At 37.5% G+C, this 64,101-nt stretch overlaps 1 protein-coding gene and 1 long non-coding RNA gene across 2 annotated transcripts; both read right to left on the bottom strand.

The window, feature by feature from the left end:
* Window positions 1-5,943: 5,943 nt before the first annotated feature.
* Window positions 5,944-43,042, bottom strand: LOC139964164 (uncharacterized). The gene is made up of 19 exons (XM_071965541.1): window positions 42,900-43,042; window positions 42,093-42,269; window positions 40,034-40,136; window positions 39,002-39,432; window positions 38,508-38,741; window positions 36,893-37,043; window positions 36,378-36,467; window positions 35,431-35,578; window positions 31,654-31,734; window positions 29,549-30,499; window positions 27,197-27,318; window positions 26,279-26,371; window positions 18,054-18,157; window positions 17,621-17,815; window positions 15,183-15,314; window positions 14,496-14,557; window positions 13,709-13,922; window positions 9,021-9,099; window positions 5,944-7,804 (listed from the first exon to the last, which is right to left on the bottom strand). The coding sequence occupies exons 2-4, from the start codon at window positions 42,239-42,241 to the stop codon at window positions 39,196-39,198; spliced, it is 489 nt and encodes a 162-aa protein (XP_071821642.1). The 5' UTR covers window positions 42,242-42,269; window positions 42,900-43,042; the 3' UTR covers window positions 5,944-7,804; window positions 9,021-9,099; window positions 13,709-13,922; window positions 14,496-14,557; window positions 15,183-15,314; window positions 17,621-17,815; window positions 18,054-18,157; window positions 26,279-26,371; window positions 27,197-27,318; window positions 29,549-30,499; window positions 31,654-31,734; window positions 35,431-35,578; window positions 36,378-36,467; window positions 36,893-37,043; window positions 38,508-38,741; window positions 39,002-39,195.
* Window positions 43,043-44,177: 1,135 nt separating this feature from the next.
* Window positions 44,178-50,731, bottom strand: LOC139964165 (uncharacterized). The gene is made up of 6 exons (XR_011791863.1): window positions 50,469-50,731; window positions 48,030-48,187; window positions 47,388-47,685; window positions 46,653-46,850; window positions 46,330-46,533; window positions 44,178-44,279 (listed from the first exon to the last, which is right to left on the bottom strand). It is a non-coding gene; the product is annotated as an uncharacterized lncRNA (long non-coding RNA).
* Between the last annotated feature and the right edge of the window lie 13,370 nt (window positions 50,732-64,101).

The raw sequence follows: 64,101 nt of genomic DNA, 5'->3' as shown, positions 1-64,101 counted from the left end.
CACCTTTATTGAACTTCATATTTCAAATGGTCTTAAAATTGGCATTATTTTCAGTGATTAATACTACATGACTCTAGGTTTGGCAGTAACTTGTGAAAATGTTTCATAGTGAAAATAAAACAATGTCATGTAACTCATTAATTATTAAAGGGGTGGCAGAGCTGCTTTTCTTGCTCAAATTGATCAAAGAATATGTCCATGTGCTCATTTTATTTTATTTATTTATTTGTTTTTCCACAGAAGTACAAAGCGGAGGGAAGTCTTCCATAAAGCTTAAAAGCTTAACAAAGTGGAAGACTCCCTAAAGAAAAAAAATTAATTAATAAATACAAATTGAATGTTTGTTACATAATGTACAGAAACTGCTGAAGTAAATAACTCATTTACATAATTTAATATGATGATATCAATTCTTTTTTTAAACATTTCATACATAGAGCATCTGTATGTCTTTATTTCACATAGGAAGACTGTTCTGTCTGGGTATTGAAACATTTTGGAATATAAATTCTACATTTTTTGAGTCCTTAAAAGATCTTAATTCTTTTGATTGCCTTGTTGCTAAAGTAATGGTCAAGGCAACGTTTCCTGAATCTGCATAGCTCATGTCGCGGAGCGGTTGAAAACTATTAATATACAACAACCAGTTAAAACAACAGTATCAGGCAGTATTTTATCACCCTCCGTTCCATTTTTGAAGAAAAAATTACGATTAAAACATTGAACACTTCTATCGCTTAGCATACAATTTCCGAGGAAACAACACCGTGAAACTGGAGAACATTTATGAATAAGAAAGGTTTGATTTGACTGCTTTGAAATAACGTATGACTGGCAAGATGTGTCGAGCGCTCTCTATCGGCCTCTTTTTTTTGGTCAGTTTGCAACTTCAGAGGAACAATAGAAACCCGAAAAAAAAACTTTTAAAACGAACAAAGGATTCACAAACCTTTGTTCTGCCTAAAAGATAAGCAGAATGAAAATAAAATAAAACTGTTAGCAAACTGCTTATCCACTAGAGAGCCTGTGTAATAGAATGTGTAAAAGTTTCGATCCTAGCAGGATCTTCTTCAGAGGCTAAAAAATAAGATAAGCAGAAAGTTTGGTTTATTGTAGATTTGTGTGCGCGGAATTAGCCCGATTGATACGGGGAAAGGTGATTAATTTGCTCTAGGTGGGTTATGGTGCGGTTATCTATAATTCTTTCGAAAATCTTACCTAAGGCTGGGAGGAGACTAACTGGTCGATAGTTTTGAATTTTGGTGCGGTCTTTACTTAGTTTCGGTATTAAAATCTTTTTGGCGGATTTCCATGGGGTTGGGAAATAACCCAGTGTAAGGAGTTCGTTAAATAGTGGGAAAATATGAGAGTTAATGAATATCGGAGGGGAGTTTATAGGCATTTGGTCATTTATGTTGTCAGGACCAGTGGAGATGCATGTTTTAGTGGCACGTTACCAATTGTTTTTATCTATTTTATTCAGCAGAAGGATGTTTTTGTTGAGACATCCTAATGGGTTGGTGTTAAAGCTGGTTGCATTACTGATAATTGTACGGTCTATTTCGTGTTTACAGCTGATATCGTATGGGGGGCCATCGTAGATATTGAATATACTTTTAAAGTACGATTCAATTAGCTTTATTTGGTCTTGAGTTTTTGTGATGAGGTTACCTACGTTATCTCTAAGGCCTTGGTCTGTTTTACCTGTGTTTGGTGTTGTAATGGGGTTAATGATTTTTTTTTTTAAATTTTCCAAAAGTGTTTCGGGTTTTTATCGTTAATGATTAAATCGCAGTTGTTTTGGACGCGGTTTTGTTCATTCGCCAATATTTGTCTGTTTATTGCTATTTAAGTTGGTTAATTTGGGTTTTAAGAGTTGGGTCTCGGGAGATGATATAAGTTCTACGTAGGCGACGTCTGAGTTTCATAAGTGTAAGAATATTCTTATTTAGTTTTCGTTTTCTGTTTTGTTTTTAAGGGACAGTGTCTTTTGAAAGTATAGAAGATATGATGGGCAACGCTGTCACAGTAATTGTCGATGTAATTTAGCTCGTTGTTTTGGTTGTTGTATTTTGGGAGTCTGTTTTGTTTTAATTATACGTCAATTCGTTATTTGGTATGCAGTTGAGGTTTATGTCTAGCTCAAAAACGAGTGGAAAATGGTCACTGATTTAGTCATCTTCTAGGATTTGATTCGAATGTGTTTTAGTTGCGAGGTGATTTGAGGTTATATGGGTAGTCAAGTAGTTCTGTAATATTGTTTATTGGGTTCATCCTAGGTTTGGTATTTTGGTTAATTATCGTTAAGTTGTATTTATCACATATTTCTAAGAGAGACTTGCGTTTTTCAGAAAAAAATAATGTGGTGGGCATTTACTAGGAGTTTTTTTTTATAAGAACATTTTTTTTAAATTATATCGTTGGATATGGGCTAATTTGGGGGACTATAATCATACCACGAAAGTGTCCATTAGCTATAGGTTGCATTGAGGGTGTGTTATTCTTGCTTCAAATGGCGTACCATGGAAGGGGAGGGGGGTTGGTGGTCTATCTGGCAGTGGCGGAGCGTCCATACAGTCAGGGGGGCGGACGCCCCCTGACGGACTCAAATGGACTGCTGGCGCCCTTTTCAGCTTTTTACCACTTTTTATTTATATGCCATTATTGACGTTTTTAATGCGCTCTCATCTACCTATTGACATTTGTCACATTTTTTTGGCGATGGCACCTATTTATTCTTCATTTATCTGCATATTAGCAAGACCCGGAAAGGGTCATTTCCGGCGATCTAGGGAGCATCTTTATTCAAAAATTTCTCTACCCTCTGCGCCAACCCGTGGTGGCGCTCCGCCTAGATAGTGTCGAAAACGCCCCTATAGACCATCCTCGCCCCCCTCGACCAATACCCCTAGCTCCGACACTGCAAAAGACCCGATAGAAATACGTATTCTTTATAAGTGCACAATTTTGAAAAACCCCTCTTTTCAGCGCCCCCTCTCTTGTCCTCTCTGAAACACCCATCAACATTGAAATAAGACGTGGAGTAGAAGACACCCTTGTCTTTGTTATACACAAATTTCGTGTAATTATCTGACCGGTAAAGTCTTGTCGTTTATATGATTTCTACAGATTTTCATTAATCATATATCAGGTTTTTTTGCCCCCCCCCCCGCACGCCCCCACACAACACCCAATTCCAAAATAAACTTCAGATTCGTAATCAGCGTGCCGCGAACTACCAGAAAAGATACACATTTATCGCCTTTGCGACAAAAAGTTTTTTTCACCTAAAAAAACCGTATGGGGTACGTACCTCTTGCAGTTTTTTGCAAAAATTGACCCATTTATTCATAAATGTCAAGATAAAACTCAAGATGGCAAACAAAGGTTTGATTTGACTGCCTTGAAATCACGTATCACTGGCAAGATGCGTCGAGCACCCTCTTATGACACTTATTCGCTCAGTTTGCAACTTCAGAGGAACAATAGAAAACCGAAAAACTTTTAGGGAAAACAAAAGGTTTTATAACCTTAATTTGTTCGTCGTAAAAGTTTTTCGGTCTTACTTTTCTTTGAGGTGAAAAAAAAATTGTCGCAAAAGCGATAAATGTGTATCTTTTCTGGTAGTTCGCGACACGCTGATTACGAATCTGAAGTTTATTTTGGAATTAGGTGCTGTGCTGGGGCGTGGGGGCAAAAAAACCTGATTTGCAGTTTTGCCAAAACTGACCAAAAATCGATCCAAAATCGATTTCGCCCAAATGACGTAACAGGGGGTAACCGATGCTCAGGAGCCCAAATTTGCAACTCCCAGGTCCACATCTGCTTCCGTGCGGATACGTGGTCCCAAAGGAATCTGCATAGCCCTCCAAAAGATTTTATTGATAAGATCCAAAGTACTATTTTTGATTTATTTCGAACGGGAAAACTGATAAAGTAAGGAAAATTACTATGTATAACCCCATTGAAAAGGGGGGTTTAAAAAAAATATATGTTCACAGCTTTGTTGGTGCTCTCAAAACCTCTTGGGTCAAGCGTTATTGTAATCATGCCAACACGGGGTATTGGAAGCTCTTTTATTTCATTCCTCTCTTTCGCCGTCCGGTAAAGAGTTGCTTTTTGATTATAATTTTCATGATCAGGATATTCCTGTATTAAAAAATACCTTCATTGGACAAATTTGTATGGTTTTGAGTAAGCTTAGCTACCTTTAAGAAACCATCGGAAATTGGGTGTGCAAATCCCTAATAATTTTATTAGAATTGATAATACCATTGTTTATGACAAAAAGCTTTTACGACGCCGGTTTACTTTTTGTTAGGGATGTGTTTTTGCTAGATGGGAAGCAATTGCCCAAATACTGCTTTTCTGACCAGTCTTCTACATTGTTAAGCTATTGTATGCTTTATAGAAGACTTCCTTTCACATTGTATATTTGCACGTGAAAAAACAAAATATATCAAATCAAATAACTAATAATTATTTCTAAACAGTTACTGTGGTTAGTGTTATGTACTTAGAAAGTAAGACAAACTCTCTGTCTAGAATTCAACTCCCAGAGGATGTATTGTTTTGGTATTTCTTTTCCTCATTTTGCAGTTAAAATATTAGAAAAGCCTATCATTTCTCAATTAACAGTTACTGTGGCGAAGTTGTTATGTTGTATAATTTTACATATTTATTATTGTTTTGTACAATGAAATTGTCAATAAACTGAAAAAAAAATGAGACATACTCCTTGTCTTGAATTCAAACACCAGAGGATGCATTTGATTTTCTATTTATTTGCCTCCTAATGTTGTGAAGATTAAATATTAGAAACGAGCATTAATTCTCAACAGATCTAGTGGCGCAGTTGGTAGTGCTATGGACTGGAGAGACAGACAAACTCCATGTCTCCGGTTCGAACCCCAGACAGAGCATTGTATATTCTTTCTCTTTTACTTATTCCATTCTGGACTTTGAAGTTTAAATATTAGAAACGAGCATTAATTCTCAACAGTTCTAGTGGCGCAGTTGGTAGTGCTATGGACTGGAGAGACAGACAAACTCCATGTCTCCGGTTCGAACCCCAGACAGAGCATTTTATATTTTTGCTCTTTTACTGATTCCATTCTGGACTCTGAACTTTAAATATTAGAAACGAGCATTAATTCTCAACAGTTCTAGTGGTGCAGTTGGTAGTGCTCTGGACTGGAGAGACAGACAAACTCCATGTCTCCGGTTCGAACCCCAGACAGAGCATTTTATATTTTTGCTCTTTTACTGATTCCATTCTGGACTCTGAACTTTAAATATTAGAAACGAACATTAATTCTCAACAGTTCTAGTGGCGCAGTTGGTAGTGCTCTGGACTGGAGAGACAGACAAACTCCATGTCTCCGGTTCGATTCCCAGACAGAGCATCATGTCTGTGGTTCATGTCCAGACAGAGCCTTTTACTTTTCTACCCTCTGGAGGGAGTGGAAGTATAAATATAAGAAACAAAGTTTCTCCAGAGGGAACCGAAATGGTGTAATTGGTTATTCCATCGTTCAGTAAGCGATTGGTTTGGATTGCATCGGTTCAAGTCCCAGGTGAGTATTTGCAAAAGGAGTTCTGACAAGTGGATAAGGTGAATCCTGAAGGTGGGCGGCCCCCTCCTCCTGACAGGTGGGTAAGGTGAGAGGTGAGAGGGGGTGAAGGTGTGGACAAGGTGAGGTCACCGCCCCTCCCCCTGACAAGGTAAAGGCGCGGACAAGTGGAGCTCGCCGCCACCCCTCCCCCTGACAAGGTTCACGCGCAGAGAAGTGGAGTTCGCCGCCACCCCTCCCCCCCTGACTAGCTAGTCGGGGGGAGGAGTACTGGAGAAAATGTTTTATAAAAACGACTAAGTCCAAACTGCAGGATCTTTAAATATTTGTAAAGCTTTAGAAACCAGAGGCCCACCTAATGGTCTAGTGGTAAAGACTTTTGCTTTTGTATCTCAAGGTCCCTGGCTCAAACTCAACCTCTGCTTTTCCTTTTACAATACTCATGTAAAAGGAAGAAAAAAAAGGAAGAAACAAGAGTGATATTTTGAAATAACTTTTTTTTTAATGACAAATCAGTTCATGGACAGGATATACCTTCATCCCTCCCACCACAGTTAATACCCTTCAACTACCTGTCCAGAAACAGGTTATCCCTCATCAGATTATTATGCAAATACTAATCAATACATGCAATACATATTTCATAAACATTCTTAGTGATACCTGCATCTACTATTGAGATGGTTGGGTGACAACAGACAGTTATTTTCTATAATGTTTCTATTATTTATAATATCAGCCTGGAGGGCAGTTATTAAATGATACTAAGCAGTCACATGTACATATGGGATAAGCCTATGGCATTTTTACTTCACACCAGGTGGCTATCCAATTCACACCAGTACATTCTTTTTGGACATTTTTTTTTTAAACATTTGGAAGACCATTTCAACATGAGGGGAAAAAGAATTGATTTCTCCTAGATAAAAATAATAACCCCATCTTACTTTAGCCAGACAGGGCTTGAATCCATAGGTTTGCTTGACGACAAGTTCCCAACAAAAAGGAGTTGGCCTTCCATGGCTGATTGATTATTTAGTTTACAATACCATGGCACCCCTGCTACCATCAATAAAATTTTCTTTAACTTTCATTTATTAACTAAACCTGATTTTGAATTAATTTTACATTTTTTGCCCTCCAGTTTGAAAAAGGAAACGATACTACCATAGCACAAACAACACATATGTGGAAAGGTTGCTCCCTTTCATTGCTGTCTCAATCACACACCCCCCCCCCCGGCTCCGACTACCACACCCCAAATTATATACACGAAGAGTGCATTATTGAAAGTTTCTTTAAATATAGCCTTTTCATGCAGTAAACCTGTGCTGCTGCAAACTGAAAATTCAATTCAAAGATTCTCCCTCTTCACTTTCAATTCTCCTTCTCTATCCTTCGCCTCACCACCCCCCCCCACCCCTGGTCCTTCCAACTATCATCCATAACTCCTGCCAATATCAAATTCAGTCACCTTAACATCCCCCCATAAAGTGTCAGTCAGTCAAGCACCACAATGCTTGTAGACCAAGAAATCAACACCCCAAACCCATTTTTAAAACTTTAAAGCCCCATCAAATAAAGATGCTGTTTTTTTCTTCTTTTTCTCTAAAAAAGATAAACACACAAACTCCAAATCCAAAATATATAAAATTCCAATTCCCATTTTGAATATTCTTCAAATTTTGTTTGCCAAGCCACGTTAAAAAAGTGAGTGCTATTCTTTTTGGCCTTCCCCCATCTTTGTGTTTGCATTGCAACAAGGTGTAGTTTTCTATACTAAAAAAAACAAATGAAATCAAATAAAACTTAAATAAAAGATGACTACAGCACATGCAGGAGAAGAGTGAGAGCCCTCCCAAATACTACTGGCTTATGTATACAAAAGACCTTTTTTCCGAAATCCTTTTTCCGACATCGTGGCAAATCGAGAGTTACTTTTCACCCCCGCTCCACCATCCACGCAGGAACCCACCCAGACCCCCCTGCGGGGACGATTTATTGTTCCAGTTTCTCGTCCAAGGAGGGTAACTCTATATGGTTCAAAGCTATGTCAAAGAAGAGCGGTTTGCACGGTGACGGCTTAAAGTCCAGTGGAAATGTGGTGAAGTTGGGCTTGGCGGCCAGGTCCGGCTGGTTGGCGTTGTACCAGTCAAGCAATTCCGCCAGCGGTCGATTGTCCTTCAGACCGAGTTGCGCCATTCCTTTGCTGATGGAAGGTTCATTGGAATCTGAAAAATGAACGCAGAGAGGTTCTTGGTAAGCCATGGTTTTTTTTTTTAAGTATTCTTGGGTGGAGGGTATTTTCTATGGGTGAGGATAATCCAGAGGGTGGGGGAAGTCAATTCAATTAACTGTGAGAAACGTCATTGAATTAGGAACCACCTAAGGCCTATTCTCATCTTTGTAGTAAGTTTGTCACCTTGAGCTACGTGACAGTTCATAAGTAGGGGGGGTATATTCGAGTAGAATTTGGGATTCGAATCCCTGAATAGAGAAAGTTTACAAAAACTTGTTAATTTGCAGTTATTTTTTGTTATTGCTGTCACAAACAGAAATGGATACCCACTTTCTATTATTTGTAGATGACAGAGACTGGTTCTATTGCAGTCTACAAGGCCAGATAAACTCTTTATATTTTGGCTTTCAATTTCTTTATTCTGACAAATTTTGATAGTACAAAAAACGGCAGTTTTGATCGGGCTTTTGATACTTCTTTGTGCTCCCTGGACATCATACATTCAGCCCCAAGCAAAAATAACTGTTGTCTGTCCTGTCCACCACAATAATCCTATTGTAATATTTTCAGACCCTAAGGGCTAATAGGTCTCTTCCCCCTGCCCCCCCCCCCAAAAAAAAAGGTGTGAAAAGGGACGGTGCTGCTTCCAACCGAATTAATCTTTTCACTCATTGTTTAACCAAAGAGAAAAATGTGGGAAAGAAAACAGCAGATTATTAATATAAAGGCCATATTTCTCTGAATCATTGTCTATGCTCTGATGGAATACATTTGTTCCAGTAGCAGGGTTCAGTTCCCAGGTTCCAAATGGACACGGCAGTTTAATCTGCATTTTCCTGACGATCAGACTCAAAAGAGAACATCGATATGTCTCTCCACTGTTATCCCAAAGAAGAACCCTTTCAGAAACTCAAGCGTACTAAAGGGATTTCTTCCTTTTAAATTAATCAGGGTCCTACACAAAATTAACAGGGTAGTAACATGATGGTCTCTGCCTGATTCCCCCTCCCCGACCCAATTTCTTTTCTTAATTTTTTGGTATTCATCCTTTCATATATAGTCCATCTTGCATTTTGCCTTTTGAAAAACAAGAATCCTTAATCTTCATCCAAAGCAGCAAAAAGTTTCTTTCCAAACACAGTAAATTGAATATTTTGAATATTATTATTGTTATTATGATTATTATTATTTTATTATTAAGTACATACCTAGAATGGAGGCCGCCTGAGCAGAGTACTTCAAGCCGTTGATATCTTGTGCAAGAGTGTCCAATTCCTCTACCTCCACCTATTGATTAGATGAAACCAAAATCTAATCATGATGTCTTCCACATTAAGTTTTTAGGGAGTGTCACTACCAGACAAGCCCTATAGGGTTTTTAGTACACTTCCTTTCACAAGTTTTGTTTCTTATCTCCTTCTATGTCATATGTCATACTTATGTTGAAATAGAACAAAAATCAATAAATGAAATGAAATAAATGAAATTAGTTACCTTTTTTTTAATTTGAGTAAAAGTTTTGTTTTTGTTGCTGTTGATATCAAAACAAAAGGAGTTTAACCCCTGGTCGACCTGGCGAGAGGTCCTACGGGGGATAATAAGTTTGTTTTTATAGAATAGACATTTTTTTTTTTCTTGGAGAGGTTGTCTATGTTCAGTCAGGGAATTGCTGGTAAATGAAGTCTTATATATTTACATAGGACAGGATAGCCATAATCATACCCGAAGTCAGAGTCGAAGAGTCAATTAGGGAGGGATTTCTAAAGGAGAGGAATTTTTTAAGTACTGAGAATTGTGGAGACGGAGTGGTTTCTATTGTTTGGGTAGGGAGTGGTTGTGGTTTCTATTGTTTGGTAACAATATAATCTATATATATAAGTATACTTGGGCCTAGACCCATTTAGGAAAGGTTTTTTTTAATGGAATGAGACTTTAAGTAGTAACAATTGTGAATACAAAAAGGGTTTGGTTTTTGGGTAGTGAGTTGTTGCGACTTTGTATTTCAGGAGGAGGTCTTCAATCAAAGGGTCGTTCTCGAGGTTGTTTTTGTATAACTTGGTGTTGAATTCTTTAAGTCGGGTGAAAGTAGATTTTGTGTTTCCTGCACGGAGAACGTACAAAGTAGCAATATAGGTAGGGATTTTGAGTGCGAGTCGATAAGCTGTGGTGTGGATTCTGTTTAAAATTTGTTTATTGGGATTAGAGATGGTAAGCAGGGAGATTCTCCCGTAACTGAGAATCGGTTTTACGTTAGATTTATAGATTTGGATAATTGTTTTCGGAGGGAAGTTATATTTGTGTGAGAGGATTTGAATGGATTTAAGTTGGAACCAGCAGCGTCCTGCAGTTCTGTTACAAAGTAGATTAAACGATAATTTGCTATCGAAAGTGGTACCAAGGAAGGTTGCATTAGGAGTAGCAGTGATTGAGGTGTTGAAAAGATTAATTTTGGAAATATGGATATGGTATTTTGAAATTATTATGGAGAAATTGGCTAGGTTAGATTTTGAGGGATATATTTTTGTTCTCCACATCAAGCACCAATTTTCGAGATGTGTTATTGCTCTTTTAATATTTAGTTCCGTCATATAGATATTTTTACCGGTGCTCCAAATGGCTATGTCGTCAGTGTACTGACTATAGTTGCATTCAGATAGAGGGGGGATGTTCAAATCATTAACAAATAGGGTGCAGGGGAGGGGGCTGAGAACAGCGCCCTGTGGAGTACCTGCACCAAGTGGAATAGGTTTTGATTGTTGGTTTTGTAGCATATTTTGGTATTGCGCTCACTAAAGAAAGAGGAAAGAAGTCTGGTGTAATTGGAGGGGAGATTAAAGTTAAGTAGTTAAATTCTTATGCCGTTGTGCCAAGTTTTGTCGAACGCCTTTTCGGCATCAAGGAAGAGGGCAGTGGTATCATGTTTTTTTATGAAGCCGATGCGAATTTCTTTGGAAAGGTGGAAAGTTTGGTTTATTGTAGATTTGTGTGCGCGGAGTTAACCTGATTGATACGGGCAAAGTGATTAATTTGCTCAAGGTGGTTTCTGGTGCGGTTATCTATAATTCTTTCGAAAATCTTACCTAAGGCTGGTAGGAGACTAATTGGTTGATAGTTTTGAATTTTTGTGTGTCTTTACTTAGTTTCGGTATTAAAATCATTTTGGCTGATTTCCACAGGGTTGGGAAATGACCCAGGAGTTTGTTAAATAATGGGAAAATATGAGAGTTAATGAATATCGGAGGCCGACGGAGGGGAATCTTTTAGCATTAGGTCATTTATGTTGTCAAGACCAGGGGAGGAGGCATCTTTGCATATTCAGTGGCACTATACCAATCATTTATATCTATTTCTTTGAGAAGGGATGTTTTTGTTGAGACATCCTTAGAAGTTGGGGATAAAGCTGGTTGCATTACAGATAATTGTACGGTCTATTTTGTGTTGGAATCTGTTATCGTATGGAGGGCCATCTAAGATATTGAATATAGTTTTCCAGTATGATTCACTAAGCTTTATTTGGTCTTAAGTTTTTGTGATGAGGTTACCTACTTTATCTCTAAGGCATTCGTCTGTATTACCTGTTTTTGGGTTGTAATGGTTTTATGATATTTTTTTAATTTTTCCAAAAGTGTTTTGGGTTTTTGTCATTAATGATTGAATTGCATTTGTTTTGGATTCGGTTTTGGTCGACCGCCGATATTTGTCTATTTATTTGTTTTTTAGGTTAGTTAATTTAGGTTTTTAGAGTTGGATCTGGGAAGATCATATAGGTTCTATGTAGGTGACGTCTGAGTTATTTAGTGTAAGAATATTCCTATTTAGTTTTGGATTTCTGTTTTGTTTTTAACGGGCAGTGTTGTTTGAAGGTATGAATGATATGTTGGGCAATGCTGTCACAATATATGCCGATGTAATTTAGCTTGTTGTTGTGGTAATTGGCAATAGTGTTGTTTGTTATGATCCCTTTTTAAATGATGTCCAGTCTGTTTTATTGTTAAATCGTTATTTTGGATGCGACTGAGGTTTATGTCTAGGTCAAAAAGGAGTGGAAAATGGTCACTGATTAGGTCATCTTCTAGGATTTGAATCGAATGAGTTTTAGTTGCAAGGTGGTTTGAGGTTATGGCGTAGTCAAGTAGTTCAGTATTATTGTTTATTGGGTTTATCCTAGTTTTGGTATTTTGGTTAATTATTGTTAAGTTGTGTTTATCACATATTTCTAAGAGGGATATGCCTTTTTCAGATATTTTGGTGCTACCAAAAATGATGTGGTGGGCATTTAAATCTCCTAGTAGTATTGCATTTTTATTAAAACTTTTTTTGATTGTGGATATGGGCTCATTTGGGGACTATAATAGCTAATAATGTGGAGAGGTTTATTGTCTCTTTCGAGTACAATTTCAATTGTTTGGGTTTGTTTGGGAGGAGGGTGGCTTTGAGGTTGTTTTTTTCAGCAATAAGTACTCCTCCCATAGAGCGAGAGATATCGTGTCTGAAAGTTTGGTAACCAGGGATGCTAAGGTGGGAATTTTTATTTAGTTTAGTTTCATTTAATGAAATGATATCCGGGGAGTGGTTGGCGAATATAGTAAGTAGGAGGCTTAATTTTGGAAGGATACTGTTGATGTTTAGGTGGAGGAACTTGACCGAAGGAGGGAGTGTGCTTGTCATGTAGGTGATTGAGGAGGGCTAAATATTGAAGGATGGTGGAGACGTTCCATAATTACAGTTTCTGGGATATTTAAGTTTAGGTGTTTTAGTGCTAACACGGTGGCGTAACTGGCAAGGTCGTCAGATTTAATATTAATGTTGACTTTTTGGAAGGTGTATTGTACTAATTCAATTACAAAGGTTGCGATATTAAGTTTTTTTTCAGTGACGATTTTATTTGTTATTTCAATTTTCGGGGTAAAATTGGTTACATTCGCATAGGTTCTTTGTTCTTGTTGTTTGTTATTATTTTCAGTTTTAGCTTCTTTAAATTTTGGGCATCCTTTGTAAAGGGCAACATGAGTCCCTGAGCAATTGGCACATTTTGGGTTTTCTTTTGGCTTGGGACAGTCTTTAACTCTGTGGTTTTCGCCACATCTGAGACATCTGGTTTGATTTTTGCAAGTACGGTGGGTGTGTCCAAAAAGTTGACATTTGAAACATTGAGTGATTTGGGGGGGTTCGTGGTATTCTTCTGTTTTGTGTTTAGAGTATCCTAAGTAGAAACCTTGTTTGATTAGCGATTGTTGAAGCTCTTGTTCTTCAAACGTCATTTTTACTTTCCAAGTTGTATTGTTTGTGGCATGACTAATGAGTCTTTTAGTTTGTATTGGGGTGTATTCTTGGTCTTTGAGTTCTTGTTCAATATCTTTGATTTGAATTTCAGGTTTATGCCACAGGCTACTATGGAGAAGTTTCTTTGTCATACTTTTTGGGGGATTCTTGGTTTGGGGTTGCCTAGTTTAGTCTTTTGAGTCATTGGTTTCAGGAGGATATTTGCAGATTTAGGGTCATGGGGGTGATTAGGATGTCGTTACTACGAAGATGGTTTATATTTGAGATCATGGCATTTGGTTTTTCTTCATTGATTAGTTTAGCAAGTTTTTATTGGGTTTTTTGATAGTTCTGGTAAGATTCCTGATACAATGATTGTTTGAGCGGACTTTTTGGTGGTTGGTTTGGAGTTAGGAGATGGGTTTATTTCAACGTAGATTGGACGTTGTCTTTTTCTGCTATTTTTGTACAGGGATCAAGTCATTAATGTCTATGTCAAAATCAGAGAGTTTTAGGTTTTCGACTAGGGGGGCGGTTATAGGTGGGTAAGGGGTCGTCATATTGGCAAAACAGCCCCTCCCTACGGGTTTTAAATGGCTTCTATACAATGAAATTGATCATAAACTTCACTTACCAGAAAGAATTAGTCTCCAGCCTAAGACGGCGGACGGAAAGAATAGGAACTCCTTTTGAAGAGACACACTATGAATCGAAAGTGTACTCGGCAGCGTTGTGTTGGTATCCAAGGACGCGTACGTTTTGTAAATGGCGAGTAAGTCATAGAGTGAAGGATGATGGGGTGGCGTTATGTCAAAAAGCTAACTGTTGACCAACATAATCCACAGAACCTTAAGGAAAGGAGAGGAATGCAAAAGAAGTTAGCAAAAGAAGTTAGCCAGCTTTCTTCATTTAGCACAAAACATTAAACACTAATTAGCAACCAATTTCAACAAATTTTAGGCTGTGATTGAAACTTTACTGGTGGAAACATAATTAAATATATATTACATTTTTATGAACCTTTCTTTCTTATGACTAACCTTGACTGTATATTGCAGCTTTCCAGCTTAGCTGGTGTTTTTCCATCAAATCAGCTCATCTTTGAGTTTTCTGATCTTGACAACAATCAACTGTCTTTTTAATTTACCACAACCCAGACCACACTACAGGGATGAGACTGAGCCGGGGGAAAAAAATCTGAAATTTATTGATCGCCGTCCTGGGGGAGGGGTTTAAGGGGGGGCTTAGATGCAAAATGGTGGACTCTAGATGGAATCTATCACATCACGTAACTCGCCAAAAAAGTGTGGAATTTCTGCTTGTATAATTTGCGTTTTGGAATTTGCGTATAATTTGCGTATAATTTGTATAATTTGCGTTCCATTAGCGTTTTGGAAGCAAAAAAAGGCTTTTTTGCTTGCTTTGTGCTACTTGATTCCACCACTGGTCAAATTCGGTTTTCCTTCACTTTTCAGTCCAGCACCTTCGGCAAAAAAAAAAAAAAAAAAAAAATTAAAAATTAAATCTAAAAAATAATAAAAACGCGAATTACGAGAAAAAACGTGAAAATGAAACAACAAAAAAATCGGAAATCCGCGTTTCCGCGGAAGAGTCTCATGCCTGACACTAATTGGCAACTCTTTCCAACAATCTAAGGCAACAATCATCAATTTAAGACAACCAAATTACTAATTGCAAAATGATTCCAACACACTAAGGCACCGGGTCTCATTAATTTAGCACAAAACAGACCACACTAGTTAGCAAATCATATCAATAAACTAAGGCAAAACTTATAAATTTAATACAGACACACCACACTAACTACCAACAAATTATCACAGTACTCCTCTTCAATTTAGCACAAACAGACCACACTAATTAGCTACTCATTCAACCAAACTAAGGCAAAATGTCTCTTTAATTTATCACGAAACAGACCACACCAAAGTACCGACTGGTTCCAACAGGCTAAGGCACCGTGTCTCCTACATTTAGCACTGATCTTGACAAGCAACTGTTGAGAGGACAAGACTGATGTTCATGATACTGGCTCACACTGATGTTTCCCTTGAAACTTAATTTTTCTCCAATTTCTGTTAAATCACCTCCACATAACACTTCCAGATATCTCTGTAGAGGACAAGCTTGAAGGATCTTCTCGTATTTGGTGGAGTTGAGATCTTTACCAAACAGAACGTTTGGATCCAAGCTTGTTGAGCAACATAGGCCACAGATCTCTGATGAAAGGAGAGGAATACAAGAAAAATTAGTCACTTTTCTTCAAAGTAACAGCAAAAGTAAAAAAGTCAAACCCTGTTAACAACCAAACTGTCAGCCGTGAGACAAAACATGTATACTCTTCTAGAGGGGCAATTTGTGAAAGAAATGGAATTTTATGGTCAGATCAAAGATATTGGACACTGGTTTGAACAACTCTCAAGAAAGACCTCACTAAATACCAACTCGTTCCATCAAACTAGGTACAATGTGTTATTAATTTTAGACAACCAAAATACTTATTACAAATTCATTCCAACAAACTAAGGCAACAGGTTTCATTAATTTAGCACAAAACAGACCACACTAATTAGCAACTCATATCAATAAACTAAGGCAGAACTTATCAAGTTAATACAAACACACCACACCAATTACCGACTGGTTCCAGTAGGCTAAGGCTGAGGTCTTATACATTTAGCACAAAAATGTCTCCTACATTTCTAATTAAAAACTAATACCAATAAACTAAGGCACCATGTCTCAATAATTTAGCACAAAAACAGACTACATTAATTAGCATCTCATGCCAATAAACTAAGAAACCAATTAGCTTCATTTTGATGTTGTCATGGTTGCTTGGAATGAGTGGAATGTGTCACTCTGTACAAACTATATAATATAATAATAATAATAATAAATGAGACTTATATAGCGCCAAATCAGTAAACAAAAGTTACTGCTCAAAGCGCTTTACAAAGAAAGTAAATTAATTTACAAAAGAACAGGTGAAAAAATGGGTCTTAAGTAGACTTTTGAAAGTAGAAAGTTTATAGCATGTTCGAATGTGATCTGGTAACTTGTTCCAGAGATAAGACCCAGAGTATTGGAAGCTTCTGTAACCATAGTTCTTCAATCGTGGTTTTGGAACAGTTAAAAACAGTTTGTTGGAGGAACGAAGTGTGCGAGTTGGAGTATATGGCAAGAGAAGTTGTGACAGGTACACAGGCCGTTCAAGATGATGAGCACAGAAGGTGAGAAGAAGTATTTTATTCTGTAGCTGATAGGTAGCCAATGAAGTTCCTTCAGAAGTGGGGTGGTGCGGCACTTTCTTCCTTTCCTTTTCACAATACGGGCAGCGGTGTTTTGGATCTTTTGGAGTTTCTTGATGGTCGAATCAGGAAGGCCAAATAAAAGTGAATTAAGAAAATCAAGCTTTGATGTCACAAACGCATGGACCAGTATCTCGCAAGTCTTATTATCGAGGTAATTCCTCATCAAACTGATTTTCCTAAGTTGCCAATTTGCAGAACGACAGAGATGAGTAACGTGATTTTCAAGTGACATGGTCTGGTCAAAATATGCACCAAGGTTTCTAACAGTTGAGGAGATGTTAATAGAGTCTTTACCAACAGTAAGTGGTGGAAAATTAGGTGTAACTTCAGAGAAACGTGATCGAAAAACAATAAACTCATTTTTATCACAGTTTTATCACAGTTTAGTTTCAACTGATTAGTTGTAAACCAAGTGTTTACAGCACTTATACAGGTTTCCATTTTATGAAAAGCATTTGGCACATCATCCTTATCGAAAGCAAGAAGTAATTGAGTATCATCCGCATAATGATGGAAATGAACACCATGGTGCCGAATAATATCACTCAACTCCGCAAGATATAAAGAAAAAAGAACAGGTCCAAGTACAGAGCCCTGTGGAACACCAGTAACTAATGGACGAGGAGACGAGAGAACATCTTCAATTTTCACCTGTTGATAACGCTCAGTATTATCATGGAACTTGTTCAGCCTTTCTGTAAGAATAGTAGTTTAGCACAAAAAAACAACATCAAATACCAACTGGTTCCAACAGGCTAAGGCACCATGTCTCATACATTTAGCACAAAAACAAGAACACACCATATACCCACTGGTTCCAACAGGCTAAGGCACTGTGTCTCGTACACTTAGCACAAAAACAGACAACACCAAATACGGACTGGTTCCAACAGGCTAAGGCACTGTGTCTCGTACATTTAGCACAAAAACTGACCACACCAAATACCAACTTGTTCCAACAGGCTAAGGCACCGTGTCTCATACAATTAGCACAAAAACACACCACACCAATTACCTTTTTCAATAGGCTAAGGCACTGTGTCTTGTACCGTTAGCACAAAAACAGACCACACCAAATACCGACTGGTTCCAACAGGCTAAGGCACCGTGTCTCCTACATTTAGAAATCATCTTGACAACAATCAACTGTTGAGAGGACAAGACTGATGTTCATGATACTGGCTCACACTGATGTTTCCCTTGAATCTTACTTTTTCTCCAATTTCTGTTAAATCACTTCCAGATAACACTTCCAGAGCTCTCTGTAGAGGACAGGCTTGAAGGATCTTCTCGTATTTGGTGGAGTTAATGATCTTTCTACCACTTGTTCTAAACCTGATCCAGCTTCATTAGAGACATCCAAGACTCACAATTTTCCTTCAATTTTCTTCATCTTCTTCTTTCACCTGAGACAGTATTGTAAAAGATAAGAAGATTTCATATATTGGAAAGCAGATAGACATTGCAACTAGACTCATTTTTACACACTCCCTCCCTTCCTCCCCTCCCTCCCCCTGACTACCTAAACAACCCTGACTGCTGCCTCATTGAAACAAATGTATATGATTGTGGTTTAATGGCAGAAATAAACAAAACAAATACCAGAGCTTAAATATTTCTGTGTTACTATAGTAAACTGCATACCTAAACGGAAGCATTACAGAATCTTCAATGTCTCAGACCTCCAGCAGGATGTTACAGTCACAGTTCATGGAGTCTCCTTGTGAATCAGTGTGGCCAATGCAATGCTGTAAAGACAAATATTAAAGCAATATGTACAGTATATATATATATACCTTTGGTGTGAAATAAATTTTAGTATTTTTTTTAAAGTAGTTTTACATCAGATCATCTTCCAGTTTGCATATGCAGATACCTTTTTGATGAATGTTTACAAACATGAATAAACTGTACATCTTTTTGTTACTAAGTGCCTGTTTATTTTTAATACTTGCAATATGACTCTTTAATGAACCTTACTAGACATTGCTATCAAACCTATGGAGTACTTTGTAAAATGCCAAAACTTCCTTTGATGTATATTGTTCACTATCATGGTCAAGCTGATTGAAAGGAATTAATTCAACACAATTTGAGAACATTTCATCAGCCAAACAATTTGGAGAGCATGTACTAGTTTAAACAAACTTAGCAAGCACATTCATGAGGAGCTGCAAAATTGAAAAAATGTCTGAAATAAACATCATTCTTGAAACAAGAAACTTGACAAGTGAAATAAGGACCGACACTTAAGCTACAACATGTACACTTAGCAAAGATGAAAACTGGCTTTTCAGCCAATACACAGGTACCAACAACATATTAGTATATTCATGGTAAACCCTCATGTGCTTCCATGACTTCTAGCACCTGTGTAATAATATTCTATATCAACAAGGACAGAGATACTATATCTTGTACTTATCTCTCAATACTCTTAATATGTGTTTACCATGAGTTGTGTTCCTCACAACTTTCAATCAATGTTTTCAAATTAAAAACCAAATTAAAGACAATTACTCAACAATGAGAGGTTGACTTGGCAAAGTTTGAATTCGGTTTAATAATAATCAAAGTTTCAGTGAAACAGTTCTGCAGACCATAAAATCATGCCTTAGGCATCAAAAGAAGACTATGATCTGATAAAGATATGCTGAGAGTTGGACCAATACTGTTAAGCCTAGTTTCAGGTCAAAATTATGCTAGTTGATCAAATTAATACATGTATATCAATTTAGTTGCCTATGCTAGGTAACATCAGCTTTCATGGAGAGTTTTCTCCATACTTGTCCATCACTAACATCAATTAGACCACAGAGCTAGGCCTAATTGCTTGATAATTTCATTTTACAAAGTACCGTTGCTTGTATAAGAAGCCTAGGATAGGCTAGTTCATCCTCATCTCTATCTAGCCTTTGCTTTGGTAGGCTAGCCTATGTTTCCCATTTTCATTTGGTGGTAGGCCTAGCCTGGGGCCATTTGTTCCCTCCCCTAACAGCGTTATTTTCCTCCCACTTAAAAGTTGGGTAACTTACCTCCCCTACATCATACGGGAGTCAAGTACGTTTTTACTGGAAACTAACATTTCCAGGGGAGTTAACTAAGGTTTTTCATGGGAGGCATATTGGCTAGGCTATGTGGAAAGAATAGATGTTGTGAGTGGAATAACTGTAAGAACAGATTTAAAGGGAGAAAGGTAAAGTTAAGGGTGAAAAATAACATGGTTAAGGAAACTAACATACTATTTTCAAGGGAGGAGACTGTTGTTCTGAAGGCTCTGACTGCATATTCTTGTAGAGCAAGCTAAAGAAAGTTGTGATAGTATGAAAATAGAAAATGTGACCAGGTATCTTCCTTGTGTAACTGTTCAGTGATTGGAAGATAAAAAATGTTTGTGAATAGGCCAGATTGTTTGCATAGGATTGTATGCAAACATGGGGTAATTTACATGCGTGGAATTCATAGTGGTAATGGGTTGTATGCTTGTATGGCATTCATTGTGGGAATGAAATAACATAGACAATTTAGCCTATACAGTAGGTATGCCCTCCTTGGTTCCTCTCCTTGTTTTCCTATTTACCAGTTTCTTCAATTACTACAAGTACAAGTGTCTCTTTGAAATATGTTCAATTCTTTCACCAAACTCTCCTAAATCACAAGACACATTTACTACGTACAGTTGCTTCACTACCTAAATTAATTATTTCCACAGCCAAGCCGTCTTTCTTTCCTCCCCTGAAAAACGTTGGTTTCAACCCCTAAAAATAATTTCAGGGAGGAAACTATTGTTTTTATTCTGGAAAGTTGGAGAAGAAACCAACGACCTTGCCTGTCATGATGGAAAAAAAAGGAAAGAGAGAGAGCTTTCATCCTAGGCTAATTTGTCCGGCTGCGAGTTAGTTTCTTGAGGATGCGTTACTGTTAGTGTTTAAGTGCTAGATGGCATAGCCTAGGCTATGGTAGGCTACTCTGGTAGGAATTTAAAGACATTTAGGCCTAGGCTAATTAAGTTAGGCCTAACCTAACTGTACTAGCCTTAACCAGAAAGTAATTAGGCCCTACCAGCTAGGTCTAGTATTTTGTCGGAAGATATAAAGTGACTTACTTTACTTACGTTAATTGTCTAGGCTAGTGAATATCATATTAGGCCTAGATTAGCATTCCAACTAGTATAGACGCCAGTGCCTACGTGAGCTAGCCTATCGTTAGGCCTAAGCGATACTATTATATGATAGGCTAGCGTAATTTCTCACGCTCGATGACTCAAACAATGTGAAGTACTAGCTTGCTCCACAAAACTAATACACAACCTTCGAGCTGGCGAATATATCTGCCATTCACATTCTTTGGCAGTTACCCCCCATACAGAATAGGCTTCAAATTACAATTACGTATGCATTGTTAGCCAACGGCTGCCAGGAAGCGAACTGCACCGCTCGCGTAACCTTTCGTGAGCTTTACATACAGATCATAATTCGCGCTCCGTTGCTTAACCTTTGACCACGACCGTATGCGTCTATGGCAAGCCATGTGGGACAAACACCGCATAATATATCAACGTATTAATTGAAAAAAAAAAAAAACTAGCAATGACATTTCATTTGATTTATTTTGTTTTTTCACGTGCAAATATACAAGGTGAAAGGAAGTCTTCTATAAAGCATACAATAGCTAGATGCATATCCATTTGAAATCATTACATTTACAACGAAACAATTCAAATGGTCTCATAACATAGGCCTAAGGTCATTAAACATGTTGGTCAAGATAATTTATTGAGTTCGCTGCGAATCTTGTCAGAAAAGTTGTTTTAATGACCAATATATCATTACCCGAATGGGTTGGTCTGGCATTAGGCCTAGGCGGGACAGTAGGCTTACTGTTATGATCAACCCGGGGGGGGGGGGGGCGAGGGTGTAGGTCTGGCGTATCCATGGGACAGACATTCTAAAGATAATAATTTACACTTTTTGAGGGGGACTCTTGGGGCGAATCTTGACATAAAAATGTCAGCCAAAAATTGTTTAGCTAGCTGCATGAACATTTTCAGATACAACAAATTTTGGCAAAAACTGCTTGAATTTTGTGATAAAATGTCACATTTGAGATTTTTTAGATGAATTGTCTGAATTTTTAACCCATTCTCCAATATAAATGAAGGTATTAAATGAAATTCACTGTTTCTCTGATCCATGTAGAGGTTTTGTTCTTAAAGTACAGTCTTACCTTTTTGTGCAGAGTTCTAGAGCATCTGTTCCTTATGCATGTCTTGAAGTAGAGGTTGGGCAAAGTAGAGGGTTGCTAAATTTTAATAGAATCAATAGTTATATCTACTTCAGTTGCTGTAACTGTATCTTAGGTGCCCCCCCCCCTCCCTATGCCAGGTTTCATCTAGGATGAACCACTGGTGCTGTGATCGAGTGGATAAAGGCAATGGCATTTGAAGCAATGAGGTTTGGCAATCAGGAGGTTCTATGTAAGGTGGGTTTATCATCCAAGAGCAGTCTACAGTTTTCCCATCTGAAATGAGTTTCTAAATTTTATATAAAATGTTGAATTGGAAGCCACCCGTAGTGTACGTTGTGATCCATACGCCTGTGCAGGCTTCTCCCACATTTGTGTTTGGTTAAGCTTTGTCAAAATAACTGCTCATTATTATTATTACAAGGGCCGTGTAACCCCATTCTTACCTTTGGAGTGGGGGGAGGGGGTAGTTGCACTTGTTGAATGTGTAGTGCAATTGGACGCCAAGATTAAGAAACAGAAAACCACATTTACATAATGTTACAGCTCTGATATAAATCTTAGCTTCATAAGAAACTCAAAGGACAGCCATTTATTTTACCAAAGCTGGAATCCTTTTTATTTATCAACAGCATACATACACACCATAATTGAATGATAATTAAACAGTAACATAAAAGATAAAAGTACTAAAACTGAAAACATGATAAGAAAATGACATCCCTTGATGAAAGTACAGTGAACTGGAGCCTCTGGAGAGAGATGTATACTAATACAAGCCTTTTAATTAGGTTGTGATATTGTGTGTTCAATCACATCTATAATAATCAACAATGTGGGTAATCATTAATAAGTACTCATTTGAGTGTGAAAATAAAGCCTACAGGTTGTCAAATAATTCATTGTTAACAGTTAGATCATATAGCAAACAGAACAAGTAGCTACAAAGGAACGTACTTCCTTCATAAAATGTCGCCCCAAGTGTCTTGCAGCATATATTATGTAACTTAATTATACTCAACTATCAGAGTGAACAACAGAGTAAACAACTCTACAGTAAAGGCCACCATTTGAATACTGTACTATCTTCTAAATGAATGGAAACAGTTAAAAGATAGTTCATACTGTTCCAGTCTTTGATACACTGTGTATGAAACCGGTGGGGATTATAAAGGTAGGTTTTACACGCTTCACCATGATGTAAGAAATATAAGGGTAATAAAAGGAATATCATACCATCAAAGAATATATAACATTAACTCAAAGGTCACTGTACATCTTGTCCTTTGATGTTAAAGTCTCACTATGCATTCCATCTGGACGGTCTGAATAATAATGTTTTGGAGGTTTCTATTCTCGCTCGTTCTCTGAGATTCGGCCAAAATATTTGGCAAACAATGCACCTACAAGATTGTCTGCTTATTAACTACACAATGGTACCAAAATAGGGTTAGAGAACAGTTTGTTCGTGTTTATAATGGAAGGCATAATGGGGCTTTATACCTAAATATCACATGAAAGTAGGTACAAACAATGAAGGATATTCATCAGAACACAACTACGAGGCAAGTTATAAAACCAACCAATTTACTCAGTTTTGAAATGTAAGTAAAAACAGAGGAGCTGTGTGCTATTCATGACCAACATTTTTGTTTGTGTTTACGTCATATGAAAAACTCAAAATACCCAAGAAAAACTTGAAACCATAGAAAATAAGTTGACAGTCGGGTCAAGTAGCTACTGGATAGTTCCCTAAAAACACTTTAATGAGTTTTAATTCAGCATCGTCGAAATGGGTGCAATTAGTCCGTAAATATATGATGCTTGGCATGGCAAAACATGGATGGGACAGATATTGAGACTTTCATATTTAGAGAGGACAGAAACAAACAAACAAGCAGAGACTTAAAGTTGAATCCAGATGTCCTTTTATCACTGAATGGAGAATCGGTTGAGAGAGCATTTCAGAGACGAAGCCTGAATTGAAAGCTAAAAGATCAATCAATTTTGTGAAGTAGCATTTAACGTACTACACTTTTCATTCATTTCTAATTACCACCAGGTGAAGGCAATATTATGCAATATTTCTGTACGAAATCCTTGGTGTATTTCTCCCCCCTCCAACCCACACCCAAAGAGGTGCAACTTCACATGGCTAATTAGCCTGATCACTCTGTCCCTTCTGCTATATGAAAAGTAAAGTAAGACATCTTAATCCTCTCTTACATTTGATCTTTCTGTGGTTTTAAGAATTTTGCATATTTTAAATATTCAGGGTGGCATTTAACCCCCCCCCCCCACTTCCCCACACCCATCACCCTTCACCACCAAGAAAAATGAAAATGGATTAAGTAAACAGGGTGAGAGAGAACTTCAGTTGCTACTGATGTTTGTTCTAATAATGTCCTCATAGATACGGAAACCTCAAGTCTGCAATATAAATCCACCGTGACAAAATGATGATATTTCGGTTGCTTTTATTCCCAAGATGCGCTATTGTTCTTGTTTTGTTATTAAATTTATTTCCTATTCCTGTTGGCCTGGTTACATACCGTCACGAGAATCCGACAGTGGCGCATCCTGGTCGACCGAGTGGGGAAGGAAAACCAAAACTTGCAACAACATCAACGACAACGACAGAGTAAATACAGACTTGTGACACGTTGTGACAAGTTGTGACAACGTCACAGCAAAATCACATCATTGTAGCAAATGCCCCAAAAAATGGCTGAATTAAGAAAGAAAACAGTTTCTCCTTTCTGCCCTCTTTTTGGTCGAGGCAACATCCCAGTTTGGAGAGAAAGTCAAGCAATTTTGGGGGATCTAGTTTAAGGAGATTGAAGAAAGACAGGGTTTAAAGGTGACATGCACTACTGTAATTTGACTAAAAGTGGAGCTATATTCCATGCAGGCAATTTAGATTAAAGGAGCACTTTTTTCCCCATTTTTTTTGTTTAAAACTGTTTGTTAGCCAAACACTAAAGCTAGAAACAGGATCAGAACCGATGTTTTCAGAAAATCTGGCAAATCTAAAATAATATTCTTTGAGAATCTCCTGCGTATTAATTCTCTAAACTATAGTTTCATTATGAAATTATCTTCTTTTATTTTTTTTCTTTCTGATGTTCAGCAAAGATACACACATTACAATCAAAACATTTTTTCATGCAAAAAAAGGGTGAAAGTGAAGCTTACGAAAACAATATCACTTCAAAAATAATTTCAAAACAAAACACTCAATTGAAAAGTAAACAAAAGCTGCAGGCAAGTCTTTCAAACATGTGTGTCTAGTCAAACCAATCCGAAAACAACTGCAATTTGGGGGGTGGGGATAGGTGGGGGGTAGAGGTTGGGTAGAACAGCACTGATCAAACCGAGTTCACCAACAAAAGTAAAGCAAAGCATTGATTTATGACTCACATAAAAGGTGACATGATTTCTACACTTAAAACCAATCACTTTGTGTAATCATTAATGAAGAATGTCAAAACAAGCCATAACTGAAAGATATTTGTTTCCGAGTAAGCTGGCTTTAGTAAGTTGAGATTGATCAATTAGTTCGATCTTATCAATGGGAGTTTGTTCAACCTATTGATTTTAACATGAAGTGCAACTCCAGTGGCATGTCCAAGTACTAGCTTCAGTGTCAATTTAACCACACATTTTACTGGGTGGAGTGGGGTGGGGGGAGGAGGGGGGAGTGGCTAATATCTCAACTTTTCCCCGTAGCTCATGTACTTTCTTGTGGTACATTCACTGATATTACTTACATAGAACCTAACGGAAGGAATGTCGAGACCATCCGTCATTTTCACCACACTTTAATAAGTACACATGAATCGTATCCTAACGACTGTCACACCAGGCACATTGATAAAACAAAATTGCCCCCCCCCCTCCCTTTTATTTTCTCTCTTTCTATTACTTAGTGCTTGTTTTGGATTAATGATGAAGATTTTTACAATTTTTCTAAGCAACGATACTTAAGTTTTTGGCAGCCCATTTGTAGGTGCCGTCAAGATAATGCTTAATCAAATAACATAAAAATAATTGTTGGGATTGGGGGATAGGCCAGCCAAGCTACTGTATTACCTAACTACAGACAGAAAAAAAAAGACTTTCTATTCTTAAGTTAACTGGTACAAAACTGGATCAAACTTTACCATATTATTAGATCTTGATCAATGTTTACAATATTACTAGAGGGTCATCGGGCTGATACAGGTGGTTTACTCTCGAACCAGTGTTAAAGCTTAAATGAAACAGGACACTGTTGTGCTGGTATGAGACGTGTTAGAACACAACAGGTAGCGAGGGCGCTTTATTCTGTCCTTGTCTACAGTAGCATACCCGTACAACTGCTGTGTAACCCTACACCAACTTATTACGGTCTTGTCCACAAAAAGCCTTATCAGCTGACATACTACACTACTTAGTCGGTATACTTTATACTAGTATGCAAATGATAAACAATCTATAAACAGAAATAGGTGGGTGGCTCTGCTCTTCATAATCTAAAACAAGAGATATCCTTTAAGAATGTGGACTTAATAGATAAATGCAGAGGGGGTGGGGAGAAAAATGGAAGGTAGAGGGGGCCAGAGACAAGGAAAATTCCAACGCACCTGTGTTCTGCAAGCATCTCCATTAGTTATACCTGCCAGAACTTCAGAGATGGGTCCAGGGTGCGTCTAATTCCCAAAACGCTCTTGCCTAATCTGAAATTCAAAGAGTAAACATCCTCGTTGGTAATATTATAACACTTCTATTCATAGTCTCTCTGCCATTAAGGATGAGGCATTAAAAATTCATGCCTTTTGCCACCGCAGTCCTGGCACCAGCTGCAAGGAGCATGTGGCATGAGTGCTAAATGCCTCGTTCTGTTGGATGCAGGTGTGACCTCATCAATTTTTCATTTCTGGGTAATATGGTTACGGAAACTTCACCGGCAGACACTCTTTGGGACATCTATCAAAGATGTCAGAATGACAGAACACATAACATAGCACTAAGAAGACACATAACATAACACTAAGAGGACATTGAATAGTGATACTAAGGAGGAGAGATTTAAGAATGTTTAAAGTTCTCACAGCAAATTTTTGAGGCTTGCTAAGGGTCTGCTGTGTGTAAAATGATCCTGGGTGGGAAGGGGGTAGGGGGCGTGAGGAAATATACACCCATCCGCTTCAACCTACCATAAAAATACAAAAGTAGTAAATAGCACAACTTAAAAACCTTTCTTAGGTGAACCCTCCCTATATGTGGAAATGGCTCCCTAAATGGGGAGTCCGCTCCCTACAAGGGGAGAACCCTACCTACGTGGGGAGTCCGCTTCAACGAATCCAGGGCAACACCCACTGATACACTTTTACATTATCTTTCTTTTTTACCACTATTTCTACAACATACCAGATACATCATTCACTCCTCGGAAGACCGAATTAGGGGAAAGGCGAAAAAATGGGAAAGAAGTGAGAGGAAGGAGAAAGTGGTGACAAATAACAAAAATAAACAATCAATTAGAAATAACAGTGTATAACGTCATCAACGTAGTTTAAACCTTCTTCTTGTACTCCTTATGATCTTGTCCCTGTCTTGCAAAATGTTGTGGATCGGTGATAGCGACTGCATCACCACTCTTGGGGTCCTTGTCACCTACCCACTGTGAAAAATGTAACCAGAGAGAAGAGTTGTGGATGACGCATAATCACTGGGTTTCCATTTGGCCTGTTTCCTACAAGATTTCTAACCGCAGGAGCGTAGCCAGGGGGCGAAGGGGGAGACCGCCCCCCCTCAATTTTTTTTTTTGTATTTTTTTTTATGATATCGAAGTTTTATAGTAGCTGTTATAAGAGGTGTTAATATTTGTTCACCAATAAATTAACTGTGTCTGAATTTTCGAAAAATTCCCTGACCAACATTCTTCATCATACTTCCCTCTACTCGTGCAATTTTGACAGGTCTGTTAGGGGTTGAAGGTTTTTTTTCTATATTGGTTGTCCATAGATGATATTTTGTGCAACATTATGGGCATGTTTGAAGTGAATTTGTTTATTCAAATTCTGAACAAATAATGGGCCTCGAAAAGTGGGGCTGACGGGTATTGTGGGCCGTTACGTAGTATTACCTACAAAAGCAATGATCCACAGGAGATGCAATGAGGTCCAACATGATGTGTGACTGGTGTCAATCTTAAAATAGGTAATGGATGAAAAAAAAAAACTATGTGGAAAAAACTTGGTTCTCAGGCAAAAGTGTTCATCTGGTTGGTCATTTTCAAGCCTGAGAAGTGCCATTTTCGGTGATCTGGGGGCTATCAAAACCAGAAATTTTCTTGTACGCTGCGTGCCAAATGATGGTGGCGCTCCGCTTAGATAGTAATATACAAAATATCACAAAGCGCGAGAACAATTTTGGGGATGAAAATTGCTACGCGCCTGCACCCAAGCAAATGTACCCCATCAATATTTGAAACAAATCACCGCGCCCGGATCACATTGTCCAGAATCAGTGGCGTAGGAAGGTATTTTTGAGTGGGGGGGCTGAAGACTGATGGCCGGCCTGGGGGAGGGGTCTAAGGGGAGGGGGTGTCCCCCTCCCCTTTGGAATTTTTTGCATTTCCAGGTGGCCTCAGATGCAATTTGGTGCAATATAGCACACTTCAACACCCACTCCTTTTTGTAAACTTAATTTTGTATTTTCACCTGGCCTTAGATGCAATTTGGTGCTCCAAATGAGACTTTTTTTCTCATTTGGAAATGAAAAAGGGGTTTTCTGACTTGCAGAGCAGGGGGGCGGAATGATACTTCCGCCCCTCCACATTTTTCATTGGGGGGCTGGTGCCCCCCCCCCCCCCCCCCCCCCCGGTTCCTACGCCCTTGTCCAGAATGGTGACAATCCTGCTTCCCGCTAACCCAGTAGTAAAGTGTGTTGCTGAACCTTCAAGACATACAAATAGAAAACTCAATTATGACTTTCATGAATGATCTCTAAGGGAAATTTTTCCCACAGTTTCAACTGGTAGCTTTTCTAAGGATTTACATTAGCCAAAAGACCCTGGTTTCCAAGGTCAATAATGAAACACATCTCCCAGGTGGGTAACCTTGCCCTTGGGGTCAGACATCAAAAAGAATATTATGGGAACTTTATCGCTGAATGTCAACATTATTAGTGCACATACATGTTAGAAAGCAAACATCCCCTACTATGCCTTAATCCAAATCCATAAATCTGATTTGGAGTCGGCAAGTCGCATCAAGACTAGCAATTATTCCAGTCAAACATACTTTTACAACCGCTGTTATTTTCTTTTCATTTCATGGAGCAGGCTTTGCTATTGCGGGTGGCTTTCTGCTGTTACTCAGAGCCTAGTTTGACTCAGGAAATAGCAAACAAAAGTTTGTACAGAAGCGGAATCTTCGGGGGTGGAGAGAGTTGAGGAGAGTGTAATGACTACATATTGATACAGAAGTAGACTATGCTAATGGCAAAATCAAGTTCCGTGTAGGCTAGGAGATACAATCATTCCCAAGACAATAAAAATTCCAAAATTGATTATATTGTTTGGAAACAGTTTGAAAATTTCAGATAACTTTTCTCAGAGGAGAGGGTCATAACAAAGATTAACTCAATCCATACCATTTACTTTGTGTTTCGAGTTGACTAATCTTGTCCATTTTCAACCCTAACCCCCTCCCCCCCCCTTACCCCATTCCCGGCTCTTTAAAAACAGCTTAAAAAAGGAAAGCTCTGTAACTTTCACAGGTCTCCAAAATATTCTGAAATGGAGGAGAATGAACAAACTGTAACATAACCAGAAAACATTTGGCCTCACACTGCTAAGTTTTACAAGCAATCCGACCACGTTGGACCAAGTCCAGCTAATTCTTTACCTGTATCTCACATGCTGCTACACAGTTGAGGGCTAGGAAGTACGCCTCCTCTATGGACCCACCACAGCAGACGATACATGGTTACGCAAGAATAGGATCTTGTTTTTGGGTCCAGGGGCCCCAGGGGGGATGATTTGATCCTTCTGTTCCTCCTCGACCACGATCTCCGTGTAGTCATAGTATAGAGATCTCACCACAAATCAAGGCAACTTGACTGATCGGCAATAGGCCACACTTCATAGTTGAGACCTGTCAAGATACAAAGCAAAAAATTCAAAATCCTTCATATTCTATGACATCTTTGCTTTTAACGATTTGCTTTGGTCAACAACTTGCAGGAAGGGTAATGCTAGGCAAACATATTGAATATTCAAAGAACATTTAAAATCCTACATAATCTATGACATCATTGCTTTTAAGGTAGTTTTTATTCTTCTTTTTCTTTTCTTTTATGTGGTCAGCAAATTTATAAAGTCAACCAGGTATTAATCAAAACAAATCGAAATGTGACAAGTCAAGCTAAAGATCTTAAAAAAAAGTGATCAAAATCCAAGTAAAGAAAAAAGGAACCTGCTCTAAGAATCATGAAAGTAATTATAAAGGTGGATACTCACCTATTTGTTCATTTTTTTTTCTTTTCTCCCAGCGAGTCTCCGACCTTGTTAAGTCTTTTATGACTTATTATGAGACTTCCTTTCCCTTTGTACACAATTGGTGATAAAACAAATAAATGAATTAAACTCACAGCAGCGGCTGCCGAAGTGTGCACATGTTAAATGCATTTAGCACCTTGTCTGGATTTATTATTACTTTTACTATTGCTTTGGCAGACTTTTAACTTTGAACACTATCTATCAATATGTAGCAACTGCTTTGAAGTTGATGAGAAAAACATCTTTTGGCCGAGAAGCATCCAACATTGGGGTTATTCCACTCTTCTCCAGAAGTTATCTGTTGATCCAAAAAAAATCCCTTAGTTCATTGTTGCCTTTAAATAAAACAGTGAGTGACTTAATTATTTAGATTACACAAAAGAAGGCAAAACTATATCAAGAAAAGAATGCAAGACAATTGATCAAGTTAGCCATTAGCTAGCATTTGAGAGCAGTAGAAAAGACCAGCATATGCAGAGAAGTCGCCTTGATAATTGAAACAAACACTGTTGTTCTATAACTCTATAAACACTACCTGGCAATTGATTGGACATTGTTTATATGTAAAGGATTGGGTGGTTAGAGAAGTCTGGTTGCGACATCCAAGGGGAGGGGTGGGTGGGGGGGAGATATAGTATGGCAAGGGAAGGCAGAACTCAGTTTTTCTCTTTAAGCGCTGGTATTTTGTTCCCCACTAGCAAGCTCTACATCAAAAAATAGGAGGAAAAGGAAAACAAATGTGTAATAATTAAACAATGCTTGATAAAATCATAAACTAGCTTTTAAATGTTGGAACACTCCTTTAATGCTCAGAAAATATTAAAGAGTAAATGGCTCCTTTAATATTAAGGAGTAGAAGGCTCTTTTAAATGCTTATGCCATGCAACCCACAATGCATCTCATGTCAAAAATTAACCTTCTATTCTAAAAATCATGGCTATAACCGACATATGATAAAAAAAAATAAGATATAAAATCTTAAATTTGTCCAAAATCCATAAGCATCTAAAAAAATATTTGCTTTGTCAATAGATGATAGCTGAAGGGAATCAATACAGCTTATTTATTACAACTCTAAGTGTACATATGACCAACTAATCCCAATGCCATGGAATACTATTATGTACCAACGCCAACAACAATATGTACACAACAGTTACCTTTATCGAACACATGGACACGGCCATCTTATACTACAAAAACTTGTGATAAAACTGAGGGTGCTACTGGCAAATATCACAGAATATGTGCAACCTATCTAGCCTTATGCTGTCTACCAACAGAAATCACCTACAATATAAAAATGAAATGCAAGCAAATATGAATACTTGTAACGTCTTCGTTCACATACTGAAATAATTATTCCATCTAGTACAGTATAGTAGCAGGCATATCACATAATATAACACATGCTTGGACCTAAGATGTTTAAAAAGTAAGGAACGAACTTACCTGATTGTACCTGGTCTCCATAGCTGCCCTCAGCATACACTGCAAACGTACATTTTCTGCAACACCTAACTTCACGTCAAACTACAAAAAAAGCATCATATCAGTCAAAATCTTAGAAAAGTTACAAATGAAACATGTTATTACACGTCCTGAAAGGAGAGGTGGCGGTGTTTGTTTATTTGTAAACAACGATTTAAATTTCAAACTCAGAAACCATATAAGCATTTTCAATGATTTTGTCAATGTTCATTGAGGTTGACATAACATCAGCAATGAAAAATTATACCATAGGCGTAATTTATAGGCCTCCAAAAAGTTCACCGCATATTTTTCTGACACACGTAAACAAAATTTTAACCCAACTCCCGAATGAACGACATAGTGCGTACATTATGGGTGATTATAATATTGATCTTGCTGACAATATTAAATCTGCTGACTTTTTAAACTTACTATATGCCAGTGGATTTTGTCCTACTATTACCAAACCTACCCGTGTGGGTTGCACGTCTGCAACTCTTTTAGATAATGTTATAACCTATGATGACTGCAAACTAATAACTGGTATCTTTGTAACCGATCTCAGTGACCATCATCCATTATTTCTCCAAACTGCCATACACAAAAGTAGGCAAAGGGGCCCTATGTATGTGAGGAACTACTGCAAAACAAATGTACAGAATTTCTTCTCAACAATCCTAGATGCTTCTTGGGAAAATGTTTCATCCCAAACTGATGCAAACATTGCCTATTCTATGTTTTATAACAATTTCAATGCCATATATAATCAATGCTTTCCTGAGCAATGCGTCACCAAATCTAAGAGACGTCGAAAGAGACACCTGTGGATTACTGCAGGTATTCTATTTTCTATCAAAAGAAAAGATAAGCTATTTAAAAGACATATTAAGAACCCGTCTGGTGTAAATAAAACTATTTATTCTCAATATCGCAATAAGCTCAATCATGTTATCAAATTTTCTAGAAAATTATATTTCAACAATAAATTTGATAATGCGAGGAGTAACCCAAAAGGCACATGGGATACCATTAACCAACTACTCCATAAAGGTCGTAAACAATCATCGTATCCCTCTTTTTCAAGGATGGTGACAAAGAGATTAACACCGACCATGACATTGCTAATAAATTTAATGACTTTTTCGTCAATCTGGGGCCATCACTGGCAAGTAAAATCAACCACAAACGTAAATCACAGGAATCTGTGAACATTGATGTTAACACTCATTCCATGTTTTCTCATCCTGTCAGTGAGGAGGAGTTGTTAAAAACAGCAGCCTCTTGCATGAAACCCGATAAAGCAGCTGGATACGATGATTTTAAGCATGGTATTGTAAGACAAGTTATCCTATTTATTACCAAACCATTCACCCACATTTGTAATTTGTCGTTCAATACCGGTATTTTTCCTGATATGCTAAAAATTGCCAAGGTCATCCCTGTCTTTAAGAAAGGGGATTCAGAAAACTTTGAAAATTATCGACCTACATCACTATTATCATGTTTTTCCAAAATAGTTGAAAGGCTTATGTATAATCGTATTTTTAACTTTATTTCAAAATATAACAATTTATGCCAGGAACAGTATGGATTCCATCCTGAACACTCCACTGAGCTAACACTAGCTGATGCCATTGACAATTTGTATAGTAATCTTGACAAGAATAGTACCTGTGTCGGGGTTTTCCTGGACCTCTCAAAGGCATTTGACACAATAGACCACACAATTCTGCTGAATAAATTACACCGTTACAGCATAAGAGGAACCCCTCTTAATTGGATCGACAGTTACTTAGCAAACCGCTACCAATATACATCCTACAAAAATGCTCATTCCCAACCGGAGAGAATTCAATGTGGTGTGCCACAAGGCTCTATACTTGGTCAATTGCTTTTTATCCCATAAGTTAATGACATTACCAATGTTTCTGATAAAGTTAAAGTTGTTTTGTTTGCTGACGACACAAATATCTTCTTCGTATCACAATCGAGAACTTTATTTCATATTGAAGTATCAACTGAATTAGACAAGTTCAGCGACTGGTTCTCTGGCAACAAATTATCATTGAATATTGATAAAACAAACTATATAGTTTTTAATACTTCTAAAAATTTTACATGGAATGCTGATATTACTATGGGTAGTAAAAGACTACAACAAGTCAATAGTACTAGATTGTTAGGCGTATATATATAGATCATTAACTTAAATGGCGTGACCACGTTACAACTGTCTGTAGAAAAGTTGCAAAAAACACCGGTGTTTTAGCTAAGCCTAAGCATTATCTGCCACAACACATATTAAAGATTCTCTATCAGACATTAGTCCAGCCACATATTACATATTATTGTAAACATATGGTCTGGTACTAGATATACCAATCTGAATCCCATTTGTATTACACAGAAGATAGCAGTCTGCCATATAACACATGCCAAACCACGGGACCACACAAATCCTCTTTTTATAGATAGATAGAAAATTTATTGTCCATTTCAGAAAAACAGAAAACTGAAATTATTTCCCGTCGACAGTAAACATAAAACAATAGTGAATACAAACATAAACATACAATAAGTAAACTATAAGTGAACAGCTACGAGAATAAAACTAAATAGGCAGAACCAGAACAGTAACAGGGGCAGCACAGAGGGCTGCAAGTGATAGATCACACAGTGGCCAGATCACGTGAGTTAAATAAGTGTATTGCCTCAGGTAAGAAAGAATTATGGAACCTGGACGTTTTTGTATTGGGCACCTGTAATCGTATCCCGGATCTGTTGAAAATGATATGTCTGTGAAAAGGGTGTGTGTGATCTTCTTTTATATTTTTTAGTTTCTTTAACAGACTCTCTTCGTATATAATTGAGAGTGACGGAAGACTTGAACCAATACAGCCTTCAGCTAACTTCTGAACACGTTCCAGCTCTGCCCTGTACTTCTTCGGCATACTACCAAAGAAACATATAATACTGGACGAAATGACACTTTGGATGATTGACTGGTAGAATAATTTCATGATGGTATAATTAACTCTGCATTGTTTTAATTTTCTAAGGACATAAAGTCGTTGGCAGGCTTTACCCTTAACAGCCTTTGTGTGAACATTCCAATTAAGTTCATTATCAATATACGTTCCCAGGTACTTGTAGCTTTCTACCCTCTCAACTACTTTGCCATTAAGCGTTCTAAGTTGTTAAAAGCTGATGACATTATTAGGGTTAACCTTGCTACATTTGCTTATAAGGCATGGAATGGACTGTTACCAAATGCTTTTAATGACTACTTAATATGTAACAGTGATATTCATCATTACAATACCAGATCTTCAGGCAATGCACATTATAACAGGTATAATTCTACAATGGGGATGTTATCACTAAGGGCACGTACAATCAAAACATGGAATTCTCTATCAGACAATATTATTAATAAACCTTCTGCAAAATCATTCAGAAGAAACTTTATTCCAAAAATTATTGCATCTTATTAATTAAACATGTTCATTTTTTCTTATATATTTTGTTTTCTTTTTCCTTTTCTTTACAGGGAGTCCTCTACATTGTTAAGCCATCTGAAGGTTTTTTAGAGGACTTCCTATCACATTGAATATATTCACGTGATAAACAAATCAAATCAAATCAAATTTGTGAATAGAACTGCATAATGCAATTTTAGTCTAGTATGTTAATTATTTAATGATGTCTATTTTCCTCAAGATGAGCTTCATTCTCAAAAGTTATACCTGTACTTACATTTTATGCCTTTGTTTGCTAGCTGGGTCATCTACTTGGTTATTTTTCAGTGGAACAGGTGTCACTTAACTGTTTCTTCTCCTCTTTACTGCTTGCATGTGTTCCTCTCATTCCTAAATTTGTCCATCAACTTCATGCTCCAGTAATCCTGTTTCAAAAGGAATTATAAATAATATCGAATGCTCTATGTTCACATATTGGGTAACCACCAATCACAATAATGTAGCGCCCCCAACAGGGTTTTAACTTGCCGAGCGGCGGTGGGTTTGATAGGGCCGCTGTCGGCCACCCTATGTCAGGATGAATGTGGGGCAACTACAAGTTGAGACAACCTGAACCAATAAAAACACAAACAAATAAATTGCTTTTTAAGCTTCTAATACATTTAATACAAAAACCTTTGCCTTCTCCACTTGGGCAGGTGTCTATAAAAACCAAATTAAATAATACATTAGGTCAACGCAGTGACCTCCAAAAATAAGGTAGTAAGGTGATAAATTAGGACCAATATTCAGTTAATAACATACAAATCCACATAAATTCCAGCTTATAATTTACATAAATGATAACGATACGTACCTGCGAAGTCCGTGGCCAAACATATTATTACGAGTCCTAATTTTACAATACGTAGGCGTTGCCTCGGGGAAAATTCAACCCGAATTAAAGTCACCCCGGCGCCACAAACATAAGAATAACCCGCAGGTTGCGGCGATAATATCAACCGTGTTCCCAACCTTTTAGTAAATTTAGATGTTATAATTTAAAGGGATTCTGACAAACGGGGAAATACGCCCACAATATTATAAGAAATAGGACTCGGACTTGCCTAAACTATAAAAGAACATTTAACTTACTTAACGAACTGACCAACGGACCTCACTAGGCAGCAGCAAACACCAAAAAATGGAACACACTCTTAGAACCCAAAATAGCAAGTGCCCTACCTTAACACAAAAACTGAATCGAAACATTGGAACTTCGAACATTCCACATAGCTACGGAGGGACCAGACTATTGTCACGAGAGCTGGACAGCTGAAAGGGAGACGGAAACAAAAGGTATAAATTAGCATATGAAACTACAACAATTCACTTTACATATAAAAAGATATTAGATAAAACAGACCCCCAGAGAACAATAAAACAATACACGCTAACAGGACACCTAGACCAGTAGTAATGCCACCTATGTACGGAGGCGTTTACGTGACGCTCCCCTGGGCGTCACAATAAATCCCATTCCAACCCCATAGCTTCACGCACACACACATCTAATCAAATACACACACATGCTGTTTGAAAGCCATTATTTCCTATTCACAGTTGGTTTGGTCTACCAAACATACTCTGAAACTCTCTACAAAGACAACGGTGCACAGAGCTGACCCTGGCAACCTAGGATAAGGAATTAATTTTACCCAGCCCAGACACAATAGCATGTACATATAAACATTACTTACTACAGGATGAGCGCCAGGTATGGATGCCTTTCCCAGGAACGGGTAGCCCCCGCTGCCTCTGAGTAGTGGGCAGTTCAAGTGCAGCTCGTAGATTGCTCAACAGCATGTCTCTTCCCAGTCCTGTGGTCAGTACACTACAACCAGTTTGTACCTACATGTAATGAAAGAAATTAATCAAAAATAATATTGCACAAAAGAGGGTTCTAATTAAGAAGACACTGCAACTGCATGGCCTCTCCAAAGACTTTCCAATTCAGGCAGAATATGATCATCAATATCACAACCCTCTAAGTATAATGCAAGAAGTAAGACTCCATTTGCTCCTGCAAGCCAATGCAGAGATGTAATAGTTGCGAATGTCACCATGGATACATTTGTTATTGGTTACCATCACAGTAACAAGTTGTGCTTAATGGGTGAAATGAAAAGAAGAAGGGATCACAAGGTACAAAGTCCAGGCAACGAGGGCTGTTCAGCAAAGATGCCCTATTTCGGAGATGAACAAAATGGTGGAAAGATTTGTGAATCCAAATTACTTACAGCTAAGAATCCACTAACGGTCAAGTGTCTCACAACTGATGCTGATGGCAAGGCATGTAAAGGGTTCAGTAGTACAATGGCTGTAACTACTCATTCTGAAAGTGAACTTAACCTGTTAGATCAAGTTCACCTACTCAAGTCACTCCGCAGAGCACTGACTATATTAAAGCAGTATTCTCCTCTGATATATTCCTGCAAAAACTGTGACTAAGAAGCGCTCGACAATCTTATAAATACCTGGGAGAAACCATCACTGATAAATTGGAGTGGGATGAACATGTAAAACGTATTCTAGCAAAAACTAATCAGCGTATGTTCCTATTACAGAAGCTTAATTTATTCGGACTAGACCAACTCTTATTTCTCTGTTCTATATTAAAATCGGCAATCAAGACCACCATTACATTCTGTTTAGCCGTGTGGGGTGAAAATACTACTGCTAGAGACATGACCAAGTTAAGTAGACTAGTTTCTAAAGCAAGGAAAGTTTGTCGGTCACATGACCTCAGTTCAGTAGATGAGTTGCTTGTCAGAGTATCACAGAGTAATATGAAGTCAATCATGTCATCCCAACATCCTCTGGGGCATCGGGTAGATTACAGCAATCAAACAGGCAGACTAATTGTCATGAGATGCTGAACCGAGAGATACAGGCGTTCTTTCTTGCAAAGGGCTATTCTCAATCTTGCCAATGAATTATGTAGGAAATAAGCCAAATATATGTGTCAGAACATGGACATAGTAGTCTTAATTTTTCGTTTTATGAATCAGATTTTTATGTATTTTCGATGTATTTATGATTGTTTTATTGTCTGTTTTACTGAGATGGACTGAATGCCAATTTTTTTGGTCAATAAATTTCTTATATCTGAAATATCAAAAGCGCTTTATCAACATGTTTAGAATGCCTTGCAAAGTACTACAGTGGAAATTATTTATATTGCCAAAAGCATTCATTTGTATGCAAGAGGGGCAGGAAGTACACATTTCCATGTATGCCAAATGCTGCAAAGGGTTCTCTGCTAATATCCCACACTGACAACAGGAAGCTAAACAAACTATCTGAGACACCCACCTGCAGCAAATGATTATGGTCCACTCGTTTTGAGACTTCCACTCAAAAGCAGATGTCATCAATAAGGCTTTCACTGTGACCAATCCAAAACATAGTACCACACTTTCGTGCATTGGTCAGTACAGGGACTACAGTTCCATACACATAACATATAATGTGCCTGAAGAGTCCATAGCCGGGAAGATGGAAGCTGCAGTATTAAAGGTGAGCTCAAATAGTCCATGTATCCAGACTCTGAAATAGATGCAAAGAAAACAGCAATGTGATGAATTACGTAAGAGAGGCAGAGCATACAGATGGAGGAGAGCACAACTCAGAGAGAGAAAGTACAAGCTACATGGTAGAACTAAAAACATAAACCAGTCCAGTATCTATAAGAAAGATCAACTGATTCATGACCAGTTGCTCTAGGATGAAAAACTACACTGATGATGAAGATGACAATATTTATCAGTGATACCAGTAATTTGTAAACTGAGTCTATTCACACTCACTGTTATGAGTTAAAACAGTATCACTCAGTCAGGGAAGTAGGCAATCAAGCTGATGACCATAAAATTGGCAAGTGCCATCAAACTTTCAAGGCTTTCTGCTGTGTTGCACTGCAAGATACTGTTTAGAGATGTGACACCTCTCTCCAAATGTAGGCTGTTGTGGCATATGTAGGAGATGTCAAATGGTTTGGTCCTTAAGATTTCTTTACTTTGCACAATACTTTGAAGAGCATATATGTCAGAATGTGGACTCTGCTGCCTCTTCTCTTAGCTGCCAGGGTTAGCATTGTGAAAATAATGCCATATGCTGGTGCCCCTGGCTTACTGATGGTGTAGGCACCTGTCCACATTCTGCATCCCTCTGTGTAACTTGCTGGGGCTGATGTATGTTTTGCCAACAATGTCATCAGCTCATGCCATCCAATCTTGGTCTGAAATTGCAAAGGTGTGAGCTTTCCAGTTACATATTTCTAAATGTATATAGGCCTATAAGCTTATTCTGCATGCAGCTTGGGGCTCAGTTCAGCTAATTCTTACACCACATTGAGTAGCAATATATGCTTTTAAACTTCTGTCGCTTTCGCTCTGCTACACTGCACAGAAGTAGGCTACTCACCAGATCTACAACTTCCCAATCAAATAAGCTACATGTACTACTTAGTGAGTGTAAGTCTATGATGGTATAAGCTCTGAGGTGATGGGTATTACTTTTACTTTTCCCCTTTGAGGTAGCTGAGAGGTTTTCAACACCTACCCATGCAATCATCCCATTCTTTATCATAAAGTTGAAATTTGATTTCTTCTTGAATATGAAACTTTTTCCTAATTTTAAGTTGCTAACTCTTCAAACTCAACAACTTGCTTCTGTTCTTTTATGGTGAGATCATAGATGTGAGGAGTTCATAAATACTGATTTAGTTTCAGAACCAATTCTACATGTTAATCTTCTTACAACTGTTTATTCAACATCTATGAGAAAAGGTTTCCTCATGTAAGTGAATGAGGTGTCAATGTTCCAAAAGCTTATTGAACCTTTCTGTCCAGCACATTTTTGGCATTTATATGTAAAATTCCACCTGTTTTCTGCCATACTTCCTCTGTGGGAAATGGTGTAGTGCAACCCTGCATTTCTGTACTGTAAAGAAAGAAAAAATAGATAACTAAAATCCTGGTTATCAGTACTGAAGGGCTCATTTATTAAAATTATAATTCATTATTCTTAATCGTAGTTAACCATAAACATAGATTGAAATACAGATCTTGTCTCTTACTATTTTTATAACCAGAACTGCATGTGGATTCCTAACATAGTTAACGATCAGCTATCTGCAGTATTCTGTTCGTAAAGTGTTTGTGTAATGCGGCTAAGCAAGAGCCTTTCCAGTAAAGCTGTTGGAAAAGGGAAGACTACTAATGGAGTAAATGAAAACAATTAAATGATACCTTAAATAAACATATTTATATTTTAAATGCAATAGTGATAGTAATATACCTAACATGTGTTCATCCGTGGGTGGGAAAGCAATTATTTACTCTGTCACTGTGAATTTCCCTCATGCAGTGGCATTGCTGGCACGACTCTTGCTCAATCGTGTTCGTGTTACATTTGCAAAGAAAACGTTAAGCTTACCTTCTAAAAGGTTAAGTTAACCTTAAAAGTGCTAGTTCAAAAAGGTTAAGAAGGTTGGCTTCTGCAATTGCATAGGCCTACAGCACACATACTTTATGCTTGACCTTATTAGTTTAGATCAGTTTAGTAAAGAAAAAGGATCAGGAGGGACACTCAAGTCCCCATCAAAGACCCTATAGGAGATGGAAGAAAACTGATGACACAAACGATCAGACCCGATTACAATGCTTAAAGTGCTTCTCCAAAGCATTCTTAAACCCATTCACACTACAGTACTTGCAAGTACAATTTTCTCAGGCAAACCATTCCACTCATTCACGACCCTATTAGAAAAAAATTTATGCCAAATATTAATGCTACTTTGTGACTTGTGGAGTTTAAGACAATGACATCTGGTACAACCACTTTCAGCAAACATGAAAAAGTCAGTGACTATCAAGATACTTAATAAAGATATAACTTTTATGAAACCTACATTTGAGTTGAATCTTGGTCTTGGTCACTGCATAATCTAGATCTATGGGAAGACTGTCCATGAACTTGTGTTTGAGTTACTTTATTTCTCTTAAATTTAGTGACTCTAGCCCTGACTCGTTGCATAACTGGTAATAGTTCCTGAAAACTCAACATGAATTGAATATGAACCACTGAATCAAGAACTACTGGAGACTAATAATTCTTCACATCCTTGGCTAGATGAAGTAATGGTTTCTAATACAAACGGTATACTTTATCAATCCCGTTCTTGAACCATTGGCCAGAAAATTGTGTCCTTTCTGGAGAGAAGTATTGAAGGAGAACCGGACTGATGGTGTGCTATTTATAATAATCCCTCTGCCTAATACAAATACCAAAGTATTTAATTTAAAAATAGTGAATTGTACATAAAGCTCCTAAGGAGACATCTTTGCTCTAGGTAAATTTAACTCTTTTCACAACACTTAGGACGACATAGCATAAACTCACCACTTGGGGAGACAATGGTGATTTAGTGTAATTTCGTCACACTGGACGATTAAATACAATTAACTAGTTAATTAATTTCACATATACATGTCACCCTATGTGAAATTAACTCTTTCCACAACACTTAATAAATTAATAAATTGTGAAAGACATAACACCAGAGATCTACAGTCAATATGAAAAGATGCCTGTATACAGTATTTAGAACTGCTCAATGGGATCATTTCAACTCAAGCTGGATTCTAAACATGAAAATTTCCAAGGTATGAATTCTGGCCATTAACTTACATCACTAATAGTTACAGAATTTGACTACTGTTCATTTGTCAGTTTATTGAGTTATCGTAATGACAGGCTCTTAGCATTACACTCATAAACACACATACTGCTATTTCACAAAAATGCATTGTGTTACATATTGAAACAATTTTACATAACACAAACAGCATGGAATGAAAACAATATAACAAAAACAGGGAGTTTGCAGGAACTCACCAGGACTCACAAAAGCAATCTAGACACACCTCAAGGTGCCCCTGCATACTCAAGCATGACATATAGCCCTTGTTACTAGGATATATTGGAATTACTGGATATGAGTTTGCCCGACAGTGCCAAGTCTCATTGCAGGAAGTCCACTTCATCTCATTTGTTGTATGTAAGAAGAAGTACCTGGAAAGGAAAAAATAAGTTACTCATTACAACAATGTTGCATTTCTATTGCAATTTCCATTTGTTCCTTTACCCTCTGGATTATCAGGTATAAATGAAAACTTTCATTCAGCTTTTACTTAAAATTATCAGAATTACTATTAAGAGCAACAAACTTATAAATCAGATACAGACTATCATCTAAACCCAGCCTTACAAAATGTGCATCCTCATTGTATTGATGCAAGTTTATCAGTCAGATCTAACTGGTGCCATGATACCTCTTTTAAAAATGACTAATTCCCTGCAAACCTAAGCAAATTCCTAATCAGTTTCAATGTTAAAGGTAGTCTGTATATGCCCCAAATTATAGGATGCTATAATTGCTAGAAGTTTTTAACAAGTTACTTTCATGTAGGCCCTTAGTCCAAATTGTTCTCAGACATTCTTAATGAACACACAAGATGACTGAATGTCCCTGTGAGGTAAATTTCCTCAAAAGTTGTAACAGTTTATAGAATTTTGACCAAAAGTGACCAAATTTGAATATTTGGACCAACATGGCATAAATTTAAATAATACATTGAAAAGTTCACTTATTTTTTGGGGGGTTGCTTTGATGCTTTTCACAGAACGATCTATGTCTCTTACTCATCTAAAAGTTTGCACTGGCTTTGGTTACAGGAAGTGCATGATGATGTGTAAACTGCAGCAAGGAATTCCAACGCATCCTCCTGTGCAGTTGAATCAAACTCTGGAAGAATCTGTTTCAACCTTGCGAGACAGGAGGCCCATGAAGTTCAGGTTGAAACTGCATGGAAGAGAGCTTTGATTACTTCCATTAATTCAGAGCTATGTCCATCATAGTGTTGAATGATGCTGCAAAGAAGCTACAAAAGAAGGAAAATTTAGATTTGTAGGAAATCTACATCTGACATGGGTGGCTCACCAATATAAGTGGAAAAGTTTAGGGTTGCAGCCTTCATTTGTATCTATTTTTTTTATGATTGCTTGATGTTTCAAAGCACTTTCTTGGAAGTCTGTCACTAGCTTCTGTAGCTGAAAAGTTACTCTCATCAAGTAAAATGATAAACACATCATATCTTAATAACCATTTGTTGGAATATGCTACTGGGAGAAAGGAGTAGAGGTATCATGAACTTGACAAAGAGAGTGCCCATGTTGGAAATCTAGTATATTTGGGGGATAATAAAACTTAAAACCAGGCATAGGAGTTTGTGAAGGATATCCTGGCACAGTAAAAGTCTTCCATTTTTCAACATTTCCAGGTGGGGAGGATCAAGTCACATGAAGTCTTGCACCTCCATGAAGTCTTGCACCTCCGTAGCTTGCAATCCCTGCCTTAATGAATTTATTTCTAAAGCTGCATGGGTTGTCTTAGGTTACTTACCTTTACAGTAACAGGATTGCTTTGTTCCTGAAATAAAAACATTTAACAATATTTAATGTGACTTTTCGAGCATGGCCAGTGATTTTCCACGATCAAAAAATTCACAATAACATGGATCTATATCCATAAAATAATGAAAGGGAAAACTCAATTTGAAATAGAAAACCAGTATTCTTTGCAAGAGTTGGATATATATGCAATAACTGTGGGGCTGTATTGACCTTGATCATGTTTCTCCCTGTAAGAAGGTAACATATATTGTGAAAGAGAAATATAGAACATAGGTTGGGGTGGGAAATTGTGCAGGGGGGCAGAGGTTTGTTTGGCCCCAAATATGCCAAAAGTTCCAATACGGGCACATTTGGTCAACATTTTAAACTGTTGTCATTACCACCCTGGAGGAAATTTACCTCACTGAGACATTCAGTCATCTTGACATCAATTGATAAGAATCTCAAGGAATGTAATTTTTGAAATCTTCAGAAAAGTATGCTATAATTTGTTGCCTATACAGACTACCTTTAATTCAAATTTCTTCTATTGGATATTTGAATCATATTCAAACTTGGGCTGCTAACCTCATCTGGTGTGTTTGTACTGATGATACTGGCTGCAAGTTCCTGAAATATAAAATAATTAAATTTATGGATTACATGCAACAGCTACAGTATATTCAACAACCTATCACAGCACAGGTCAGCAATTATTTGTGTTAGTACACTGTGGATATGTTCATATGTATATCGATTCCCTTTGTTAAAAAATTCTTTCTTGCAATAAAAAATTTAAACGCTCCGAGACATTTATTGGATATTGAATGCAAATTTGCATTTTTTTTCTTTGTTAATTAAGGAATATGTTAATACATAGAGGTCATACCAAATTCAAGATCAGATGAAATTTAAGTCGGTCAATATCAGTCCCTATTCTGGAAATTTATGCCTCTATGAGGATTTCTGTGATGATAGAATCAATGTTGATGAAAGAATAAATGTGACTTCATGCAGTGTTTTACAACCTGTATAAAATTAATACTCCAACCACACATGCGAAGTGCAATGTGGTTCCCAGCTACACCACCCTTTGGGGAAATGGTAATTTGATGGCTGTTCTTGCTGCAAACTCAGTCTAGACAGTGTGTTAGATTATCAACTCAACCAACTTTGGCCAAGTTCCTGATATTGTCGGCTGCAAGCCAGGAATCTCATTGGGTTGCTGTCACCACCATGAAGATTTAAGCAGTATATCATTTCTCCTATAACAACAACATTGGAATGGTAAAGCAACATTACCGTAATGATGCTATATCGCAATTCCCTTTTGAATTAAGTAATATGTTAAGGGACATTTTCTTAATATTTAGTTTGTTCAATATATGAAAAATCAACCAAGGTAAAATGCATTATGGTTTCCATGATGTAACATGAGTAATTTGTGTGTGCGTTTGTTTGTATGTGGGGGGAGGGAAGGGGGTTTGCACACACTTAATAGTAATTAAGGCTCTACAAATATTAGAAAAAGCTGGAAATGATGATTGAGATGCAACAAACATGGGCGAAAGTGGAAAATATCTGCCAAGAAAACGAGACGGACAATTCCTGCAGGCTATGAGGTATCATTATGTTAAGTATCAACTCAAATGGAATAAAATTCTTCCGATTCTGTGTTTATAAAGAAATTTCAGCTGAACCTTATTTTGTCACACATCTCATCAACATATTGCAGCAAAATAATAGCACTGAAAACATTGCATTGTGTAACCAACCTGCTCAGCACAATAAAATTTAGTCATACCACATATGGTTGGTGAGCAATTGCAGATCAGGTTTTAATGTTAAGCCCTGCCCACTCATTTCGTTGCACGATATCTGCACCAAAAGCAATAACGACCCTCCTTAACTCGTCATTGCTGCAAGGATCACCTCAAACCAACCTACCATTCTTCAGATTGGAGCTAACAGTTATTAATGTTAAGCCCTGCCCACTCATTTTGTTGCACAATATCTGCACTAAAAGCAAAAACGACGCTCCTTAGCTCATCATTGCTGCAAGGATCACCTCAAACCAACCTACCATTCTTCAGATTGGAGCTAACAAGAGAACGTCAGCTAAAATCTATTTTGGTCCCGCCCGTTACAAACATTCAATCAGCAGAATAAACCAGAGATGTTTAAAAAAAATGTTGTAATGGTCAAGCAACATGTTGATACTAGTTTCATGTTAACCCCGCTCACTCATTACCATGCATGATATCTCCACCAAAGAAAATAGTTACTATATGTGGTTTTACCAAGTTGATCTGGCAAGAAGCTAATTAGAAGTTGAACATTTAATTGCTGAGTTTCAAACTGACATCACATAAAATTCTCCTCTCGAAACTAAGCAAATAAAATCAAATATTTGAAAACATTTGTCTGGAAACTGGAGTTTTCTAATTAACTTATTCTTCAATCTTTTATTGTTGGCAATTAGGTTTCATTTTTTAAAGCCATTGAGTCAAAATTGATTTATTGTGTGAAGACAGCTACAGCCCTTAGCCTCACATAAGCCAGCACAGAACTCATCAAGTTAATGATTATTGTTAAGAAAATTATGCAGGAATCATGCCAATCAACTCCCTCTCCCGACCCCCCCCCCCTCCCAAATAAAAACAGTGTAAAGGAATCTTACTTGCGTGAAATTCTTTAAGTAAAATGGATTGAATTTCTTCTTCAAAGGAAGGCCTGTGGAACTGTTAATATGTGTGTACAGCCCTTTCTCATTCACAGCCTTGACTCCATACGGCCCAAGCCAAGAGTTTTCGAGCTTCCCTCCTCTTCGGGCATCCTTTCTAGCATTCCGGATGAGAACACTTATAGAACCAACATTGAAGCTCTGAATAAAACAAAATCCAGCATATATACGTAAACATCATAATACAATGTATATGTTGCCATTCATTTAACTACAGTGCAGTTTTCAATGCACAGCATAGCATAGCATTATGTAATTACCTGTTTTGATTGCTGCCTTTAATCAAAATTCTTTTTTTGCCGTTCTTGGGCTTTGCCAATATTTTCTTTTACAAAACCTTTGATTATGTCCTGCGACTGTGACATGAGTTGAAAAACCCTCTCCCGCTGTGCATCGCTGCAGCAGGAGATTCTGGTTGGACAATGGAGTCTTCAATGTCGACTGGTAACAATGGCTCTCTGGATATATGAAGATAATTAACAATCAATTATTCACAACACTTTGTTGACTGAAGAATAAATAAATTTTTATATAATTTATTTTCACTATTAAGACCCTGGAACCATAAATCTGAGTCACATCACATACTCAAACCAGCAGAAATATAAAAAAAAAGTATATTCTGTGCTGTTTTAGGTCCAAATTGCATACCAGCCCAAAATATGATACATAACTGAAAAACAAAGCCAATACCAGTGGCATTAATTGCATGTATCTAAATTAATTGGCATGCTTTTATAGTTTAATGAATGTTCATCTTTTGTACTTGCTGTACTTACTTAGGTTTTGTAACTTAAATAGGGTTATTGGTGGTCCTCTATTTAGCAGTTTTCCCAGGACCTGGGATGTGTCAAATGAGATTTTATCCTATAGAGGATCAGTGTAGCTATGCAGGATTTTTCCAAACTCTCTTGTCCCTGATTGCTTTTCTCCATATATGACCTTTACAAATGTAAACCTCTATTCAGCAATGGTAGGTTTGAATTATTACAAACCTTCCAAACATCAAAACGAAAGGAGAAAGACCTGTAGAACCATGTTTTGCTGTACGGTACCCCATGAGAATGGAAGACAGTGTTTCATCCCAGTCATCTTGGTTTTGATTGACAACTTTGATGAGTGACATTTGCATTTTGCAGAGTTTGGTTGAATCTTTCATCCAGCCCATTGGTCTGTGGGTGGTAGCTGAAGGATACTCTGTGGCCCACCCCTGTCATGTCAAACAGGGACTTGTTCAGAGCATTAACAAATTCTCCTCTCTGGTCTGAGATGACAATTTTCATGCACCCAAATCTAAATAAATGAAAACTTAAACAAGTTGTTAAAGAACTGGTTATGAGTAATGCAGTAAACTATTGGCATCTTCAGAGTGGCCGTGTGGTTTAATCAGGAGATTCTTTTAGCACTTCTTTCAAAACAAGTAAGTTAAGCACTGACATAACACCTGGTCTTGGATGCACTGACCGTTATCCCACTAACATTTTATTAACATTAACTTATAAAACAACTTCAAGAAATTCCTGTAACCATTTGGCCGCTTTCTGGGTCACAGGTAAAACTGAGAACAAATGCAGGTCTGCATAACTAACTTCAAAAATATGTTATGTAAAGTAAAAACAAAGTAGATGGATATATACCTGGCCATGGTTTCAAACAGAAAGTTTGCAACGGTTTATGCTGTTTTGTCTCTTACAGCAACAGCCTCTGGCCATTTTGAAAAATAGTCACATAGGGTTATGATGTACTTATTTCCATTGATGGTCTCTGCAAGGGGTCCAATCATATCCACACACACCTAAAAAAAAGAAGGAAAATAGCATTCAGAACCATACACAATCATACCAAGTGATGTTCAAGTGATTTATGTCTGAGTTTTGTAGACAATATACTGCTATTAAGCATTTCCAATCATGCTGATATATACTTATTGAAAGTTAACAAAAGATTACTCGATGACTGAATGTGCTAAAAGCAGGTACAGTATTCTTACACTGCTAATAAGGTGCGTACAATCAACAATTCTTGTATAGAACAGAATGCTCTATCAAAGTTTGCAAATACTTTTGATACTGGACAGTGAAGCTTTTTTAATTTCAATGATTTAAATTGCATGATTTTGGCTTTTCTTGATTTAAAAGTATTACTGCTCACACTTTTCAGCACAAATCTCGGTAGCTGTTTATTGCTCCCGTTAGTCTAAACTCTTTGATCTTTTCCGTATCGATCTTCTTAGATTTAATGTTGAATTTTCAGGGCACAGTCCTGACGAACGATATTTTCCAATGATACTGTACTCTTCATCGGTATCCAGCTCAGGAGAAGTCATCTTGTAATATCAGATCGGGCTAACTTAGTTAACGGTCTCAACTCCTAATGCTTAACCGAAGGCCAGAACAGTGCGTGCAAATATGCAACTACTAAGAATTTTGTGTGCCTGCGCGTTACACATTGAAATGTATTGCTTAGTATAATAACAAGCATGGCCTGTGTTTAATAAATTTATGTCTTGTTGATCACTTTTCTTTATTTCGAACTTGGAACCTAAAGAGTTTATATATCTTTTTTAGTAAGGTTATGAATTAATAACATGTTTGTCTACTCATTATTATTGCCTTTAAATGAACAACATATGTTTGATTAATGGTGGAGTGGCACCACCATTAAGAAAAGAACAACTTTTAGAAAATTTATAGATTGTCACACTTTTCTACCATCTTGAATATAATTTCCAGAATAATTTTAAGGTCTGGTCAATTCTAATTCATGAATTGCAGATATTAATTACATTTTTTTCATTTAGAATAGAAGTTCTGTAATGTAATTTGAAAATTTGCTACCTTTGGCAACCGTGAAACGTGAACAGACCCAATTTCGAGGACGCTGATGTCAAACTCAAAGGTATAACAAACTTTCGTAAAATTTTGAAGACTTGCAGTGAGAGTTGTACAGTAAACCGCAAGAGTTGGCAGGCCTGCAAAACCCTAGCAATATAATCTTTGACTTAAACAAGTTTTGCTGATGTACTGAGTCTAGTCTAAGTCTTAACCCTATCGTTTTAAACTTCAGCCAGTGGCAGTAGGCCAAATTGTATAGGCCTAATGGAGTTTTTGACTGAAACTGTAACTGTGTAAGGCCTAGCTAATTTAGAACTAGCCTTATGGCTGATAAGTCTGTTATCAAATCTTCAATCAAAGCGTTGTTGCATAGCATGCTAGGTGCTTACCCTAGGAGTATCTTAGGCTAAGTCATTACCATCTTCCATATACTTATTGCAATACCAACTGACTCGACCTGTTGTTGGCCAAAAAAGGGGATATTGAATATCTACCCCATTTGGTAATGCTAGGCATACTTAATGCTCCTCTGCACAAATTCATGATTAAACACACAGAGTATTATTTCGGTGGTCAAGCCAAACATGTCTTCAAGCACAGGAAAGTAGTGCTGGCCATTAGATTTAGAGCACTTATGTTTACAATCATACATGTTGACTGGTGAATTAATTAGGTGCGCTCAAGGATGAATCCTAGTGGCAGTATTTGGGGTAGTTTATCAAGTAACAAATTCTTAATGCTCGAGTGAATTTGAGGACTGTTTATCTATAGACAGTCTTGGCCTTCATGCATAGCATTAGACCTAGTAATATGTATTGCTATACCCATAGTAGTACTATAGTAGTAGGCTACTTCTTATGGCCATATTCAACTTCAATTCCTATGATTGAGATACACAGCTAATTGTCTGCATATAGGTCCATTAGGCCTAACTCAGCCCAGCTACAGTCAGACTTTAGAATCTTGGTTACATTGGTTGCACTGGTATAGGTCTAGGCTAGGCTTGTTATAACTCAGTCGTATAACTCAGTCGTAGGCCTAGACATAGGAAGCCATAGGCCTATGCTTGTTTGCTTTGATCTCAAACAAGTAGTAAGCCAAGCCTAAAATGGAACTAAACAGGAAATCCTGGACTTAATGACCAAAGCATGCCGATCTACTCTTACTGTCGTAATACTAGTTGTTGAAGCCTAGCCTAGTACCGATTAGTAGTATTTCCTATGGCCCTATGCCTATCCCCACCTCAAACAGCTTGGTAGGCCTCTAGACCGTCATGCAGTTGAAATTTTGTCTCCCAAATCTTTCGTCTTTGTAGAAACGAACCCCATCTCCATTTCGGTGGCTACATCAGGCCGCACAGCAAGGCAAGATGTTTTCTTTAAAACAATACAAAACCATTGTTAGCCTACGCACGTTTTATACAAAATATGTGTTTGTAAAATTGTATGGCAGTGTCGTCTGCACATTGAAAAAAGTTTTTTGATTTAGGGTGGCATACTCCTATTAGAGTCGATATCCATCCGCCCGATTGTTATTCTATCTCGGGAAATGTTCCAAAAAGCATCAGGAGAACATCTTTTTTTGACCCGTTATCAATCTTGATTTTGGTTTTTTTTTGTGGCTTGCATGTTGAAGAGCATGAATGACTAGAATGTCTTTACATATGTTATGTTTCTTGCTTGTCATCTTAATTGTTTATTTTAAAAACGTGTGAAAACAGAAATTAAGTAATAAGATCCTTCAAGAAGCTTTTAAGTGCATGGATGGGAGCTAGGGGCTGGGGAGTTTTGTAGTTGAGCCAAAATTGGTTCAATTTAAAGGCATTGAAGAGTCGCCCAAAACCACGTTCGGCGATCTGAAAAAGTTAACTTTCCGTGGCTTGCAAGTGACGATTTGTTCGTGTCGCTACAAAGTGCAGACAGTACAGTACGGTAATGAAACGTGATACCTTGTTATATTTTAGCTGGACCTAAGATGTCCATCGCTGTATTGTCTGTACACTGTGTTGTAGGTATTGACCGCAGCTGTATGCACTGACTGTACACTAGTGTCTAATTACCGATGGTAGCAAGCTGTGTGTGTGCATTTTCTGGGATCGATGGTGGTGTCTAACACTTTTGTTACATCTCATTCGAAACTAGGTCAGATTCCCGGCATTATACGTTTCTTTTTTGCGCGAGTCTTCGCACCCTTTAAGTCCCCTTTAGGCCAAGATGGGAGATGCTTATCCAACCAATTTAACATAACCCTCTCATACGCGAAGAGAACGGTGAAACTCTTTTTAACAGTATTTTTATTGATGAGGATATTAGATAGATAGAGATTTATTTCATCCATAAGATATGGACAATTTTCCTCTCTCACTAATGTTTATATATATATATATATATGTATGTATGTATGTATATATATATATATATATACATATATATATATATATATATATACATATATATATATATATATATATATATATATATATATATATATATATATATATATATATATATATATATATCAGGGTTCTGCCGCTGCCGGTGGGCGCCGGTCGGGCCCGACCAGCACGCTGAATTACCGACCGCCACAATCAGCCTGAGTGACTTTTCCGACCGGCACTTATTTTCGATAGGAACTCCAAAAAACAGCTCCATAGCCGGAGGGTCGAACGTACAGAAACAATCTGTTTGAGACTAGGGGAAATCCAGTTCATAACTGTTCAAAATATCCAACACATCACAGTGTCATACTTAGGTTTTAGACAGGGGATGAGCTCACAGTTGTTTGGCAAGGTACCTGGGAAAATTCGCAGAACATGTACCGTGGTAGTTGGGTAGGGTAATTATGTAATTATGTGATATCTTTTCAATGGACCGATTTCATAGGCCCGATGTTGAATAAATGAGAGAGAATACATAATTCATTATGGTTCGTCTTTATTTGGGAGTGGACTCTCACTCACTGTCCATCTAAAATTATCATCTCAGCCTGAATGATTTATTTAATAGGCACCATCGGCTGGTCTGTACTCTGGTGCTCCAGATATTTGTCCTAACTTTTATAATTAATTATGAAAAATTCCAGACATGAGATCTCATTTCAAAGCTGTCTACATGTGGCTCAGAATACTCGGGAAGGGCCGTTTCCGGCCATCTGGGGGGTTTCCAAAACCCAAAAGTTTCTTGTACGCTCCGCGCCAACCGATGGTGGCGCTCCGCTTAGATAGTCCTGCCGGCACTCAATCCACCTTGGGCAGAACCCTGATATCTATATATATATATATATATATATATATATATATATATATATATATATATATATATATATATATATATATATATATATATATATATATATATGAATATATATATGTGTCTGTGTGTGTGTATTTTCTGGGATCGATGGTGATGTCTAACACTTTTGTTACATCTCATTCGAAACTAGGTCAGATTACCGGCATTATACGTTTTTTTTTTGGCGCGAGTCTTCGCACCCTAAGTCCCCTTTAGGCCAAGAGAGGCGATGCTTATCCAACCAATTTAACATAACCCTCTCTTACGCGAAGAGAACGATGAAACTCTTTTTAACAGTATTTTTATTGATGAGGATATTAGATAGATAGAGATTTATTTCATCCATAAGATATGGACATTTTTCCTCTCTCACTAATGTTTATATATATATATATATATGTATATATATATATATATATATATATATATATATATATATATATATATATATATATATATATTCATTCATTCATTCATTTATTTGTTTTTTTCCACATAAATATTACAATGTGAATGGTAGTCTTCTGAAAAGCCTATGCTGGCTTAACAAAACAGAAGACTCCCATGAAGAAAAGATAGAAAATAGTGAAAATAATGTTAATAACAATACGTATACGCTTCAGTATGTGAATATGCTGCTATGCGACTATGCAGCTAAATCATAACTAATAAGACATGATAATTTCTTTAGTAAGACATTTACTAAATGTGGAGCTTGTTTTCTTAGTTTTTAAAGTTATTGACAGTGAATTCCAAATTTTGGTTGCACGGTTTCTGAGGCTTAACATACCAATGCGTGTTTTATATGATTTATAATGTGCGTTGCTAGCCGTTCTGGTATTATGATTATGGAAATCTGTGTTGCTATTTATAAAATTTCGAAAACTGATTGGCAATGATCCATTCCAAGCCTTGTATGTAAATGTTGCAATATTAACTTTTATAATGTCATCTAATTTCAATAAATGAGTTTCTTAAAGAGGGGGCTTGTATGTTCACGGGGTGCTGCGTGAGATATATGACGTATTGCACTCTTTTGAAGTATTTTAAGGTGACTTAAATGAGAAACACTTGTACCAGACCAGATAATCAAGCAGTAATACAGATGTGGTGCTATTAAAGTTTGATAAAGCATTCTGAGTATATTCTGGGGGAGGAAATGTTTTAGCTTTGCTAAAATTCCTGCACCTCTTGCAACGCTGGCGCAAACTTTCGTAATATGGTCACTCCAAGAAAGTTTACTATCAATATTATCCCCTAGAAATTTAGTAGTTGATACTTGTTTCATTACTTTACCGTCCATTATTATGTCATTATTCCAGTTAAGCGTTCTTCTTCCATTAAATACTATATAGTTAGTTTTGTCTGCATTAAGTGATAACTTATTAGCAACAAACCAGTTAGTAAATTTAGTTAATTCAGTAGAGACAGTATCATGTATTCTATGTACGTTTTCGAACTCGAAGAAAATATTGGTATCATCAGCAAACAAAATAGTCTTGGCAATTTTTGACACCTGGCAAATTTCATTGACATATATTATGAACAACAGTGGTCCTAATATTGAGCCCTGTGGAACACCACAACGGGTTACAGCGTGTTCGGATTTAGAGTTTTTATATGAAGTATACTGATGTCTATTGGATAAATAGCTGTTCAACCAGTCAAGGGTTGTTCCCCTTACACCATACAAAGATACTTTACTTAGCAAAATGGTATGGTCAATAGTATCAAATGCCTTGGAGAGATCAAGGAACACTCCAATACATATTTTGGTATTATCAAGACTAGTACATATTTTTTTCAATAGCATTTGCCAAAGCAAGTTCTGTAGAATGCTTTGGGCGGAAGCCATATTGATCATTGCACAGGATATTAAACTTGGTTACAAAATTAAAGATACGATTGTACATAAGCCTTTCAATAATTTTTGAAAAACATGATAATAAAGAAATAGGACGGTAATTTTCATATACATCTTGGTCACCTTTTTTAAAAATTGGTATAACCTTAGCAATCTTTAGTTTATCTGGAAATGTACCAGAAGTAAAAGATCAATTACAAATATAAGTCAATGGTTTGGCGATAAAGTGAATAACATTTCTTATTATATCTGGTTTAAAATCGTCATATCCCGCTGCTTTTTTTTTTTTGGTTTCAGGCTGGAAATAGCAACTACTGAAAGTTCTTCCTCACTGACAGGATTAATGAACATAGATTGACTGTTTCTGTTATTATTATGAATAAGATATTCTGTTCTACCTTTATTTGTAATATTTCTTGCAAGTGAGGGTCCAATGTTTACAAAATATTTGTTAAAGTAGCTGGCAATGTCATTCTCGTTGCTGATTTCTTGATCACCAGTTTTAAAAGCAGCAGGATATCCACCTTTTTTTCGGTTGGTGTTTAGAACTTCGTTAATTGTATTCCAAGTTACACTTATATTATTTCTATTATTTTTGAATTTATCATAGAAATACAATCTTTTAGAAAATCTAATAATATGGTTAAGCTTATTGCGATAATGCTTATACGTAGCCTTGTTAACATCAGTAGGTGCTGTTAAATAACTTTTAAAGAGCTTTCTTTTGATAGATGTCAACATTCCAGTTGTAATCCACGGATGTTTCTTTTTACGTCGTTTCCTTTAGCTTACATAACATATTGGAAAACAATTATTATAGGTATAATTAAAGGATTCAAAGAAAGTGTCGTAAGCAGCATTAACATCAGTTTGGCTTAAAACATCGTTCCAGTTTTTGTTTTCGATTTCATAGTTAAAACACCTGATGTTATCTGGTTTATAATTTCGCCTGTACATGAAGTTCATTGGTCTGTTATTCTTGGTAGGAATTTGGTTTGATTTGATTTGGTTTATTTATTTTTTCACGTGTAAATATACAAGGTGAAAGGAAGTCTTCTGTAAAGCATACAATAGCTTAACAATGTAGAAGACTCCATGAAGAAAGAAAAGAGAAGAAAAAATTAAAAACAAATTAAACGTTTCGACAATAAATCAATTATATGATATTTTAATAAATATGATTAAGCCATTTACTAAATGTGGAGCTTGTTTTCTTAGTTTTTAAAGTTATTGACAGTGAATTCCAAATTTTGAATTATTGGTAGCTTTAAAAAGAGAGATTGTATAATTGAGGATTAGCTTCAGAAAACTACTCAAACCTATTCTGGCTGAGCTCAGGAAATTGGGTATTTCTTGCCTGAGCTACATTGATGATATTTATATCCAGGCTAATACCAAAAGTGCATGTGTTTCTGCAGTGCATATGCCTATTATTCAGTACCTATTAGTTCTTCAAGTCGAAAATTTTTGAGACTTGCGTTCAAAGACAAACTTTATCAGTATACTTGCCTACCGAATGGATTGGCCTCAGCACCTCGCATTTTTACTAAACTACTCAAACCTATTCTGGCTGAGCTCAGGAAATTGGGTATTTCTTGCCTGAGCTGCATTGATGATATTTATATCCAGGCTAATACCAAAAGTGCATGTGTCTCTGCAGTGCATACAGCTGTACAATTTTTTTTTCAGAAATTATGCTTCATCATTCATCCCGAAAAATCAGTACTAGAACCAAGTACTAAGCTATCTTTCCTTGGATTTGTGCTTGATTCCCAACATATGACTGTTCGGCCAAAACCCAAAAGGATAGAATCTGCCTTAAATGAGATACAAAAATTTAAGGGCAAACACAAAAAGACTATCAGGGACTTGGCACATATCATTGGTATCCTTGTCTCTCTTTTCCCAGGAGTTAAATATTGACCCCTTCATTACAGGGATATGGAAAAACTTAAGATTTCTCTGTTGAAAAAATACAAGGGAAATTTTGATACAGAAATAGAATTGGCTGAGGGGGACTATACAGAGCTGAAATGGTGGTTAGAGTCCCTTCCGCTTGCATACATGCATATCTTAGAGCCTAACCCAGATATTGTACTAGAAACTGCTTCTCTGGTAGGATGGGGTCCTTTTTGCCCGACCCTCTCTACACGGTCACAAGGAAAGTGGAATACCGTTGAGAAAACATATCACGTAAATGTGCTTGAACTCCTTGCTATCTATTTTCCTCTAAAAACGTTTTGCTTAAAGGGTGATTATACGCATATAAGAATTTTATCTGACAGCTCGAAGCTGTTGCATACATTAAGGCTATGGGAGGTACTCATTCGTCACAATGTAACAAAATAGCAAAAGCTATATGGGAATGGTCTGCATCAAACAAAGTGTGGTTGTCTTGTTGTTACTTGCCGGGCAAGCTTAATGTCCATGCTGACATGCTGTCCCGTACATTTCAGAGTAACACAGAATGGATGCTAAATCCAGAAATATTTCATGCAATTTCTTCCCTGTGGGGGGAACTTTAATATTGATTTATTTGCATCTCGTACAAATAAACAACTCGTTCCCTTTGTTTCATGGCGACCAGACCCAGATGCCTTATTCATTGATGCATTCTCTTTTAATTGGCATAAGTACATCTTTTATGCTTTATCCCCCTTTAGCCTAATTGCCAGAGTACTGCAAAAAATACAAAGGGACCAGGCAAGAAGAGTAATTGTGGTACCTTTATGGCCAACTCAGAACTGGTACACAAAACTGTTACACATGACCATAGCTATTCAAAGGTATTTACCGCTGGGGAAAGAAGTCTTACTTCTATCCGAAGACAAAAGCATACTACACCCCCTTCATCACAACCTTCAGTTGGTTGCATGCCTGGTGTCTGGCAACGCTTCCGAAACCTTGACATTCCAGAAGAAACTTCCAGAATCCTCATGGCATCCTGGAGGGTATCCACTCAAAAACAGTACAGCACTTATCAAGATAGGTGGTTTAAGTTCTGTTCAAGGAAACAAATTCATTCACTTCATCCCTCTGTAAATCAGGTGCTTGACTTTCTAACGAGTCTTTACAATGCTGGCCTTAGTTATAGTACCATTAACACTGCACGGTCATCACTTTCTGCATTATTGGATCATGAACAAAGAAATACTATTGGCTCACATCCTCTCATCAGCCGTTTTCTCAAAGGAATTTTCGAATTGAGAACCCCATCCCCCAGATACACGACAATTTGGGACGTGTCTATTGTGTTGAACTATCTCCGGTCTCTTCATCCTACATCATCATTGACTTTAAAGCAATTAACCCATAAGTTAGTAATGCTTATTGCTTTGTTATCTGCTCAGAGACTACAAACTCTGCAATTATTAGATGTCAATAATCTTTATTTGGATGGGAAGGAAGCTGTTTTCTTCTTACCTAATAAATTAAAGCAGTCACGGCCTGGTTCCAGTCCATTAAGAGTTGTGTTGGCATCATACCAGGCTGACATGAATCTTGATGTTTATCATGTACTTCAGCATTATATTAACGTCACATCTTCATTAAGAGGAGCGGAATCGCAACTTTTCATTAGTTATGTTCCACCACATAAACCAGTAACGAGAAATACTTTATCACGATGGATTAAACTTGTTTCGGAGGAGGCTGGGGTTGATATAGTTCAATATGCGGCCCATAGTACCAAGGCAGCCTCTACCTCCGCTGCAGATTCAAGAAATCTGCCTGTAGAAGATATTTTACGTACAGTAGGGTGGGCCTCGGAAAGAACCTTTGCTCATTATTACAAAAAACCTATTGTCAGTAACAAAACTTTTGCAATGGCAGTTTTGGATGCATAAGTGTAAAAATAGTTTTACTATATGTATTACATAAAAAGTGTGGTATTATTTTACAGATGGGTTATGTATAGGTATGAGTTGATATACATACTTGAAGATGTAGAAGTGATGTAACAATGTTTTGAATATTCCTCAAAGAGGATGCTATCATGATAGATTTTATTCACATGACTGAGAATTTTTTTTTTTGATTTCCAAAGTATGGAAAGTAAAAATGTTATGTTATCCTTTGTACCAAGTGGTAATGAAATTATATCAGTTCTTGTTTAAAAAGAAAAGAAATGTTTCTGTTGCTCAGCAAGCAAATTAAAAAAGATACAAACTTTGAATTTGTGTTCGTTTGTAATCTTTCTGTTCGTATTCGCTTGAACACTGCTTTGAAATCTCAAGTAGTTCCGTAGTGAAGTGTAATGGGGAAGTAGAATCGTTAAATTAAACGAGACCATAGCTTGAAGTTTGATTGAGATTCTACTGAGACATTTCACGAACGAAGGGATTACTTTCCCTCCCATTTAATGCATTCTCATGCAGGATTATTATCACATAATTTTCCCTCGGAGAAGTTCGTGGTGTTCAATCGCATATGGTAACTTTAAAAACTGAAGCTAATCCTCAATTATACAATCAATACAATTACACAACAAAACAAATTGACTACGAGAAATACAAAGCTCAAAATTTCTCCGATTACGACTGTACCCATTTTAAAAACCTAGAAGATGAGTCGAACCAACTTTCAGTAAGAGAATTACAAGGAACCTTCCTCAGGTCTAAAATTCAATGGCACGAGGAGGGTGAAAAATCAACAAAGTTTTTCTTTAATCTTGAAAAATCAAGGCAAACAAAGAAGGTAATGAAACAACTACTAACTGACCAGAGCTTAATCATCACCGATCAACACGAAATTATGTAAGAACAAGTAAAGTTTTATACAAACCTCTACCAAGCCGGAGAAACCGACAACGAATCGCGGAATCAGATACTTTGTGAACTCAGAAGATTTCTCTCGCCAATGGACGTTGAAGCATGTGAAGCAAATATTTCATTAGATGAGTTGAAAGCCACTCTGTTAGCAATGGAACCAAACCGAATGGACCGATAAGTCCAGGACTAGATGGACTAACTGCTGAATTTTACAAAGTGTTTTGGCGGGATTTTATCGATATTTTTACTAGACTCATTGAGACATCATTCCATGACAACGAACTCTGTGAATCCATGAAAATAAGTATACTTACCCTTATACCCAAGAAAGGAGATCTTCGTAGTTTAAATAATTGGAGGCCAATAAGCCTCTTAAATGTCGATTACAAAGTGATTGCCAAAGCTCTCGCCAAACGTATCACAAGTATCAGTAAGAATATTATTTCAGAAGATCAAACTTGTTGTATTCTAGGAAGAGATATTTCTGAAAACGTGCTTACTAGGCAAAATGTAATTGAGTTTGTAAATTCATATAATAAACCAGGTTTTATTCTTAAAATAGACCAATATAAAGCCTTTGACAGAGTTGACCATAACTACCTCTTCGAAGTCGCTGAAAAATTGGGTTTTGGCCCTAAGCTCCTAAAATGGATCAAACTGTTTTATACCAATATCGAGGGCCGAATCAAGCACAATATGGTTATATATCCGATCCCTTCCCTGTCAAAAGGGGAATTCGGCAGGGCTGCCCACTCTCAGCCATGCTCTATGTTCTCTGTGCCGAACCGTTTCTTGAAGCTATAATTAATTGCCCATATATTCATGGTATTAAATTTTGTGAAGTCGAAGCCAAAATTTTTCAGCATGCGGACGACACTACCTTTTTCGTGTCTAGTATCACAAGTATTTATTCTATTTTTAACATCATTAAATTGTATGAACGTGCTTCTGGCTCTAGTTGTAATATTGATAAAACTGAATTACTTAGCATTGGGTGCAGCCATGTTAATCCCAGCAATTTCGACTTCCCTGTGAGGAAAGATTTCATTACAGTATTAGGTGTTGCTATTGGTAACGATAAAAAATCAATCGTAAAAGAAAATTGGGAGAAAAAAGTTACCTCCTGCCGTAAATTACTAAATACCTGGAAAGGTAGAAAATTATCTTTTAAGGGTAAATCTCTCATTATAAATTCGCTCATCGTAACTCGCTTAGTATATTTGACCACTGTTTTACCAGTCCCTGATTGGGTTATCACCACATTACGTCTGAGTGTAGTCGATTTTATCTGGAGAGGTAAAAAACCTTCTATTAAGTATCTTAACTTGCTTTTACCAATCGACAGAGGGGGATTCAGTTTGAGCGACATTGAATTAACAAGAGATGCTCTCAGAATTAAATTTTGTAGTAAAATATTAAGCAATAACATTAATATTAAATTACAAAAATTAATGTTGTATTTTTTGAATATGTATGAAGATATGAGCCTTGGGCGTGGTATCTTTCAAATTACTCCTAACCGCAAGTCTGTTCATAAGCTAAGCCCGTATTACTGTGAACTCATGTTAGCATGGGATCGGCTAATTCAAGGCCGTTTCTGGCTACCAGAGACCAGAGAAGACATCCTCAATCAACCTATCTTTAGTAATACCCTGATTGTTGACAATGATAGTCAAACACTTTTTAATCGTCACTTCATTAAAGGTGGTATCGTTTCTGAAGTGTTCTGATGTATGAGATTATACCCACTTCTTTGCCAGCCAAGGCCGTGCATGAGTGCATTGAGCTTGCTAATCCTGATAGTCCCCTTACAGTAACCGATGTTCAGAATTATATCGATGTCATTCTCCACGCCTTCCCCTCTGACTGGTTAGGTGATATATTTTCTTCTGTATTTGTATATTTATTTGTTTCATCACAATTTACAGTGTGACGGGAAGTCTCCTATAAAGCCTGTAAGGCTTAACAAAGTAGGAGACTCCCCAAAAAGAAAAAAAGAAAGAAAAACTTAAGAATAGAAAAAGAAATGTTAATTGTAGCATCTACAATGATGAAATAATCGAATTGACTCTACTTGAAATTAATAATGTTAATAAGCAATCCTAACAATCTTTATAATGATCTTAATCGCAAACACACAAGAATAAATCCATCAATAGTGAGAAATAATTACAGTTTGGAGATTCCCTTTGAATACAGAGTAAGAAGGCTTATTCTTAACATTATCCTGGAGATTATTCCATGTTTTTATAGCACGAATACGAGGGTTAAAAGAACTTAAAGTACTTCGTTGGAATAAAACATGGGCGTTATTACAATGGCGTGTTTGATGGTTGTGGATTAGTCTATTACTATATATAAAAGTTCTAAGAAGTTCTAAGAAGTTCTAAAAAGTTCTAACTACACACATTCTAAGAATGATTTATAATACGCTCATTCTACCTCATCTGTCCTACTGTTCTATTATTTGGTCTGGTGCTAACATAACTTGTCTTGACCGTCTCAATAAACTACAAAAAGGCGCAATACGTAACATAACACATGCTGCATTTCGTCAGCATACTAGTCCATTGTTTAAAGGTCAAAACCTGCTGAAATTAAATGATATTATAAGGCTACAACTTGCTGTATTTACGTATAAAGCATGGCATGGGCTACTTCCGGGTTCCTTTCATAATTTCTATACAATTAATGTAGAATTATACAATTATAATACCCGAAATAGACAAAATGCTCATTGCAACTTCTATCATACGAAATTAGGTACACGCAGCTTTCGCAACCGTGCAACTAAGTTAAGCAATACCGTTAAATCTAAGGCTACAAAGAATTCGTTTAAGAAATGTTTAAAAAAAGAATTGATATCATCATATTAAATTATGTAAATGAGTTATTTACTTCAGCAGTTTCTGTACATAATGTAACAAACATTCAATTTGTATTTATTAATTATTTTTTTTTTCTTTAGGGAGTCTTCCACTTTGTTAAGCTTTTAAGCTTTATGGAAGACTTCCCTCCGCTTTGTACTTCTGTGGAAAAACAAATAAATGAATTAAATAAATAAATAAAATCTTTAAAAGCCTCGGGTAGCAATCCATTCCATGCTTTATATGCAAATGTTGCAAGCTGGACTCTTATAATATCATTTAGTTTTAATAAACTTAAGTATTAGTTAATCGACCTAATATCTCAGTCCACACAGTGGCGCGATGGCTTGGCGCACTGTACGAGCTGACGAGCGAGGCCCTCTTTTGCATCGGTGGTTCGAGTCCCCGGTGATGACGTCTTTTGCCGATCTTTTACAGCGGGTGCCTACATGGGGAGCTGAAAGTATTAGTTAATCCACCTAATATCTCAGTCCATACAGTGGCGCGATGGCGTGGCGCACTGTACGAGCTGACGAGCGAGGCTCTCTTTTGCATCGGTGGTTCGAGTCCCCGGTGATGACGTCTTTTGCCGATCTTTTACAGCGGGTGCCTACATGGGGAGCTGAAAGTATTAGTTAATCCACCTAATATCTCAGTCCATACAGTGGCGCGATGGCGTGGCGCACTGTACGAGCTGACGAGCGAGGCTCTCTTTTGCATCGGTGGTTCGAGTCCGCGGTGATGACGTCTTTTGCCGATCTTTTACAGCGGGGGCCTACATGGGGAGCTGTAAGTATTAGTTAATCCACCTAATATCTCAGTCCATACAGTGGCGCGATGGCGTGGCGCACTGTACGAGCTGACGAGCGAGGCTCTCTTTTGCATCGGTGGTTCGAGTCCGCGGTGATGACGTCTTTTGCCGATCTTTTACAGCGGGTGCCTACATGGGGAGCTGAAAGTATTAGTTAATCCACCTAATATCTCAGTCCATACAGTGGCGCGATGGCGTGGCGCACTGTACGAGCTGACGAGCGAGGCTCTCTTTTGCATCGGTGGTTCGAGTCCGCGGTGATGACGTCTTTTGCCGATCTTTTACAGCGGGTGCCTACATGGGGAGCTGTAAGTATTAGTTAATCCACCGAATATCTCAGTCCATACAGTGGCGCGATGGCGTGGCGCACTGTAGGAGCTGATGAGCGAGGCTCTCTTTTGCATCGGTGGTTCGAGTCCCCGGTGATGACGTCTTTTGCCGATCTTTTACAGCGGGTGCCTACATGGGGAGCTGTAAGTATTAGTTAATCCACCGAATATCTCAGTCCATACAGTGGCGCGATGGCGTGGCGCACTGTAGGAGCTGATGAGCGAGGCTCTCTTTTGCATCGGTGGTTCGAGTCCCCGGTGATGACGTCTTTTGCCGATCTTTTACAGCGGGTGCCTACATGGGGAGCTGTAAGTATTAGTTAATCCACCGAATATCTCAGTCCATACAGTGGCGCGATGGCGTGGCGCACTGTAGGAGCTGATGAGCGAGGCTCTCTTTTGCATCGGTGGTTCGAGTCCCCGGTGATGACGTCTTTTGCCGATCTTTTACAGCGGGTGCCTACATGGGGAGCTGTAAGTATTAGTTAATCCACCGAATATCTCAGTCCATACAGTGGCGCGATGGCGTGGCGCACTGTAGGAGCTGATGAGCGAGGCTCTCTTTTGCATCGGTGGTTCGAGTCCCCGGTGATGACGTCTTTTGCCGATCTTTTACAGCGGGTGCCTACATGGGGAGCTGTAAGTATTAGTTAATCCACCGAATATCTCAGTCCATACAGTGGCGCGATGGCGTGGCGCACTGTAGGAGCTGATGAGCGAGGCTCTCTTTTGCATCGGTGGTTCGAGTCCCCGGTGATGACGTCTTTTGCCGATCTTTTACAGCGGGTGCCTACGTGGGGAGCTGTAAGTATTAGTTAATCCACCTAACATCTCAGTCCATACAGTGGCGCGATGGCTTGGCGCACTGTACGAGCTGATGAGCGAGGCTCTCTTTTGCATCGGTGGTTCGAGTCCCCGGTGATGACGTCTTTTGCCGATCTTTTA

The sequence above is a fragment of the Apostichopus japonicus genome, chromosome 22, assembly GCF_037975245.1.
Source record: "Apostichopus japonicus isolate 1M-3 chromosome 22, ASM3797524v1, whole genome shotgun sequence".
In the NCBI taxonomy this organism is placed as follows: Eukaryota; Metazoa; Echinodermata; class Holothuroidea; order Aspidochirotida; family Stichopodidae; genus Apostichopus; species Apostichopus japonicus.
The sequence above is the reverse complement of the archived record's forward strand: the minus strand, read 5'-3'. Positions and strand labels throughout refer to the sequence as shown.

What these genes read in the sequence shown, in the direction of transcription:
- LOC139964164 (XM_071965541.1), bottom strand. Translation starts at nt 42,241, where the DNA reads ATGAAGTGGACTTCCTGCAATGAGACTTGGCACTGTCGGGCAAACTCA. An exon ending in GATTGCTTTTGTGAGTCCTG is followed by an intron (nt 40,137 to 42,092) that starts GTGAGTTCCTGC and finishes CTTTCTTTACAG; the next exon opens with TACAGAAATGCAGGGTTGCA. An exon ending in AAAATGTGCTGGACAGAAAG is followed by an intron (nt 39,433 to 40,033) that starts GTTCAATAAGCT and finishes TTGCAATTTCAG; the next exon opens with ACCAAGATTGGATGGCATGA.